General features: G+C 37.7%; 1 protein-coding gene and 2 long non-coding RNA genes across 5 annotated transcripts in view; 2 read left to right on the top strand and 1 right to left on the bottom strand.

The window, feature by feature from the left end:
• The window catches only part of LOC122236456, a 20,536-nt gene extending 8,934 nt beyond the window's left edge, over positions 1-11,602 (top strand). Inside the window, exon 4 of the long non-coding RNA XR_006214527.1 lies at positions 11,375-11,602. This is a non-coding gene — a long non-coding RNA (uncharacterized LOC122236456). The remainder of the gene's footprint in view (positions 1-11,374) is intronic.
• A 13,204-nt stretch (positions 11,603-24,806) lies between these two features.
• On the bottom strand, positions 24,807-71,079 carry TES (testin LIM domain protein). 3 transcript variants are annotated; one of them, XM_042970349.1, is made up of 8 exons: positions 70,864-71,079; positions 70,376-70,569; positions 46,234-46,319; positions 34,809-35,061; positions 33,587-33,922; positions 32,113-32,328; positions 31,537-31,695; positions 24,807-26,087 (listed from the first exon to the last, which is right to left on the bottom strand). In XM_042970349.1, exons 3-8 carry the CDS (start codon positions 46,317-46,319, stop codon positions 25,899-25,901), a joined length of 1,239 nt encoding a protein of 412 aa, XP_042826283.1. In that variant the 5' UTR covers positions 70,376-70,569; positions 70,864-71,079; the 3' UTR covers positions 24,807-25,898. The 3 variants fall into 3 exon arrangements, with proteins under 3 accessions (XP_042826283.1, XP_042826276.1, XP_042826289.1); XM_042970342.1 differs by lacking the exon at positions 70,376-70,569; XM_042970355.1 differs by lacking the exon at positions 70,864-71,079 and having other exon boundaries at positions 70,376-70,708.
• LOC122234350 lies at positions 65,094-70,481 on the top strand. Its single transcript, XR_006212121.1, has 2 exons — positions 65,094-65,382; positions 69,911-70,481. It is a non-coding gene; the product is annotated as an uncharacterized LOC122234350 (long non-coding RNA).
• Positions 71,080-72,089: the final 1,010 nt, after the last annotated feature.

Here is a 72,089-nt window from a genome sequence, read left to right as displayed (position 1 = left end):
AATGGTCTGACAGGGCATTCTTGGAAGATCAATGAAAAATATAGGAAATATTTTGAATACATAAGATTTCATTATATGATCTCAGCAAAGGCAAGAAAGGCCCTAAGAACGTGATTGTTTCTAAGGATCCATGCTAGGGTGGATAGAGCGGGAGAAATTTGCTTATGCAGCCCTGGCTGGATACAGTGGGCCTTTCTATAGTTCTTTTAAAAGTATTTCAGGAGGATGGGGTGCTTGGGTGGCTCAGTTGGTTAAGTGTCCACCTCTTAATTTTGGCTCTGGTCATGATCTTATGGTCATTAGATCGAGCCCCACATTGGGCTCCATTCTAAGCTCCATGCTGAGTGTGGAGCCTGGTTAAGATTCAGTCTCTCTCTCTCTCTCTCTCTCTCTCTCTCTCTCTCTCTCCCTTTTCCCTTCCCCAACTTGTGTGCATGCTGTCTGTCTCTCAAAAATAAAAATGAAAAATAAAAGTACCTGAAAAAGTATTTCAGAAGGAAATAAAATGTGTCTGAGCACTGTCTTTTCCCCCTCTATAGTCTCAGTATACAGAATATAGAGAATTTCAGATCTCAAAATTAGACTTAAAGTATCATACCAAGATGTGGGGAGGGTGGCTATCAAATAGATTTTACCATACAATATCTATTGTCATGTTAAGAGGGAACAAGATCTAGAAATGTGATCCATCAATCAATAGCTACATAGAGCTATGTATAAATATGGAACATGTCATACAAAAGACAAAATGATGAATTCAGTCTGGAAGAAAATGCCATAGAAGAAAACCTAATGTGAGTGTTTTGAGTTTATTAAAACACACAAACAAACAAAAACCTTGTAAAATCATGAATTCAAAAATGAATATGAAATATAACAACAGGATGACATTAAGAGGGAGATTACTAAGTATGCAAATTGTTAATCAGAACTCTACTGTATAATAAAATGTAAAGAACAAAATACAAAATATATATGGCTGGAAATATAAATTCTTATACATGGGAAAAACCTTAGATAACCACAATGTGCACAGGGATTAAAAAACATTATAAAAATGATAATAGAATGAGCAAATAAAATTCAATATTAGGAGTCTAGATGCCCCTAAAGTAGAAATTCCAACAAAAGGAATAGAATTTTATTCAAAAATGTGGAGGAAATTTCCTCTGAAAGGAAGGAAGAATAAAGTATGCAGATCATAATAAGTTATAAAGAACAATCAATACATACCGATGTAGACATACATTATTGAAATAATTAAACTTTTATAAAGAAGAAAATAATTCTTCAAACATCTAGAAAACAAAGGAAGACACTGACAAGAGCAGAGATGAAGACAGCTTCTGTCTTCTATAGTAACATCCAATGCCAGGAAACAGAGAAATAATGACTAGAGAGTTCTGAGGTCAGAGATTTTAACCAGAAATATTATACATTGCCAAAAATTTTATTATTTTATAAAAGTCACAAGTAAAATTTCAAACATGGGGGAATGCAGGAAATATAGTCTCCATGAGTTTTCTGGAGAAGCTATTTGATCTCAACTTTTTTTTTTTTCAGCTTTACTGAGGTATAATTGATAAAATCATAAGATATTTAATTTTTTAAATGTTTATTTATTTTTGAAGAAGAGAGACGTGAGTGGGGAGGGGCAGAGAGGGAGACACAGAATCTGAAGCAGACCCCAGGCTCTGGGCTCTAACCCACGAACTGCAAGATCATGACCTGAGCTGAAGTCGGATGCTTAACCTACTGAGCCACCCCGGCACCCCAAAAATCATAACATATTTAAAGTGTACATCGTGGTGATTTGATATATGTGTACATTGTGAAAGGATTCCTTCCATATAGTTAATTAATGTATCTATCGCCTCACATATCTATTTTTTTTAATGCTGAGACCATTTAAGTTCTCTTTTAGCAGATTGCAATTATATAATATATTTTTATCAACTATAGTAATTATGTTACACATTAGATCATCAGACCTTATTTATTGATAAGCAGCTTTTAATGAAGTTGAAAGTTATTTCTTTGAAGCAATATAATTTGTTTCTCAAAAAGAAAGCCCACATAGTAACCTGCTTCAAAACTAGACAGCAGGCAGCTGTAATTATAGCATGAATGAAATTAGTATACTTGGTTTCTGTCCTAGCACAGCTATTGATGAGCTCTGTTATCTTGGAAGATCAGTCAGCTTGTATGTGATTCAAGGAGATTATGGGCTAGTTGGTTCCTACAGATATCTTTAAGGTCTAAATTTCTATAAAGTAACTAGAAAGTTTGTTGTTTTGTATTGTAGTAATGTATTTGCCAATGTAGTGGACTAAAAACTGATTGTACTAATATTGAGTACATTTCAACATTATTTGTGAAACAGTTTTTTTCCCCAAATCTATCCAGATTCAAAGGAGGGGATGGAGATTCACTACTATAAGAGAGGAGGTGCTATATCTTGATTTTCATTTGGATGACTCTTAGCTCCTAAATTTCTAAAACACACAGATTATAAGTAAACTAAAAATGAAAACAAGCTAAAATAACAACAATCTGGAAAATACAACATGGTCATTTGGAACAATGGTTCTCAGATAATTTTATCTGCAATTTTTCTTAAGTATGTTATTTGTGCTATTATTCCTCTTTTCTCTACATTTTTGTTTTCCTTTTTTATTCACCTCCCTCAAACAGCACAACCTGGAATACTCTTATAAAGAAATAAAAGTCACAGTTCATGCTTCCATTACTACAGATTCTTGACTTTATAGATCTCAACAGAGATTGATGTATGAGGCCAAGGAGGCCAAGGAGGCCACTCTGCTCCTCTGCTTGACTTCAAGGCTGTCACCACCAGCCATACCTCGGAGCACAGCTCTGTGGGTGTCCTAATAGAGTCCTAGGCAAGAGAAAGTCTCCTAAGTCATCTCATAAAAATCTGCTTATTTTAAAGATAAGGAAAGTGAGGATCAGACTTCACAAAAAGTGACTTGCACTGAGTGCAAACTGGATTCCAGTACTGTGATCTCTGAGTCCGGTCAACTTTACCACCATGTGCCATGCCAACCACTGGCATTCTGTTTGCACACAACCAAATCTTATATTTGCCCCTGGTATCAATTTTGTTGTTGTTGTTTTCCTTCTTAAATTGGTTTCTTCATATGTTGATTCCTCGGCTGTGGAGTCCTAAGTCTCTCACCCGCTGAGGAGCCAACTACATTGAATAAAAATATGGCCATGAACTGATTGGCTTAACCTACTCTTACCCAAGTTCCCAAGGTCAATGATCTTATGGGGGTTTTACCCTCACTCTTTTCCAGGAAGATCAGTATCATCTCAGCTATTTCAAAGCATACCTAATGTTCCAGAATACAGGGAATATCGAATCTCAGGGAAAGACTGATTCTCTGGGGGCATATTTCTATGTTCACACCTTGTTCTTTTCAATGACCTCCCCAAGAGTTTCTGGAATGTGAAAGCTGCTTTCTTCTGAAGAAAAAACCACTGGCCTACATACTTTTTTTTTTTTTTTTTTATTGTTACAAGGGGCACTGCTATAACCAGCAATATGAAATCTTGGACTGTTTCCTAGTTATCTTTCTGCTTGCTCTTTATCCACCAGCCTAAAAAGAGAGGTGCAATTTTGTGAGCTAGCTAAATAAGTTGAATAAATGAACAAATAAGTATACTGAAGAATAGGCACTAAGCTGTGAAGCCAGTGCTTCCAGAATAGACTCCTTTCTGTCACATGACTTTCTTAAAAAATATCCTTTTTCTCCTAACCATTCTGCATTTCTAACACACTAGCCTTCCCTTAAACCTTCCTTTACTTTATTTCCTCTACTTTCTCCCCTTTCCTTCTTCCTTCTCCCCACTGCCACATTTTCTTCTTTAACCATTCAGACAAAAGGGAAATTTTAATTGTTGAATTGTACTGATGCTGTGTTGCAATCACTTATAATCCATAAATAATATTTAGATGTAAATTTTATTTTGATATTTGCTCAAATTTCCTCATGGTGACATAAGACTTTTTGTGGTATTAACAATGAATGTAGAAAAACAATGAATATGTTGGTATGTGTGTTTGTGTATGTGTGAGAGTGACAGATACAGAAACAGAGACAGAAAAAGACATAGATTTCAGATGAATATTATTTTATATTATTTAGCATCATTAAAAAAAAACCTAAAGGACATTAGTAAAATCAAAACTGTGTACTACTGGGGTGCCTGGGTGGCTCAATTGGTTGAGCATCCGACTTCAGCTCTGGTCATGATCTCTCGGCATGAGTTTGAGCTCCACATTGAGTTTGGTGCTCTCAACACAGAGCCTGCTTCAGATCTTCTGTCCCCCTCCTTCTCTGTCTCTTCCCTACTTGCGCTCTCTCTCAAAAACAAATAAAACATTAATTTTTTTTTAAAAAAAGCTGTGTGCTACTTAAGTGGAGTTAAAAAAAAAGTAGCAAAATATACTGGAAAGCAATTTTTTCAAATCATATAATTATGTAACAATGATTCTTTTGTTTATACCAAGCTTTCTAGTTATGTTTTTATGTGAATGACATACAATGATTTCCTTAAATTTACTCCCGCCCTGTTCTCAGGGTGAAATCTTGTTTCCTAACATGTTTAGGAAGAGAGGTAGAAGTCAGGTTGGCCTCAGAGTGACATGTGCCATTTCCCACTCCGGATCTATCAATTATAACTGGTCATGTGGCCTCACCTGATCTCTAAGTGGGACTGGGGATAGAAGGGATAGCCATAACCCCTGCCACCCTTGGGGGAGTTGAAAATTCAATAGTTTTGGAGTCCAGAAAAACTATGTTCCCATCTACCTCAAACTCAGTGCAGGAGACAACACTTCATTTTCCATCAAAAAGCATGCTATACTTCCCTGTATTTCCAATCACATTTACAATTCTGCAATAACACCTAACTTTTAAATGTACATTGTTTGCTGAAGAACATATAAACCCTAACATACAAGGTTTATTGTTTTTATTTTAGTTAAGAACAGTGGTGTCCTATCCAATGATTAACATTTCCAACAAAATTAGAAGGGAGCATTAGAAATAAAAAAAGCAGAGAGGCATTTACTCTACTCTGTTTAAATGTGATTGAAGAAAATATGCATGTAGAAAAGTGTACATACTGTTAGTGTACAGTTCAGTGAATTTTCACAAACTGACCATACCGGGGTAATCACCCTCAGATCAAGAAATAAAACATTTCTGCCAACTCAGAACCCCCTTCTAGTCTAGAGCCTCCTAAGAGTCACCACTATCCTGCCTTCCAACACCACAAGTGAATCTGTACTTTATATAAATGCAGTTGCACAGTATGTATTCCTCTGTGCCATGCTTTTTTCATTCAGCATTATATTAAATTTATGTTATTACGTTATGCTATTAGGTTGTTCCCTCATAATGTATTCCACTGTGTGAATATAGCACACTATTAGCTTTGGGTTTATTTTTGACCATTAATCCCTATTGGATAGAGAGTTGGAAAGTATTTTCATAGGTAATTGATGTCCTGCTTCTCTTGATCAGTTTCCTGACTTCTTCTGATCACTTCTGACTGCTTCCTTTTGAGGCTTATAGTCATTAAATTTCCATGAGGGCTTTGCTGGCTCTGAGGCAAATCCAGTTCTCTTCTTGTTTTCTTCATTCTTTCCTGAATTTCTCTGCTACTGTTCATATGTGTATATATTATATATATGATCTATCTATCTAATATTTTATATAACACACACCTTTTTCATGATTATCTCATATATGAGTTATTCCCAACTTTTTCACACTGGGCTAAACTGAAGGTGATTTAGAGACATTTATATGACATGTGTTGAAAAAATTTATTATATAATTTTTATTTATATAATTATGGTAAAAAATATAGCATGTTAATGAAGAAATTGAGTATTGTTTTTACATATAGATGACAAATAATTGCAGTTTAAAATGAGAAACTTAAGTTTGCTTTGGTGATGAATCTAATTGTTTTGTGTCACATTTTTATACCTGAAGTGGCTATAGATTTCCTGTTCAAGCCTTATTAATGATACAGACTCTTGATAATTACTATTGATGAGACACTTTTTTTGTGCAAGTGTTAAAAGTATTAAATGCATTAAAATGTTGGGGTGCCTGGGTGGCTCAGTCGGTTAAATGTCCAACTCTTTGTCTCAGCTCAGGTCTTGATCTCAAGGTCGTGAGTTCAAACCCCAAGTTGGGCTCCACGCTGGGCATGGAGTCTACTTAAAAAAAAAAAAAGAAAGAAAGAAAGACAACCATTAAAATTTACAATGTTAAAATTGTATTTGAAAAATTTAACAATCTCTTCCTTTATTTCTCACTGATAATTAAGGATAGATTTTTAACCCAACAGAGTTTTTTTCATATTAAGCATTTTGAGATAACAGCAAAGCTCTATTTGGGGATAGATCTACCTACACATCAGAGAAGCTACCATGTAGCCAGCACATTAACTGAAAACAGAAAGAAACATTCAATATATGGGAAGCTAGAAATGTGGGCTCACTGCCCTGAGCTATTCCCTTCCCAACATCCCATCTGCCTCCCCTCCTCTTCCTCCTCTCTACCAGGTTTACCTTAAGCTATTTGGCACCTCCAACCCCAACTACTTCAGCAGCCTCACAGGCTGTGTAGTAAGATGAGTGGTGGTTCCCCAAAAGATATGCGCATCCCTTAATTCCTAGAAGCTGTCAATGTTACCTTATTTGGAGAAGAGTCTTTGCAGATGTAATTAAGTTAAGGATCTTGAGATGAAGGTATCATCCTGGATTATTTGGATGGTCACTAAACCCAATGACAAATGCCTTTAGAAGAAACACACAGGAGAAACTTGACGGATGGAAGATGAAGAAGTGGTGTGACCACAGAGGCAGAAATTGGAGTAATGCTCCACAAGGCCACAAGTCAAGGAATACCACCCCTGGCCTTGCTAGCTTCCCCGGGGCTGAGGCTGACAGGATAGTGTAGCACAGCCAGTGAGCCCCCGTGATGCACTGTCCTGGGGGTGGTCACATAGGTTGTTAGCATTCAACTCACCCTCTGCTAGTTATGCAGTTACCTCTCACTAAGATTACCGATAATCTGTGTTGGAAAGAAAACTACTTTCTTTAAAAAATATCCATAGTTTCGGTAGGAAAAATATAAGCTTAGGATGGGTCAGTACCAGGAAAATCACCCCTCAGAAAATATTCCCAATTTTTATTTTTATTAAAGCATTCCTTGAGCATAATACAAAAGAGCCTGAAGAGGTGGTAGATGGTGGTGGAAGCCCTTCTATACTGGGATTAGAAGTATCTAGAATTCATGTGTTTGTCTATTTGAACTTCATTTTTACTAACTCTCTGACACATTACTTTTTGAGGGGTAACAAAAGTTTTGAGAAATTTTCTTCAGCCCTCTTCACATCACAATCTGCTCCTTGCAGTTCCTTTACCAGTCCTCTGTCCCTGCAACCCCCTCCCCCAACCCACCATGTGCAGCTCCTCAGGTAATAGTCCTCCTGCCTCTCCTAATAGCCTTGTGCCCACTTGTTTGAACTTTGCACTGGGATAAAGATGTTTTCCCAAGGTGGCCTATCCTCCCAATTTATTGAAGAATTTTGTAAAGAAAATACAAAAGTAGGGGTTCCTGGATGGCTCAGTCAGTTAAGCGTCCGACTTCGGCTCAGGTCATGATCTCGCGGTTTGGGAGTTCGAGCCTTGCGTTCGGCTCTGTGCTGACAGCCCAGAGCCTGGAGCCTGCTTCACATTCTGTATCTCCCTCTCTCTCTGCCCCTCCCCTGCTCGCACTATGTCTCTCTCTCTCTCTCTCAAAAATAAACGTTTCAAAAAAAAAAAAACACCAAAGTAGACTGCTTGACAATTTAAAATTAGTGATTGATTAGCTTTTGGGCTTCCAGAGCTACAATGATAGGCTTATAGATTTCACAGTTGTTGGGGAAGAGTGATAAAAAAGGAAAACAGGTTCCCTTCTTCTTCTTCTTCTTCTTCTTCTTCTTCTTCTTTTTGAGAGAGAGAGAGCATGTGTGTGAGCAGGGGAGGGACATAGAGAGAGGGAGAGAAAGGATCTTACGCATGCTCCATGCTCAGGGCAGAGCCTGATGTAGGGCTCGATATGGGGCTTGATCCTACAACCCTGGGATCATGACCTGAGCCGAAATCAAGAATCTAACACTCGACCAACTGAGCCACCCAGCCATTCCAACAGGTTCCTTTCTTCTAGGCCAGAGCATGGGAATATTAAACAAACACAAGCAGAGTATGAATAATGCCTTCCTGGGGTGATAGAAATGATGGTGGTCACAACAGCACACAGGGCATTCATTTCTAAAATTGTCATTGTATGAACAATCCTGGTGGAGTCCTCTTGTCTCATGGAATACTGTCTGAATTTCAGTTGAAAAGTACTAGGACTGACCCTTTGGATATAAGTAAACCCCCTTGTAGCTTCTTAGTAATACTAAGGATGGGGCCCTGGATGAAGCTGGAATCTCCATTCATCTAAGCAAGTGGGATTCATTTTACTCTGACAAACTGATATAGCACATACTGTGACCACTGCTCTAAGTACTGTCACTGTTCCATTTTAGAGATAGAAAAACAAGGTACAAAGAGATTTAACACCTTGTCCAAGGTCAGAGTTGATAAAGGACAGTGAGAGTCAAACCCAGGCACTCTGGTTAGACAGTCTGTTTGATATGATTTGATTAGCTTTTAAATCCAGTAAAGAGAATGGAAGGGTTCCTCTGCTGTTATTCAAATAACTGTTCCAAGAAATAAAAAGACATTGTGCATAAGGTAGTTACATATTAGTGTGAGTTGGTGTCACAGCATGATGGGAGAGTATCTCTGGCATTTTACAAGAGGCAAAAGTCATACAAGAATATCTTGCATTTAGTATTGGAAAAGTTGAAACTGCCTTATGTACACAAGATTGAAATAATATTTATTTCAGCAAAATATTTTGAGCCTGTTCATACCCTGAGATTTGGAAAACCTGACATTTTCTTACCCTAGCTAGTGTAATCTATTTTAGCATTGGTGTTCTCCATTTTCTAATAAAATTAGAGTTTTAGGTTAAAGGGAAGTCTTTACTAAAGCAAATGTTGTTTTCAATGTGATGTTGTTTAATTTAACCAAACTGGTATACAGGATGCCCCTGGGACATAAGCTCTGTAGACTGTGAGTTTTAGGAAGATTAAAACATATGTCTGCTGGGTATTCTTGAGGGATCTTAAAATCTCAGGTAATATGTTACAATTTTCAATCAATTTTTGAGAATACATACAAAAAACTCTTAATTGCTATTAATGTCTAGGAAACCAGGTTGTGACTATTAATCCTTAACATAAAATTGAGAATCAATTACTTAATATACCTGAAGTTTTCTTCTAAACTTAATAGTTTTTAAAAAAAATTTTTTTTAATGTTTTTATTTATTTTTGAGACAGAACATGAGCAGGGGAGGGGCAGAGAGAGAGGGAGACACAGAATCTGAAGCAGGCTCCAGGCTCTGAGTGGTCAGCACAGAGCCCGACACAGGGCTCGAACTCACAGAGTGTGAGATCATGACCTGAGCTGAAGTTGGACGCTTAACCAACTGAGCCACCCAGGCGCCCCAAACTTAATTGTTAAGTAAGTGGTTTATGTCAGTATCTTTTTGTGGAGAGTCTAGCTCATCAAAAAGATGATAAAATTTCATATGTTATATTTAGAGATTAAAGATTGAGTCCAAGCTAAAATTGAGTTTGCTCTGGGTCAAGCAAAGTTGTTTGAAGAGAGAAGCTACCATTTAATTAAAAACACCAGCAGGTGGAGACAATCTTATGAAAAGGTTTTTTCAAAATTTCAGACTTTAATGTCCTTTGTTTTCAGAACTTCAGGCACATCTTACCAGGCATATCCCCCTGGATCTGATATTGGCATTTTAAAGAAACATATCCCAACAAAACTCACCATCTTTATCAACACAGAAACTCCCCAAAGCCCATCCTTTTTGGGTTTTTTTATGGAGGCCTCACTACCTAGGTGTGATTGACTAAATCAATGGCCATTCATGACTGATCTCAAATTCTAGCTCCTCTCCCCTCCCAGAGGGCTGAAAGTTCCAACCTTCCAATCACATGGTTGGTTCCTCTGGAAAACTCAGGTGTGATTGAAAAGGGTTTCTTATGAATAACTGAGGACATATTTATCTCTCTCATAGCTTAGGAAATCCCAAGGGTTTTAGGAGTTCTATGCCATGTACTGGATGAATACCAAATATGTATTTCTTGTTATAAATCACAATATGACAGACTTCCTCCCCTTTGCCTCCTGGGTCACTTACACTCCTATTAATGGCCCAGTTCCAGTGTTGCCTTCCTCCCTGAAATCTGCTTTGCTCTCACCTCTATTCCCTTCACACACCCCTCTACTGAGGGCTTAACACATTACATAATCATTGCTTGTTTGCACGTCCACCTCTCTACCCATCTGGTGAGCTTCTTGAGCTCATTGGCTCCTTGTATACCTTGTAAACATCACAGTCTTTTGTCAACTCTGAGCGACTGTTGAATAAATGAATGAACACGAGCTTGATGTTTTCTACATATTCATGAGACGATTATCTGGAGAATTTTCTGACATCAGCTCTACTCGGTGACCATATAAGATTATTGATAGTGAGAGAACTTTTGTATCAAGCCACAATTATATGTATCTAAAATAGTTCATTTACTATTGATTTTCTTTTTCTCATATCACTCACCTACATTTGGAAATATATGTTACAAGGTATGTGAGCAAAATAGCTGTGTTGTTTCTTTTAATATTAACCAAAATTACCAGGTATCAGACTTATTTCCATTTATAAGATTCATGAAGTAAGAAGATATGATCGTTTTATTACCATGTAACCAGAGAAAACTTTGTGGCATAGATGTATTCTACATTTCTGAAACATGATTTGGGAGAATATGTGAGTTTGATACACTTAACTTTTAGGGAAAATACTAAGCTTATAGCCACAAATATTCTAGTTTTTCTAAACATTCAGAATACCTTCACAAGCCTTTTTTCTTTTTTTTTCATTTGAAATATGTGGTATTTTATGGGATTAAGAAGAAAAAGGATTTGGCTAGCATATCTAGTTTCTTTGAAGTGAAGTGAAATTTAGAATTTGATAGCTGGTCTAAATTTTCCAGATAGTACATGTTGCTGATACATAAACCTATTTTCCTCAACCTAGTGTAAACAAATAAAGACACATGGTGGGATACAGTGTTCTCATGTCTATTCTGACTTTTAAAACACACCTATCTTGTAATATTCTTTAGCCTTCTTCTTGTCTTAAAGGATATGACACGTCAGAATGTATATTTGCTCAACAGAGTTGATGGAAGTCTTTGTCCATGGCAACTGTGAATCTCAACCACACTTCACTTCAGCTCACCAAAAGATGGACTACTTTTATTACCTGAACAGGAAAACCGAGTCATTTAAAAGGGTCAAAAACCAGACTCTTTCCTAATCAGAGACCTTGGACCTTGGAACCCAAACACGTGCAACTTGGGTCCTGTCCTTTTGGAGACTAACTAATGGGAATAAATTTTTCCATAGCAGAAGAGACATTGTGATTTTTCCGTATTGCACTCCAATTTTTTGAGAATGTGCTTGAGAAGGATGCTGAACTAAACTCTAGATTTCTGTCTTCTATTTCAAATACATTCCATGCAGATTATGGCACAAGTGTAGGGTGCACTACTCAGCCTCCCCACACACTATGATTCATACGGAAACCCCTTTTACTGGCTGCCAACAAACCAAGAGCTTGGGATAGCAGGATTTGAGAAGGCACGAATTCAGAGTGAGCTCGGGCTGGGCAGGAACACAGTGTGCATTCCAGGCTGGCAAAAGTGCCCAGTTTACAATTGCAAGGGAAGGCAGACCTGTTGATGCTGAAAAACAGTCAAGGAGGCTAATAAATACTTGGTAAATGAAGCCAAAAAGTGCACAATTTCTCTCTCTCTCTGTCTCTCCACTTTTCTTTTCTTTTCTTTTCTTTTCTTTTCTTTTCTTTTCTCTTCTTTTCTTTTCCCTCTCTCATTTCTCTAATGTGTTCTCAGAGCTGAGACGTTAACTGTAAATTTTCCAAAGTCCCTATTCCCTGTGTAACGGCAAGCCACTGTGTTATACTTAGCTATCTCTGCAGCTACATACTGATCCATCCTTAAACTTGTAATGCTAAAGTATGTGCTGGTTTGAATCGGCATTACCATACAAGGCAGCTTTGAATTCCTCATGGTAACCTTTTTATTACTCCTTTTGAATTTCCCAAGCACTGCCAAAACGTCTTGAACTTTGGGAATGATTATAAACTTTATAAACATAAACCTTTGATTCCACTTTGAAATCTGTTAAAGAATGCCAAAATTATATTAGCAATGCACATTTCAAAACCAAAGACTTGGAATACTATTTTGATTACTCTAACCCTAGAAAACATTTGTTGGTATCATTGGACAATTGATAAATGGGCCTTGCAACAGCTGTGCCGGTTTTCAGGAAGATTCTACAACCCAGAAACAAAGACTGGGCTGCAAAGCTAGCCTGTGTGTCTGTGTTTGTACATGCCTCAGATATTTAGAAAGCTGCCCCTTTAAAATCTCCAAAACATTTGTTAGAAACACTTCATAATATAAGTATGTTTCCCTTGGCACCTCAGCAGGGCAATTCTTGTTTTCAGCTCAAAATATGGGGGATTTGGTTCAGAAACAGAAAGTGTTTTGTCTTGAACATGGTTCTGCTGCTGGTTGTATGACCCAGAATCAATGCAATGTGGAGCAACTCTATAAGAAGGAGCTTTCTCCAGAAACTGGGCGAAAGCTTCTGAAGGATGCAAATGTGCATGGAATAAACCCATATGGAAGTGCAAACAAGCAAAAGAAAACTATTTTTATGTGGTCTTGGTATAGTTTATATGAAAGGGAAGAGACATGTACTCAGTATGACAATATGGCAAGTTGAGTAAGAATTCAGACTTTGAGACTGGATTAACAAAGCTCGAATTCCAGTTCTTCTGCTTCCGAGCTTTGTGGCCTTGGTCAAATCACACAATCTCATTGTGTGAGATTATGTTTCCTTATCTGTATAATGAGATAATAAAACCTACCTCCAAGGGAGTGAGTGTATATGTATGAAGCATTTAGAACAGCGACTAGGTCTGCCATTCAGAAGAGTGATAAGGCAATTTTGATTTTTTTTAGTTTATTTATTTTATTTTCAGAGAGAGAGCAGGGGAGGGGCAGAGAGAAAGGGAGAGAGAGAATCCCAAGCAAGGATTCCCACCATCAACATGGAGACCATTCTGGGGCTCGAAACCATGAACCGTGAGATCATGACCTGAGGTAAAATCAAGAGTCGGACACTTAACCGGGTCCCCAGGTGCCCCTGATAATGGCAGTTTAAAAAAAGAGAGTGACTAAGAATGAACTTTGCTTAAAACAATGTAATAGCAAGCTCTCATGTAATAATGCTTGCCCCATCACTCATACCTAGAAAAGATCATTCTAAAGCTATTAAATTTTCCTTTGGTAAAATGCAGATTAAGTACTCTGAAAAAGGCCAAGATAGATCTTTTGGCTAGACATTAGTAATAGAAATCCTATGCTCCTTTTACAAGTAGAGAAGCATGAATTATCCTCAGCCTTTAATGAGGAGACTGACCCCTCCCTCTGGGATGCAACCCCTTACAGCCGGGCTTAGCCTATGTTCCTACTCTGTCTTATGTCACCATAGGGCAGAGGGGAGTCCTTAATAAATATTAAATGGTGATGATGATTTCACAATAGTGCCTTACAGTTACCTCCTAGATTTTGCAAAACTGTATAGGGTATTTCCTGATACTGTAAAATACGAGTGTAGTGCCATTTAGTAGAAAATAATGGAAAATCAATTCAGAATGAAAGTACTTTCAGTTGCTGTGGTCCTTTATGGTCTTCCAGCTTTTCTTCCCAGGCCCCATTTTAAGTCCATTAGCAGAACTTCTTTTTCAACAAAGAAAGAAAGAGAAAATGTGTGTGTGTTGGGGTGTGGGGGGGGGGGGGAAGTACTATATGCCTTTGTTAAGCAGGACTGCCAAAACTCTCATCTCTCACATAATCCCTTATAATTCACTCTTATATATGCTTAATTACATTGAAGGTAACTGTATAAATTATATAAATTGCATAAATTGTATAAATTGCAATTCAAGAGGTACCTGGGTAGCTCAGTAGGTTAATTGTCCAGTCAGCTCAGGCCATGATATGGTTTGTGGGTTCAAGCCCCATGTCAGGCTCTGTGCTGACAGCTCAGAGCCTGAAGCCTGCTTCAGATTCTGTGTCTCCTTCTCTCTGTGTCTTTCCCCGACTTGCACTCTGCCTCATTCTGTCTCTCAAAAATAAATAAATGTTAAAACACTTTTAAAAATTGCAATTCAAAAGAATCAACTCATTTTTAAATGCAAGAAAAAATGGTAAGAAATTGGATAAATCACTGATTATGAATAGTATTACGTACTCTTTGATAAACTGTAAGTATTGACAAACTTCCAGGCTAATCTCCAGATTTTGTCTCTACTATTCTACTTATCACAATGGATTAAACACCTATCTCCCTTTTAATATATAAGATGTCAACTTCTTGAAGGCAAGGCCTATATTGTACACAGTTTCACACCCATAGTACTTGGGAGCTTGTGGGTGACTAATCAGTCCCCCCTCAATCTTCCTTAAATAAATGACTTTTATTTCATAGAACTTGGAGAATAAACAAGGACCTGTGTTCTAAATTCTTTCCCACTGAATCTTTAATAGCACTAAAGGTGTTTCTCATCTTGGCAACTGGAGTGCTGAGGATTCCATTTGTTCAGCATAGGAATTCAAGAACTGAAGATTCCCACTAGGAATATAGGCCTTCCATTTGTTCCAGGACAGTGATCCTAACCTCCAGAATGTACTGTCCTGAAAACAGTACTCACCAGGTTTTCTGAATCTGGATTATTATGAATGTCCTTATGTTTATAAACTCTACAGATACAGTTTATGGACTTACGTTTATCAAGACTGCACATTTGTATAAATCTTTAAGCAAAGGGAGAGGAAAGGCAGACAAAAGGATGAGTTAATACCTTAAGTAGTATATTTGTATAAATAACATTTTGTAGTATATGGAGTAAATTTACGTATTTTACAAGAATTCTTCTTTATGTATCAACTGAATCTGTTACATAAGTCTTGCAGATACTATGGCTGTATAACAAATTACCCCCAAATTTGTTGAAACACCCATTCATTATGTTCATGGAATCTATGGTTGGGAATATGGACAGGCCACAGTGGGTTCAGCTTGTCTGCTGACATCAGGGCTTTAGCTAGAAGACTTGAGGCTGGGAATGGAATAGTTTGAAGAATCATTCACTCATGTGTCTGGAAGTTGATGCTGGCATTGAGCTGGGCCTCAGTTCCTTTCCATATGGACCTTCCCACATGGAATCTCCATATGGGCTACTTTGGGACTCCTCACACTCTGATGACTGGGCCCCGTCCCTTGAAATAGCCTAGAGAGGTCATACTTGTTGTGATCTAGCATATGAAGCCATGCCTGCCACATTCTGTTCATTTTGATAGTCACAAAGTTCCCCTCAGGCTCAAGGGGAGGGAAGATAAATTTCAGGTGGTAAGTGGCAAGGTTCTGGAAGAGCATGTGAAACCATAAGTATTACTATGGCTATTTTTGAAAATGCAGTCTGCCACATAGGGAATGATATTCCCATTTTATGGAGGAGAAATTGAGACACAAAAAGGTTACGTGGTTGCTCAGAACTTTCAATGTCTATTGTAGAAGTTCCCAAACTGCTGATTTTTAATTCACCAGTAAAGAGAACATAGTGCCTTAATTTTACCCTGGAAAAATAGAGAGTAACATGAAAATAATTTCAAAAATATCATTAACATACAGTCACATTTCATAAGGACACTAGTATCCTTTTTTGTAAGTTAATCTGAGATGCCCACATAACTTTTATTCACTGACTTCTTTATCTACATCTCTAGCTAGGTTTTCTTCAGATTCAGATTTCAGGTTCCAAAGTATACTCCTACACCTGCCTCAAGTTCAACGTTTTCCAAAGCAAACTCATTTTTCTCTCAACTTCCATAAGTTTAAGGAAGCTCCTCCATAAGGAGATTTTCCATTTCTGTTGATGTCACTGCCGTTCTTCTTATTGGCAGGAATAGGGTTTTGGGGTTGTCCTTGACTCCTCCCTGTCCTTCAATCCCACTGTGACTAGGTATTTTAGACTCTGGTTTTGTAATGCTTTTATTTATCTATCCACTAATCTAGGAAAATGGGAAAATAACCTGTTATTGGAGAAGATATTTCAATATCTCAGTCACTTTAAGATCATTTCTGTTGTCTCCTTTCAGGAACAGGATATCATTACTTTAATGTTCTGTTTACTTGTTTGTCTCCTCCAGGAGGCTATGAAGAACTGAGAGCAGGAGTCTTACCTTATTCACCTCCAGTTTCCTAGTATCCCAGTGTAATACATGATGTAGTCAAGGTATGTTTGTAGAATTAGTAAGTGATCTACTTTATCTGTACTAGTTAGGAAAGACTATTAACTCCCATGACAAAAACCCTAAATTCAGTGGCTTAAAACAATAAATGCTTACTTCTTGCTCACATAATGTTCCAGTGGGCAACAGTGTGATAAAGGGCTCCTTTATCTCTTGGCTCCACTATCTTCTAGGGAATCTTAAATTTTAACAGCCAAACCTAGAGTGCTCTTGCAGTAAATTCTGGGAAATAGAGTCCCACTGGAGATAAGTTTGGTTATCATCTAGCCAATATCACACAATCCTTTCAATGATATACTTACCTTTATAATAGTCATCTTGTAGATCTGCTGGCCCTCCCCCTCCCCCTTTATTTCCATTCTATCTCCCCGCCCTCCCCCAACCTCATTTGGGGAGAGTTTACCTGTTTTTGGCATAAACTTATTTGCCAAGTGTGACACAATTGGGGTTAGATCATCTTTTGGGGGGGATTTGGACTCAGAACCTAGAGGTGGCCCACCAGTTTCTCAGTGTGATGAGATTTGTAACCTGTGAACCCAGGAATGTCAGGATATCCATCATTCACTAATCATGTGAACTGAGGACCTGAGCATGTCCACAGAAAAAGAAAAATGGAACAGATATGCATGGAAGAACTTGGATGAAAGCAAGATGGGGGAAGAGAACTGGTGGTTGCCCATCCCTGTTTCTATTCTTTCCTTAGGCTGACAACTTCCTGCCTGTACCCTTATAATGAATAATCCTTTGGAAAAATTTGGAAAAGCCAAAAAAAAATATGCTAATCAGAAAGACACTTTCTGCAAAGAATTTGAAGCAGGTCAAAAGGAGAACTCATATAATTAAGTTCTCTGGAAAAATCACAGAGGTATTTAAGTCTCTGTGTAGGGTCATATTTTGCTCAAAATCTCCTGGAAGTCAAAATAAATAAAAGAGATAGTTATTTATGTCACCCTCAATTTCAGAAATGAGGAAACGCATACCTGTCTTTGGATAGTAACGCTCTGGTAGCACTGTTAGGGAGGAAAAAAATTTCCTCTACTTTACTGTGTTCTTTGGCTGATAAATTGAATTAAGACAGATTAACAGAAGAAAAACATATTTAATTACAAATGTGTGGGAGCCCCATAAGAATATGAGACCCCACAGGCAGCCAGGCAATTGAGGCTCATATACCATCCAGAGCTAAGGAGAAGGGGGTAGGGAGTCTGAGACTTCCAAGAGGAGGAAGACAATTTACAGGAAGATGGGAAAAACAAGTATTTGGTAAACAAATGTTTGCCATACCATACAAAGACAATGGGACACAGAGAGGAATTTGATCTCCAGACCAGGCTGAGCTTCCCCCAGCTTAACCACACCTAGCCCATATTCTTTGTAGTTATCTCTGGTGATAGGTCTTTCCCTGGACCAGGCACTCTGTCTAAATTCTTTTAGGCAGATAAGGGAAAGGGAAAGCTTTTCCCAAGTCTTTGGACCTTGATTAACTTCAGCTCAAAATAATCCACATGCCAAATTGGCAAACTCATTCTGAAGCCCTTCAGCACTAAGCTCTAATAGTAATTTCTTAGGCAGTGGGGTATAAATGATTCATGTGGGAGAGTCCACAGCCTTCTCTCAATCCACTGAGACTATCAAAGAGGATCCCCGTTCTCAGATGTTAAGATAAAGGCCAATACTTGGAATCTTAGAACAATTGTAACTTCATTATAGCTACTATGCATGCCCTTATTGTCTAATATTTTTAATGGCTTTGACCTATTTGTATATTCTCTGATCTTGAATCTATTTTCCCCCATTTGGCCACATTTAATTTTATGTATTAGAATTCTTTACTTCTATTCTCTCTAGAACATAAAGCACCATGAGAACAGGGACCTTGTCTTGTTCACTACTTTATTCCCAGTGCCTGCAGGCATTCCAGGCCTATAACAGATGTTCAATAAATATTTATTGACTGTGTGAGTAGTGAGTGAATGAATGAATGATTCAATGGAGACAAGTGGAGATGGAAGAGTGCAAGAGAAGAGAAGTTGGGTAAGACTGAAGTTTGGGGGCCTTATGAAGAGAACAGCTAGAGGTGTGATGAAAACAGTTTGGAGAGAAGAGGGAATTTTAATAAGTATTGCTGAAGGTAATGTGTTTTGATCCTTGTATCATTATTTTTTAAAAGCTAAAGTAACTATTTTTTCCACTTCCCTTCCCCCATGGTCTTCTCAAGTTCTACATATGAAACCATATGATATCTGTCTTTCTCTGACTATCTTATTTCACTTAGCATAATAGACTCCAATTCCATCCATGTTGCTGCAAAAGAGTTGGGGGGGGGGGTGAAGGGGGAAGAGAAAAAGGGTGATGGGCATTGACGAGGGCACTTGTTGGGATGAGCCCTGAGTGTTGTATGTAAGCAATGAATCATGGGAATTGACTCCCAAAACCAAGAGCACACTGTGTACATGTATACATTGTTTTTTATCCAACTTGACAATAAATTATATTTAAAAAATAAATAAATAAAGTTGAGCTCATATGAGCATGCATATACATAAAAAATAAATGAAAACTAAAGTAAAAAATTTTTTTAACTTACTGAGATATACTTCTTCTACTGATCTATTTAAAAACAAAAATTTGACTGGAGCACCTGGGTAGCGCAGTCAGTTAAGTGTCTGACTCTTGGTTTCAGCTCAGATCATGATCTTGCATTTTGTCAATTCAAACTGTGCATTGAGCTCTGGACTGACAGTGCAGAACCTCCTTGGGACTGTTCTCTCTCTCCCCCTCTCTCTGCCCCTTCCCCACTCACTCTCTCAGTCTCTCTCGAAATGAATAAGCTTAAAAAAATTTTTTTTAAATAAAAAAATTGATCAGATGAATTCCATCTCAACTAGTAAAACTCTTACCTGGTTTTCCTGGCTTATTCAGATGTCACTTAATTCATTTTGTTATTCACCATTTTGGAGGCATATATCATGTGTTGAGTGTTCTATTGGATTCCAGGGAAACAACATAAATAATATATTCCTACACTCAATTAGGGCAATGATATAAGTAATCTAGTAGTATAGATCAAAACCTTTGTGGCAGCAGGGGATGGGTCTCAAACTTAGTAGGATGTGAAAGTGTCATGGGTCAGCTTCTTAGAGGTAGCTGCCTTTGCAGTCTTGGATGTATGAAAGAAGTTGCTAACTTCAAAAAGCTGTAAGCATCTGGGTATGACTAGATAACAATGAATATGTATGAACAGTTGGAAAAAGAGGCTGGATCACTGTTAGATTTTTAAGTAGGAGAATAGAAATTCCATCTTTGTATTGCACTGGGGCAGAGTAATAGAGAACAGATCAGGACAGTGTTTCTCAAATTGTGGACCCAGATATCAGCATCAGCATCACTTGGGAATTTTTTAGGAATGCAGAAATCAGACCCCACTCAAGACCTACTGAATCAGAAACTCTGGGGAGTGGTGTCTGGTAGTCTGTATTGAACAAGTCCTTCAGGTTATTTTGCTGCATACTAAAGTTTGAGAATCACTCAGTGAGCATGAGGTTGAGAGGGTGAGAGACTATAGGCAGAAAGCCCTAATAGGAACTTAGAATATCCCTGGTGAGGAACAGTGAGGTCATCAACTATAGTGTTGGGTATGGTATTGGAGAGGCAGGCGTAGACAGATTCAAACACATGTTTCAGATGGTCAGATAAGTCAGCATTGTAGGGAGACCAAGGAATAAGATATAGGTTGAGAGACAGACTTTAATGGAGGAAGTAACAATGACCTGTGACTTGAAATGGATCAGAAAGATAGAATGAGATGGAGAGGGGAACAAGTCAAGCAAGATCTAGTAACCAGTAACCGCAATGACTGCACAGTGTCTCTTGTTGTGACTCCACATCACCTCTGTCCATCTAAGTGGCATCCTGCCTAAGAAAGATATCCCCAAATGATGCCCTTGTCTCATCTCACAAGCCAACAGAAACTCCAAGCCTCAGAACTAAACAGCTTCCCAGCAACCCCATACCCTACAGCTAAAGAATCTGAACTCTAAATAATAATTTGCCACAATGTTGAGTTGCTTGCCAACACAATAGCCATCACCCTTCTTCCTATATCAGCAAATTAATATTGTTCTGGGTGGTCATATGCCCAGCCCTTAGGGTATGAATTATAATTGACAAATCAACCATAACGATGGCTTTCCTTTTTCTCTGAGGTGACCTTGTTCTAGCCAATGAAATGGGAGGGTAGCTAAGTCTGCTGGGGGCTCCTGGGAAAGACTTTACTCCCTGTTAAGACAGTAAAATACCCTTTGCCCCTCCCCTGCTTTGTACTTTGGGTACTGTTGTGTGAGGGAGAGGTGCTTGAATGAAAGGACAAATGAGAGTGGAAGGCAACACATACAGGATGGCAGAGCAGAGAGATTAGAGAGAGCTTGTTCTGAGCCAAATTTGGACTAGCCTATGTTTTGTCTTTAAGCCACTCTTAGCTGTGTTTTTAGCTACTTACAGCCAAATGCATTCCTAATTGATGACTCATTCTTCACTAGCAAACTACCGGAACTAACCTCGGTATGCCTCTCAGCTCTGTTTACCCCAGACATCTAGATTTTTTGGCCTCATTTGGAAATCTGATATCCATTCTGCCTTTTAAATTTTAATCTGGCCCTATCCCTTCCCACACTCTCTAACTTTACCTCTGTTTCCTCCGCATGCAGCTTCTGTGAACTGCAGACTCTCTGCACCCTCAACTGCTTCATCTCCTTATTCCAATAGATAGCCAATTATCCCTAAGGTCTCTGTTTCTTCCGTAGTATTCTCTAGTAGAGGCCAATTATTTTTGCTCTCATATGGGCATTCCACAGTGCTTCCAGTGTCCATGTCTTCCTCATTCTCCATTGGCATTGCCACTAATTCCTTTTTTTTCCCTAAAAAAATCACAGCTCTTTAAAGTATATGTAGTAGATGGCTTTGGACTTTACCACCTATTTCTACCCTCAGTTGTCATCTTCTATCAAATTCCAGGATACCTCTAATATTTTTTGATAACTGTGGCCTCTGGCTCATTCTTCTCTCAACCATTTTCCCTATTGTTATTTTTGGTAACCTCAGCATATTGATATATGTGGGCCTATTATTTCCTAGACTCCTCGAATTCAATGATTTGTCCTCTATCCTACTCAGCTATAACTATGAGGAGGAGAAGGACAATCAATGGGACTTGGCCAGAAGTTCTCTAGACTCCTAAACCCAGCCCTCCTTTGAACTATATCATGATGCCTTCACAGTCAGTCAGTATTTATGGGGGCATAAACTCTGACATCTCTGCATTCAGTAATGGCTAACTCCAAGAAAGATAACTGGGTGCAAGTTGTTTTGTTATTGTCTGAAGGTCAAGATATTCTGGGGGGAAGTATCATTGAAGAAAAATCAATAGCAGCCTTCATAAATGTCAGAATAAAATGCCATTCAAAACTTGTATAAAAGGTTAATGATATCTTATTTTGAGTGTTTCAAAATACATGATCAGATTAAATAGAAGCTACAATGTCATGTTTTTCCCCATGAAAAGACAAAGTAATTAGCTAAAGCTATTTAAATATCCTGATAAATATATGAAAAAGTTGTCATTGAACATTTAAATCAGGAGAGGTCAGGAAAGGGCAGAGTAAGAATCTGTGGTAAAATGCTATTTTATGGAGACATTGAGGGAGTCGTAAGTTTTCAGAGGAATTAAGCGAATACCCAGGAGACAAGTTCAGATATGCCAGGGCATCTTGAGACAAAGGCTTAATACCGATCTTGGGTTATGGTGTCTCTTTGGTAACCATGGTGAAGCTGGATGAGCTTAAATACTGTGTGTTGGAAATTCCTTGAGAATGAGTCAATAGTGAATCTCTTGCGGGTAAAATTGGGCTGAAATATTTCAAAGTCAGATTTGGAAATCTATGCTCGAAGACTTCAGAAATATCAGCTAGAGTTGGTTAAAGGACAAACCTCACAGGCCCTTATTAAAAAAAAAAAAGATATTCTACAACAGGCTAGTGTGTCTCTTGAGCAACTTGTATTTCTTAATGGGATCAAATAACTGAAATCCACTGATTTCTCAAAATTATCACTGAATCCATGTGTTATAAGCAAATTTCTGCTTAGAGATGAACAGGATATGCGCAGATTCTGTGAATGAGTTCATGATTAATCATTCTAAAGAGTCATATTCTTCCAATAAGGATGATAAATGTATTGTCTCAGTTTTCTTCAGCAACTGATGTATCGTAATCTTCTTCTGAACTTTCTGGGTCAGGAAAGAAACTCTTCTGTTCTCAAGTACTCACTGCTGAGTAGGGAATAAGAGAATCAGAAGTCACCATTTTACCTTTTAATATCTAAGATGGTGGCTTCAGCAGATGGGAAAAAAACATTTCTCTTACTCTCTGTGGTGCCTTCATCATGGTTCATATTCTGGTACCTTCTCTTTCCCAGTCTAGTCCTTCCAGGGTGAGTGTCTGTCTGCTGCTAACTGTGTAGACATAGTTGTTAAATGCCTGCTATACTGAGTACAAAATGATAAGATAGATCTCTATTAGAACATAAATGGAATTTGGACAATAAAGATTTCCATTTATTGACCCATGAGAAATTAGTAGATCCAAAGCTTATTCTTCAATGTCTACTTTTTAAGAAAAACAATGCAGGGATCCAGATAAAAACATTTATTACTTCCCTATCTTTTTTCTATTGCAAGGGGAGGATTTAACTTTGGTCCCTATACCAAGTAAACCATTGTTTAGAATTGAAGAAAATGCAAAATATAAAATGATGGTGGTGAGGGAGGGATCTCACTTTAAATGCTAAAGGAAATACTAGAAGAAAAATAAATCTTAGAAAATCTAGTAACAATCTTAGTCTTTTGTTAAGTGTTTATACCACAAGGTATTGAAGAGACTTTGTTTTTCCAAAAAAAAAAGCAAAACCAAAACTGATTAACAATTAAAAATGGCACTCATTCTCTTGTATTACATTTCATTATAGTTCATTCTCTTGTATTACAAGACCAAACTAAAAATTAAGTCAGGGTAAAGAGTAAAAACCAGTGGCTCTGTATTTCTCAGGTAAAGTAGTTTATTCTTTTAGGTAATGCCTAATATACATGCACTAACCATACATGATTAGTGAATGATGGATTTGGTCAAATTTCTTGTATGGAAATTTCTTTTAGGCTATGGGCAGACATGTAAAGTGTAGCCATGTTAATATGCAGGGGAGTTGCTTCAATTTATTCCCATATAGCCATGCCTGGGAAAGTTAACTTATTCAACTTTGCGACAAAAAAAAATGGTATGGAAAATGTATTTTTTTCATTTGAGATAAAGGTAAAAAGAGCAAGCATAAAGTGATATTTATAGACAATGATGGACATTTGTGATACAAGCATTTAAAATTGTATGTAGGATTAGATTACTCCTTTAGATAAGGTGAAATGTGTTCAAGCCCCAAAAGATACTTTTTCATGACTGGGGAAGGCATAGTGCAGAATAATGTATAAATGTATATATCTGTTAGTGATAGTGTGTGAGCGGTGGGACGGGGTATGGAATTTAAGAAAAGCGCCATCAGCCAGACAATCATGAGATGGGAAAAAAAAAAAATCCAAAGCGAACTATTTTGAGTATGTGCCAGAGAAAACCACTACTCCCACTATGATAGAAATACTTTAGACTGGAAAAAAAAAATCTCATGATCCACTAATACCAGAAAGAATTAATCTCCCACTATTCCACACTTGCTTCCTTTTTCACATTAGGTTGCCATAAAGAATTGTTAGAAAACCAAAAAACAATTCAAGTATAAGACTAATATTTATGGGATTCATCTTCAAAGAAGATAGCTTAACTTCAGTGAAACTTCAGTGAAAATGACTTTCCTTTTCTGAAACAGAAAACTCTTGCATGAATTGAAAACCAACTTAAATGCCTTGATTTATTTAAAACTTTCCCTTCTCCATCATGAAAAGCCTAGTTTCTGTCTTGTCAGAAACAGCCTTTATTTTTGTATGAGGTTTTATCCATGGAGACAACGCCCCCTGCTGTGACAAGTGCTTAATTGCAAAAGTATTTTCCTTTTTTTTTTTTTTTTTTTTTTTTTTGCTCTTAGAAAGGCTATTAAGACTAAAGGTACAATTGTTGAAGTGAAAATGACTTTATTTTGAATATACATATCATTCATTCAGTTTCATTTTTATATTGCATAGCCTTGTATGGAAGTATATAGGGAAAAATAAACAAATATCTAGGCATGGAAGTATACAAAGAAGACATTCAATACATATCCTTGAACAGGCTTAGTAGCGTTGTAGGACAGCATCCATTAGAAAAGAATGGGTTCATGCAACATATCTATCCAAACAATGGTAGGCAAGTGCAATCAGTACAAGTTACAGTTTTTTGGGTACAAAAAGTATACATGTTCTTTGGATTGAAAACATAATATAAATGAATGGCTTGGCTTTTATGTCTAAGCCAAAAATCATCTATAGAAGTAAGATGTGTGGATGTCACATGTGACAATAATGTGCTTAAGGCCACAGACAGAGGTCACCAGCTGACAAAGAGAATGCTGAGAGGTAGGGCAAGTAAAAAAAGAAGAAAAAAAAAAGAAAGAAAGAAAAAGAAAAAGAAATGCAATAATACCACCTCTGCCTATTTTAGAAAATAGCAAAGGCATTAAAATGATAACAGCTCTCCATACTATGCTGCATTTCTATTTTCTGTCAAAACAATTCACTGTGAATCACTACAAAGTTCAGTGAATAAGATAAGGCAACAAATGTAAAGCCTTGGCATTAGGGCAAGTTTAATTTCCTTTCATTTTACACAGGAGGGGGGAAAAGAATACAGAACTAGAAAATGCGCATCTTTCCATTCAACAACACTAATTTTTAAATGTTCATATATACTGTGTTTGGCACAAGAGGGATAGGCACATGAAGATTAATTAAACCTCAAGCTTCCACCTCCAAGATTTTACATATGGAAAGCTAAGCAAAGATAACAGTTCTTTACTGTTTTAAAAATCAAATGCTTAAGCAGGTTTTAAAAATTGAGATGAAAAATATTGATAAGGAAAAACAGCAAAGAAAGATACTGAACAAAATCTCCTGGTTTCCTTTACAGTTTCTTTTTTTCCCGTTTATTTTTTCCAAATTGCATTTTACAGCAGAAATGCAGACCACTTAGGATAGCTATGGCTCAATATTGCTTGGTGTTTTCCTCTTAAGACATCATCTTCTTACACTCCACTGAACAGAAAACCATCCCTTCTACTGGCATGAACTTCTGCCCAATGAGACACTTGCTGCAGCAGGAACACAAAAAGCACTCTGTGGACGCATGCCAGCTGAAGTTGTTATAGGTCACCCGCTGCACTTCAGGATCAATGGCATTGTGGCATCCTTGACAAACCTGTTAAGTCAATTACACAAATAAGAGAAGAGGATGAGAGATAAAACTGTGATGGTAACACTGTCATGTAGGAACAAACAACACATTTCTTTCAGATGGTAAATTTAACTGAGAATGGCCACCTCAAGAATATACAGCTGAGAGTGACCTTCTGGTTAACCTTTTTAGCCAACTTAATTGGGGTCTAAATGTAGAGCACTGTGAGGAATAACAGGTGAAGGCCAAAAGGTGATTTGATGCTTGTAAGATATCCCATGATGTTTGAAGCAGAAAGTCTTGATGGCAAGTTTCAAAGCAGTTTCCTTTCAGCGTATTCTACTAGACTGCATCTTAGTAATTATAAAAAGAAGTCTTACGATTTTTCTTATAATACCAAATGCTGGTGAAGATGTGGAACAACAGGAACTCTCATTCATTACTGGTGGGAATGCGAAATGTATAGCTACTCTGGGAGATATTTAACAGTTTCTTAGAAAACTAAACCTACTTTTATCATAAAATCTAAAATTGTGCTCCTTGGTATTTACCTAAAGGAGTTGAAAACTTAGACCCACAAAAACCTGCACATGGATGTTTATAGGGTCTTTGTTCATAATTGCCAAAATTTGAAGCAACCAAGATTTCCTTTGGTAGGGGAAGGGATAAATACACTGTGGTACATCCAGACAATGGACTATTAACCAGTGCTAAAAAGATATGAGGTATCAAACCATGAAAAAAAACCATGGAGGAATAAACGCATATTGCTGAGTGAAAGAAGCCAATCTAAAAAAGCAACATACTGTATGATTCCACCTGTATGACATTTGGCAAAGGCAAAACTATGGAGAAAATAAGAAGATTGTGGTTGCCAGGGGTGGGATAGGGAGGTGGGAGACAGGAACAGGTAGAGCACAGAGGACTTTTAGGTCAGTGAAAACATTCTCGATGATATTATAATGATGGATGTGTGTCATTCGCCTGTTCTACACATTTGTCCAAACCCACAGAATATACAACACCAGGAATGAACCCTGAGGTAAACTACGGACTTTGGGTGATTATGATATGTCAATGTAGATTCATCCTTGGTAAAAAATGTAGCATTCAGGTGAGTGATGTTGATAATGACTGATGTTATATATGTTTGAGCACAGGGATTACACAGGAAGTTGCTGGGTCTTTCTCTCACTTATGTTTTAAAACTAAAACTGCTCTTAAAAAATAGTCTTAAAAAAAGATTTTTCCTCACTCTTTAAAGCTTTGAAGTAGTAATTTTACTAGCTTTACCTCTGACACATGAGATTATTAACACCACTAATTTCTAGACAGTATGAAATGAAAATCATGTTCAAGGTAATTAAGGACTCAATTAAAAATACTGACAGTGTTTGAGAATAATTAGTTTGCACTAAAAATATAACTTGTAGTTAACTGGTTTCTGTTCTAAGTCATAATTTATGTATAATCTAATATTGTAAAACATTAATACTTACATTCTTTGTACCATTCAGTGTATGTTATGTACAAATAAATATATGGCATACATACACATTCACACCCAGACACATACATAATTTTCTCCTTTAGCTGAGCATGTATATGAAGAAAATACATGAACAACCCTCAGTATTATAGGAGAAACCAAAACTACCCTATTAAGACCTCCAAAACACTAGACAGACCATAGGCCTTCTTGTTTATGCATGTTCTGAATGAATGTGACCATCTAAAGGTTTTGTTTTAAGTATTTTTATAACAAGTGAAGAAAGGAACGAATTGTCCTGCATTACATAAAAATGTCTAATCTTCCGCACCTTTGGTTTCTTAATGTCTATCAGGAATCACTGAGAGCTGACGGTAGGTCATTTAACCTGACCCTCCTTACTTAGGAAGACCTTAAAATGTGGCTACTGTTCAGTAGGGAAACTGGTTTAGGGTATGATGTGAGGCCTTGTTACAAATATCCACTTCAAACATGCAATATACTTTCCATACTTTATAGAGCTACATGGCTTCTAATTACAGAGACTATAGCTGCTTAATTCACAGGTTATGTCAACCTAGTGTTTCCTGAGAAGCAAGGGAGAGATTCTCTTTCCATGGTCAATACACTCTTCCTGAATACAACAAAAATGAGTGTTTTAATTACAAATACACTCTTAATTTGTAGCTATACCAGGCAAGCAGTTGCTTTTGCAAATATTCCTATCTTGTAGCTTTCTATTTAGAATGTAGTTCTATGTAGTTTTTATGTTTCATATTAATTTTTCAATATTTTAAACACGCTTGTATAAAACAGAAGCATGTCACACTCAATTTTTTTTAATCCCTTGCTTTTAGACCAAGACATACCTTTATTTCATTCCTCTAATAATATTTGTGGATCTTTTTATAATCTTTTAAAACTCATGTTGATTTTAGAATTTTTTTATATTTATTTATTTTGAAAGAGAGAGAGAGCGTGAGTCGGGAAGGGACAGAGAGAGAGGGAGAGAGAGAATCCCAAGAAGGCTTAGCATCATCAGAGCAGAACTTGATGCAGGGCTCGATCCCATGAACTGTGAGATCATGACCTGAGCTGAAACCAAGAGTTGGATGCTGAACCCAACTGAGCCACCCAGATGCCCCTTTCATTTGTGATTTTCAAAAAGAGATAACTACTATTCAATTATATATAAAATTGACGGAATTGTTTAGATTAAAAAAAATGAACTAATGAACACACTGAATGGTATAGGAATGTAGGGTTAGTGGTTTCGTATAATTTAGTTTTGCTAATAATTTGTCATTCATCCCAAAGTCTGACATTTAGTCCCAGCTAAGGTCTACTGCTCCTAATTTTTCATAAATCTGAAAGTTGCCTAGGCCTCATTGAGGGTCTGGGGATTATGGAAACAATCAGGGGATAATGTGTTTTTCACTTTCTGCTTGGCATTTGATTTTTCTGGGTTCTTAAACCTCTGATATTTCAATTAGTTCTTATATCCTTAAATTTCTCCTACTTCTTTTAGTTTATTTATACACAATGTGAAAAAGCTAAGGACACTGGTTGTAATGAGCTCTCTGGTGGGAGGTTCCTGTGAGATCTCAGAGATGTGAATTCGGGGGGGGGCCATTTGAGACCAGAATTCCAGAGACCATGCAGTGACAAACTAGGTGTATTTCCCATTACCCTCTTTCCAAGTTAATTTTTATCTCAGAAATGCCCTGTTTTGAGTTCAGTTCTTGCCTTCAGGTCTATACATAATTTGTTTGTTTGTTTGAAGATTAAAAGATCTTAGCAGACTGATGCTCTGGACTAGATAATCTTCAAAATTGTACACCATTTAGTGTGTGGCATGGGTAGCTCTTTTTGCCATGTGCTGGCTTGTTCAGGCAATGGAGAGAAATGTTCATTTTACTTTTAGACAAACGGCACCAGTGCATCTTACTGAGAAAGTAAACTTTCTAAAAGAAATCACACAATATTGTAAAGCTAAATAATTTAGACTCTCTCTCTTTTAATAATATCTGTGGTTATTCCTCTCTATTGGTTAGTTACAATATAATGAAGAGAAACTTCTAACAGTTAAATAAAGCAGCTTCATCTATTTAAAGGTTTATTCAGTAAATATTTATTGAGTATCTACTATGCTGTTTTGGAAGTACAAAACAAAGCAAACAAAATTTCTGCCCCCATGGGGTCTGCATCCTAGTTCTTGAGACCAAGGTCACACACCCCTACAATAAAATACATATTATGGTAACCCTTTCTTTTCCTTTAGAGAAACTGTAGGAACAAAATTCAGAGAAGCAGCTTTTAGCTAAATTATGTACCAGGCCACATGGTGATTCATTATCTTTTCCCCAAGTACAATGAGGGTCCCTGTTGATCCCAAAGATAATGAGAAATATTAGAACACAAATCAGTCACTCAAACATTTCCTAAGGGCAGACATTAAGGACATGGAAATAAAAAGGCAAGCTCTATCCACCAGCTACTTATAGTCTAGGGGAGGAGACAGATGGGTGGCATTAATTACATACAGATGTGACTCATGGGAACACAAGAGAGGCATTGTGGCCAGAGAAAAGGGGTGGAGCTTGGGGCAAAAAATCAAGAAAGGTGTTCTAAAAAAAGTTAAGCCTACATCAATTCTGGGGGAATATACAAGCATGTCAGGTAAAATAGGGAATAGGAAGGAGGGCGGATCAGACAAAGGAATTAGTGTGAATAGAAGACCAAGAACAGTGTATAAACTAGAAAAGGAGTAACTTTGAGTTAGATAACTAGTAGAAGAGGCTGGGCAGGCAAGAAAGGGCTAGATCGGTTAAGAAAAGGCTTGATGATTACGTTTGCATTTCAGAAAGATTATCTTCCATCATAACAGAAGGTGGCTTTGCACAAGGTGAAGAATCGAAGTGGGGAGACCAAATTTGAGGTCACTACAATAATCCGAATGACAAAAAATAAAGGTCTGATGTTGAGTAGTTGTAACTGTGAGGATCTGAGATTTACTGATAAGGCAGAATTGACAGAAAATGATGGACTATACTCGGGAATGTATAAAGGTTGAAAATTTTGGCACTGGCATCAAAACTAGTTGCTTTATTTTCCGTAGTATCACACTCCTGGAATGATATAAATATTTCATTTTATTCTTTTATGCTTTACTTGATAGCTCATGGGAGTATTTAGCTAGTGCATATTTTCCTGCTTATAAAGAAGTAAATGCCTATCATTTTAATACTGCTGGATTAAAGGGTTTACCATATATGGTCAATTTTCTTTATATACTCTTTATCTAAATTACTTATCTCTTGGCCATCATGCAATAGCAGCTCTGTGTAAGCAGGGTAGAGCTAAGAAAAAATATGTATTTATTTTTTATGTATTTTTATATTATATTTTATAAATATATTTATATTTTAAGTGTATTTATCATTAAATATTTGAATGTTTGGCTGATGCAAATAAATCTAAACACACAGGTCAAATTTTGTTATACTAAATCAATTCGCAATGAGGGTTTAAGAACTAGGCATTGTACAATCTCTAGGTTAAAAATAAAAAAATGAAGCCTTAGTGGGGGGCTTTAGGAACATGAACAGAAATCATAAACACTCAAATACAGCTAAGGAATATGAACAGCCCCTAAAAATATTAATGTAAATGACTCTGATCTATATGATGAGAATCAATCAATCTCATTCCCATTAAAGAACTATTTTTTAGTGGGGATTTGATTACTAAGTAGTGCTTATAACCTACAGAATATACTGTACAGATAGAAATCTTGAGGTAGCTCACAGTGAATGTATGTATTGTTTTTGAATTACCTGAAATTTAACACCCTGTGGTAGGGATTACATGTCTCCTACTTAAGGGTATTACCATCTGTTTCTCATTTGTGAGAGGGTCAAATAAAGGCATAATGTAAAGTCCTAAAGCAGGTCAAGGTGACCATATGCCTAGAATGCTCCTTACCACAGCATGATTCTTCACATAGCAGGGCTTACACACGGGCTTGTCATTGACCATCACGTATATTTCCCCAGCTAGGATGTTGTCACAGTCAAAGCAGCAGAAGTGTTTCAAATGCCAATTTTGGTTTTCTGCCTGGGTGTACTCATTGCTGAATATTAACTGAAAAGAGGGCAAAAATAAGATGAATCATATATTTTCCTTTTTGGTACAAACGACAAAGCCAGGTTCTTTAGATCAATAAAGGTTTTAGATCCACAGATAATATCAACCTACTTTCCTGGGCTCAAAGTCTAAAAATAACCTAAAGCTTACACTCGGCTTATTATTTAGTTTGCACAAATCAATCTTTTATGTTTCTAGACGGTCTTTCATTAGTCAACACAATTAACACGGTCACTCAGAATGACTGAAGTTAAAAGATTTTCTTTTCCACTCATCTCCTCTGCATGTAAATAAAGCAACTGATGCTTGGTTAATTCATGTTACCTTTCTGCTAAGGATGGCCTTGTTAGATGGTAAGGGGACTCTATGGAGGTACAAGAAGTAGCCTGCCTGCGGTGGCCGCAGAGAACATACCTCATCACAGCCAGCACATCGTGGTTTCTCACTGTCACAGTAATGTCTGCCACAGTATAGCTTCCCATTCTTCCAGAAATAAATCATGTCGACCAGGAGTTCCTGGCAGGCACTGCAGACGAAACAAGCCGGGTGCCACAGTTTATCGTAGCCGGCTCTTTCAGCGTAGATGGCTGGGTCACCCTCCTTCATACTCAGTTTGCAGCAGTAGCAGGACTGAAAGGGAAGCCATCCAAAACAATCTGGTCATCGTAACCTGGGCATTTCTCATCATCAGTTTACCAGGAATTCGGAGAAAAAATTTACAAGAGAGATGATTTCTACTAACATTAGTAATTTGTCCATGGAGACAACCAGGTGTTCTTACTTCCAGGAAGTGGGCTCCCTTGGCTTCCTCCAGTCTCTTCAAACCTAATTTTTGTGCCCTGCTGGTAACAGAGCACTGTTTCCTGAATTAAAGTCACTTACAGAAAAGGGCTAACAGTAATTTTCACCACAATTTTTAAGGGGTTCTCTCAAAATGATTACCTTAGAGCTTATTATTACCTTTTCTTGCTAAGCCTTATTGGTTGGATCTATGGGAAATATATTACAGTAAGTTTGGCTCTTACTTTTTGTTCATCTGTATCATAATTCTCTTCTACTTTCAAGGCATAAAAAAAGACTTCAATTTCTCTAAGAGATTTTTTAAAAATATGATTGACTATATAGTTGACCCTTGGACAACACAGGGGTTAGGGGTGCTGACTCCCCAATGCAGTAAAAAAATCCATGAATAACTTTCTTTTCCACATATAAATTTTGACTTCCTCAAAACTTAACTACTAATAGTCTACTGTTGACTGGAAGCCTTACCAATAACATAAATGGCCCATTAACACATATTTTGTATGTTATATGTATTATATAATGTATTCTTACAATAAACTAAACTAGAAAAAAGAAATTATTAAGAAAATCCTATGGAAGAGAAAACACATTTATAGTACTATATTGTATTAATTAAAAAAATCTGTGATAAGTGGGCATGCACAGTTCAGACCCGTTTTTCAGGGTCAACTGTATACTCACATAAATTTAAATTTGAATTTTAGGCATGTTCTCACAAGCAAAACTGAGTTAACCAAAGCATGTATTATTCTTGTTTGTGGGAAGAGATAAACAATTAACACCAAAATTATGTTTAGAAATAGATTCTATATTAGTATGTCATATTCCAGCATGACACCAATGCTAACTACCATGTACACATACAACTCCCAATTATCCTTGGCAACAGATAATCAGAAAACCTCGCTTTAGACAGAGGTTTCCAACATGATGATTTGCTAAAATAAACCTAAACTGAATTTTAATTTATTTCCTTCACCTACCCTTTTGGAAAACAGGAATGGCTCCTCAAAAAAATGTTCAAAGAAAGGGAAATAACCAGTAAATACACCAATTGAGCCAATGGTGTGACCTCTCTACTTACATACTGAGTTCTTTTGTGTTCGGCCGATTTGTCCTCCATGGCCCCCACTGCTGCCGTGGTGCTTCTGTCCCCTCCAGGGAGGAGCATTCTGTTGGGGCCTTGCGTGTCCATCTCACGGGGAAGTTTGACATCTCCTACTCCCAGAGCCTCACTCTTATATTTCTTCACAAACTGTTCCATCTCCTTCACCTCTTTGGGAGACAACTCATGGCACTTTGAAGGGTCTTGATCGTGTGCAGGGAGCTGCTTTGCCAGCTGCTTCTTTCGGTACTGTGCCCCCTCTGAGCCTGCCACGGGCTGCTTCTCCTTCGGCAGCATCTGCATGTATTGCCTGGCCTGGGCCACAAGGAGACCAGTGTTAACGGGGAGATGGTCTGGCCATTAGACAAGCAATATTTTATAATACACATCAGAAGCGAGTTATTTAAGAAAGAAAAGTGTTTTATCCATTTCTAACAGTCTTCGTAGTATAAATATGTTGAGATGAAAACACATTCAAAAAAGGTACAGCAAATAGATTTAGTTCAGTAAAAATAAACACATTTTTTCTCCATGATATGAAAGCTTTTTTTCAGCTTATAAAAGATTTTGCTTACTAATGTCTACTTGAGCTAAATATACAAATGTATATTTGCAAGAGAACATCAAATTTTAGAAGGCACGTTTAGATGTTTAGAATGGCCTGTATAGATCAACAGTGTTTTCACCATTATAAAAAATATTATCACAAGGTTCACTTGAATGATTTTAACTAATCTTCTTAAAAGACTTCCAAATGTCATATTTAGTTGTTATTAACAGTAAAGGGAGTTTGACACAAAATTGCCCTTTTTTGGCCTTACATAGTAAAATATACTGCTTAACATTGTTTCATTCTAAAAAAAATGACAGAAAATTCTATTCTTTACATATTCTTCGCTATCTTAAGAGAAATCTTCTCAAGAGTAAGCTAGAAGTTACTAGATTTATACAAAACATCTGTTTTCATCTAATTATTAAGAATGTCAGACCATTCTCTCAAAAAGATTAACATATCTAAGTAGTCAAGAAATTCTATGAAATATCTAATCTTAGTTTTAAAAAACCAATAGCAGCTGGAAGTTAAAGTAATGAGAACCCCAGAAAAATAATGGACTTGGGGTTGATTAGCTCACTAAAGGATTGCCCTAAATAAGTAGCCTCAGAATTTAACAAAGAGATGGCCCTTCCCCTTATTATTTACCAATGCCTGATTCTGGACAGGAGGAGCCCACTCATAGGTAACTGTATTGATGGAGACGTTCTTCTTGGCAGCAACTGGATTGGTCAGTATCATAACATTGCGTTTATACATGGGAATTCCATCTGTTTTTAGCTTGGCAATCAGGGTGGTATATTTGGTGTCTTCAAAAAGTTTTCCCACTTTTCGATCCTCTTCATTGCTCAAGAGGACGTCATGCTCTTCTTGGCCACACTTGCAGTTACGACATATTTTTCTATAAGTTTGGAGATAAGTAAGCAATAACTAATTATACCTAATCAATAAGTAAATATACTCAAATATTTATAGTTTATAAAATACTTTTACATGCATTCCATATAATGGTACAGAAAGGCAAGCCACTGGATGGGGATTCTAAGTACCTATCCATAAATTTAAGCAAGGAAACATAAAAATGTACCTTCACTTTATAAAACCTTAAAAAGTTAGGTTTTGATTAAGTGTATGCTCAAGGGGGCATGTCTGAACATTCCTCATTTTCTTAAATAGATAAGTAAATAAAATCACCAAAACACTATCATAGAAAGAGGTTTCATATTTTATTGCATGGTAACATTTATTTCATAGTCATTACCCAAGTTTTTTGTTTTTTTGTTTTTTTTTTTAAGTGAGAGGGAGGCTGATATAACTTTTCTGATTAAGGACTATTATCCTAGATTTAGCTTTAGCTTTCCTCATTTCCTTTCCTGTCCCCTTTCTATTTCCTTTCCTCTCCTTTTTCATTTCCTGTTTCCTTTTTCCTTTCTCTTTCTTTCCTTTCCTTTCTTTTACTTCTTCAAACACTCAGTGACCACTTACTATGTGCTTTCTTATGTATAAAAAAAAAGATAAATGAAAGTCTCTGGACTTTTCAAGAAATGAAATGAAAGATACCACTAAATGAAAGACACCGCTCCCCCTCCCCAATCTGGTCTAGCAGGTAATCATTCTTTAATGCAACATATATGAGTGTCCATGTGCTAAACAATGTACTTTATTGATATGCCCTATTACTGCATTTGTGATAGGAAAGAAAAGTACAAGGCACTTTGATAGGGTATAATTTTGACTTGGAACTGGTGAGAAAAGGGCTCCATAAAAACAATATTCCATAAGAAAGTAATATATTTAGGTTGAGGTCTGAAGGATGTATAAAACAAGCATGAAATATGTGTGTGTGTGTGTGTGTGTGTGTGTGTTTGAGATGGGGTAAAGAAAGAAGAAGAAAAGCCTCCAAATATTGAGTAGAAAGAGTATTTGTGGTGGTCCTGAATTAGGAAAGAGCTTGTGCCCTTAGGTCCCATGGTCTGAGAGGGCTGGTATGATTGCAGTGAGGTAAATAAATGGGGAGTGACAAGGTTGGAGAGGTAGGCAGGCATGAGATCATGCAGGGACTTGTAGGATACATTAAAGATTTTGGCTTTCACTATAAGAATAAGCAGGAGGCACTGAAGGCTTTTAGGTAATGGATAACACAATTAGATCTATCATTTTCAAAAACTGTAATACTTATAATATGGAGAATGGATTAGGTGTAGACATAATTGGAAGTAGGGAGACCAATTAACATGTCAGTGGTGCATCCGGTTTGCAATGGCATGGTTCTAAGTAACAGGGACTACTTCACAAGTGGAATTTATATCTTGGATGGTTATTGTTGTAGTCTACATAAGATGTGTTATAGCTTGGACTAGAGTATTTAACAGTGCAGATTAAAAAAAAAAGTAACAGATTTAAGATCTCCTTGAATGTAAAACTGACTAAACTTTGTGGTTCATTTGGATGTAGTGATGGTAAAGGGAAGGCCCAGTCTGTCAAAAAACGAACCCAGGTTTCCAAGATGAGTAAGCTGGTAGAAGAAATGTAACTTATTAAGACAATAAATGTAAAAGAAGAATAGATCTTAGGTATTAGGGGAAGGTTGATGAAAGTCCTCCAAAATTCAACTACTGAAAAGTTTGAAATGCCTATGAAACAGTATAAAGGTATCAAGTAGATTGTAGGATATAGAGATCTAGTGTTAAAAACTGTAGCCTGGTAGAAAATATAAATTTGGGAGTCAGGGTATGACACATTTGCATATAAGTTGAATAGATCACTTTCATCTCCTGGGCAAGAATAGAGGGAAAAGGTAGAGGACTGGAGGAAGGAAGGAGTCTGGCAAAGAAGCAGAAGCTGGAGAAGGTGACAGAGGAAAACAGTGAAGTAGAGAGACTTTGTGGTGTTAAAAACCTAAGCTGGAAGTAAATATAGGGCAAAAAGAATATATAAATCAGAGGGAGGAGGTGAGAGTTTTAAAAGCCATTCGAATATTCTTACATTGTTCAGGAAGATATTGAAGATGTAGATTAACATTAGATGTTGTTAAAGCATGTGTTTTAAACTATCTAGAAAACTAAAGAAGGAAATACTACATATAATTTCAAACATATAGAGAAAATGGAATGACAATATAAAACTCAATTAATTAAACAGAAGGCAGTAAGAGAGGAGGAAAAAAGAAACTTAGGACATTAGGACATTTAGAAAGCACAAATTAAGATGGTTGATATAATCCAAATATACCAAAAGTCACAATAAACAGACTCAATTCTCCAGTTAAAAGACAAAGGATTTCAGGCTGGATAATACAACAAAATCAAACTATACACAACTCGGAAGAAACAATTAAAATTTAAGGACACAGAAAGGATGAAAGTGTAAAGATGTAAAAAGATACATCAGGCAAATACCAACAAAAAGTAAGTTAGGCACCTATATTAAAATCATGCACTTTGGACTTTAATGCTTTCATTTAATCTGTAGTAAAGAGTGTGCCTACATAGTGACAGAAGTTTAAAACCACCTCTATGATGTAACGATTCTAAAATTAATATAGTCTAATAACCTAAATTCAAATTATATAAGCAAGACACCAAAACTTTAAGAAATAGACAAACTTATTATAGTAATGCTAAAAAATTAGAAATAAAGATTTGAGTAACACAATAAGCCTGATCAAGCAGACACATAAAAAATATCTTATCCAGTGACTGGGGAACACACTCTTTTGGGGAACATTTGAAACACTTCAGAAAACTGAACACATACTGTACCATAGACAAAGTCTCAAATGCCCAGGAGGGGGCGCCTGCATGGCTCAGTCAGTTGAGTTTCTGACGTCAGCTCAGGTCATGATGTCATGGTTCATGAGTTCAAGCCCCATATCAGACTCTGTGCTGACAGCTCAGAGCCTGAAGCCTGCTTCGGATTATGCGTCTCCCTCTCTCTCTGCCCCTCCCCCACTCACGCTCTGTTTCTCTCTCAAAAATAAATAAACATTTAAAAAATAAATAAAAAAATAAATGCCCAAGGAATCACCATCAACCATATTATCTGAACAGAATATAATTATGCTAGACATCAACAGCAAAAAAGTAACTAGAAAGTAATTTTGGGGTGCCTGGGTGGCTCAGTTAAGCATCTGACTTCAGCTCAGGACACGATCTTACGGTTCGTGGGTTTGACCCCCACATTAGGCTCTGTGCTGACAGCATGGGGCCTGCTTGGGATTCTCTGTCTCCCTCCCTCTCTGCCCCTCCCCTGATCTCTCTCTCTTTCTCTTTTTGTCTCTCTCTCAAAATAAATAAACTTAAAAAAAAGAAAATACTTTTAAAAGACTCCTAAAAAATTTAATATTGAAACAATCACAATAGAAATGAAAAGAAATAGCATTTTTGGGAAAAAAGAAAACAAAACTATTACTTCTTGAAATGCAGAACACAACTAAAGGGGTGCTTAGGAGAAAAGGGACAGCTAACATGCTCAAGTTAGAAAGAAGAGAGAATAAAATTAATTAACTCAGGAAGTTAAAAAAAAATTAGAAAAAATAAGCCTGAAGTACATGGAAGGAAAATAAAGATAATAGCAGAAACTAATAAAGCAAATGTTTGCTTCTTGTAAGATGCAGGAAAAAAAACATTCAGTACATTTCAACATCCCTTCTGATTATATTTTGTTTATTCATTTTAGCTATAGAAGGAAACTAGACAGGATTTTAGAAAGGGTTTCTGGAAAAAAGCTCAAACTCAGCACACATCATGAGTGCATTCATTTTAGGATGTGAAGCAAGGAAGCAACCTTGCCATCATTTCATTCACAGTCCTGTGGGTACTAATCAGAGAAGTAAGAAAAATCAAATAGAAGTTATAAGGATTCATCAGAAAGGAAAAGTTAAACCGTTGTTAATCACAGATGCAACGATTGATCAAACAAATGTATTAACATCAGTAAGAGTTTAAGAAGCATTCTGGATTTAAAATGAATAAAATTGGATTTCTCTACACCAAAAAAACTAGGAAAAACAACTAATATTTACTAGATTGATCTCTTTACTAGATAACAAATTATTAAATAATTACAGATTTTTGTGTCCTGTTTTCTTAAGGTGAGGTGTCCAAACCAAAAATATCAGATCTGACATGTGCAGTCCCAGAAAGAGAGTGAGACAGAGAGGGACAGAGTCAGAGATATGAAAGCTAGGGGGGCAAACTAATTTCCTTGTGCACAAATTGGTCAGAAATCTTTATTTGGTAAGCATCTGAAGAGTCTGCAGATTCTAGTTCAGCTATAAAAGACTCTTATATCTGGTTATCTCATACTCCCACCCAGTGGAAAGGAGTATATTGTTCTATTACAGTATGTTCTTCATTCTTGTTCATCAGTTAACAAAAATGATATAATTATTTATAAAACCATCACATTACTTTTGGATCAAGTTTAAAATCATACTTTACTGAGGGGAAAATGGCAGGGTGGGAATTTAGTTCCTAATATAGATAAATAGATCCTTATATGGCTGTGAACTATAGCATGCATCCTAATAATTAGTAAAGTGACTGACTATCGGAGGAAGTAATAATGTTACAAGGATATGTGATGAAAGGTATGGATTTCCTCTGGAAATGTTTATTATCCAGTTCTACTCCAGAACAACATGTACACCAGAAAATAAGGGGAACTAGATTTTAGAATTTGAAAGACAAAAAAGCACCTGAAAAAAAAAGCCTTCTGGTTTTTAATTCACAAGCTATGACAAACTGTAACATGAGTAAATAAATTATATTTACTACGAAAATGTTATACATAAAAAGGTATATTAACCAATGATATAAGAGCCATCTCTATACTTTTTCTTATTACTTATATCAGCTATTTTTGGGAGATTTACATTCTGAGACTATATTTATTTTCCCCATCCACCCCTCACCAACCCAACATACCTTATTAAGCAAGTAAAATCGGTTAAAGCAATATACCAATAGCAGCAGGAAAAAGAAGTTTTCAGCTTTCAAAGTGGGGAAAACCTGATTGATTCATGATAGCTTTTAAAATCACAAGTACATTATAAACCCCATCTGCATCCTTGCCGCAACATGGTGGTCTGTGGTAAAGAGCACTTGGCAGGAATGTGACTCAGCAGGGGTGGGATGGTTTTTCAGTTAGAGTTGTCATCATGACAACAGCTGGAGTGACCACAACTCTTCCAGACCCCTTACCCTGGAGCTCCATTTTTACAACAAAAAGGGATAGCCACAAACCACAATTCAAGAAAGAAACCTATCAAATCTGGGCCAGGTGCCAGGAACTATCCATTACAGAAACGTATGCTATTTAATACTTAAATCTATGCTATTTACTAGTTTAAATTTTTTTTTAATAATTAATTTTGGGGGTTTTTAGTCTACAGTGTTTTACATTTGAATCACCCATATTTAAATTGGAAAACTTTATTTTTACAAATATCTTTTAGGAACTTTTAAACTCATTAGGAAGACATCCTGTAAGTTAATTGAGAGGAAAATTCTGTTGAGGAATTGGGGGATTTTCTTGGTATCCAAGAAAAAGCATAAGAATGAGTAGGATATTTATCACATAATTAATTTCAACCTGAAATAACACAGATTCCATCCTTAAGAAAATGAAGAACTTTAAAAAACTGGTTTTATGCCAACTTATAACAAGACAACAATGGCATGGGTGAGCACAGTACTCACGTTGCTGGGGTATGTACAAACATGTATGGTTTGTTTAGTACCTTTCCTCAGATGCTCCACCAGTAATTTTTGATGATATATGCAGACAGATAGTCTGTTTACTACATTTATTTGATAGCAGTTTTGGGGGGAGTTGTAAGTCAGTTACCATACTTAGCACAGTCGCCAAATCTCTAAATCTTCTAAACTGTCCTAGAGCACTTGTCCCCAAATTCTCCATAGGATGTTAATAAAAGTTATGTGGGGGAAGAAAGAAGGGAGGTGAATTCAGAATCAAGATTATTTAAAATGATATTTTTTATGACTTTTTAAAAAGATGCAAATGTAGTCTGAGAGAGTGAGAAGGGGAGGAGGATTATTTGTATGAAAAAGTTCTTTGTAAAAAAAAGTTGAGCGTGTTAAGACATACACACGCAAAGGTTAATATGAATGACAAATCAGGACTGTAAACTCAGATTTTTACATTACAACTTCAGATTTCTTGAGCTAAATCCAGGAGAGGGAATGCCAAACTGTACCAAAGGTACTGCCTCAGAAAAATACATGGATTTACAGTTTCACGCTGAAAGCAGGCAAGAAACTATCCTCCATCCCCAACCCCAAAGAGAAATTATTTTTGTATCACTATTTGTAAAATATATATATATTTTTTTGTTTTTACAAGGCAAGTAGTAGCAACTGGAGTGCTCTGACATGCTGCCAGCACTCACAATGATTTAAAGGTATGGTCATGGCACTACTACAAACCATATTTTAAAAGGGCTGGAAGCTGCCCGTTTATAAGAGGGATATACTTATATGGACTTAAGCATGGGCCTCTTGTTACAGAATTCAACACAAGGATTAATCCATTTATGGTGTGGAATTTTTAGTTTTCAGCCAGCCCTAAGCCAATCGGAAATTCTCTGAACAGATGTATGCTATATTCAAGTAACATTTTTCTTTTAAGATGCTACTGTTTTATTAGATGGATTTATGGAAGATAAGACAAAAGAATAATTTTATTGCTTATGTAATAAATGATCTATTATTCCAAATAATATTACTATACTTTCATATGAAATAATTGATTATAAACTTGAAATCTTGGGTTTGCATCTTAACATTTCATAAATATTTGTTAGCTCTAAATATTACTTTTACTTGACAGTGTGTCCAGAAGATAGTATAGCTCTTATTTGGTAAGTATCAGGCATCCTCAACCTTTTATTTTCCCCTAGTTTTGTAATTATTGATGGAGTGAAGAAAGAGAGTGCTCACAGATAAAGCATCATTGTCCAAAAAAGACATATATGTCACAAAAGCACCACACTGTAGAGAAGAGAGCCTGGTGCAGTCCAAAGTTCACTGGTCATGAGCGTGTAAACATGGGTTCTAGTTTCTGTTCTGCTGTCTAGAGAGATGGTGAGGAGGAAGGTTTTGGCAAGCTTTGAGTCCAAATTCTAGCTCTGCCACCTATAAGCCTTGCCTTTGGTAAGTCATTTAACTTCCCTAAGTGTTTGATTTCTCATATATAAAATGGGAATACTATCACTTATCCCAAAGGATAGTATGAAGATTAGTAACAACCAAGTACGTAAAGTGCTATGATAAGCAGAAGTTTAAGACAGCCCCTATGACCTGCATTCTCTGGTGTTAATCTCATGATTATGTTACTATGGTATGGCAAAGAGAAATTATCTAGGTGTGCCAAATCTCATCACATGAGCCCTTAAAAAACGTAAGTTTTCTCTGGCTGGGAGGAGAAGAGGAAGTCGGAGAGATTTAAGGCACAGAAAGGATTCCAAGGACGTTATTGACTTTGAAGACAGAGATGGCCATGTGCCAAGGAATGTGAGTGGCTTCTAGAAGCTGGGAACAGCCCCTGACTGACAGCCAGCAAATAAACAGGGACCTCATGCCTACAACCACAGGAAATGAAGGAAATGAATTCTACCAACATTACAAATGAGTCTGGAAGCAGATTCTTCTCCCAATTTCCAGATTAGACCTCAATCTGGCCAAAACCTTGATTTCACCCTTTTGAAATCCTAAGCAGAGCATCCAGTTAAGCCTGCCTTGACTTCTGACCTAACGCATAAATGGATGTTTAGTCAATTAACAGGTGTTGTTTTAACCTGCTAATTTGGAGTAATTTGTTGTGCAGCATAGAAAATCATTACAAGTGCTTATTAGCATGTGACACATAGGAAATTTTTATAAATTATATTTCTTATTAATAATTAATAGGCTCAAATAAGTCATTTTAACTTCCTTGGGTTTTAGGTCATTGATCTATAAAATGAGGTTTGGCTAACTGAGTTCCAAGTTTTACTCTAAACTTCCATAAGTTTAAAAATTTATTTTTAGTTTTTTATAACTGTTGTGACACACCTTGACAGGCAGCCATGCCTACTGAATCTCTTCCATTCACTCTCTACATTCATTCCGCACCCTTCTGCATGGTACCCTGGGCCATGCTATAGGAGGCTGACCCCTAAGGACTGCAGCAGTGGGCTACCTTGTCCCCAGCAATGGAAGATGCCAACAGGAAATCTGAATGATGAAGACAGTAAGGTCTTGTTTACTTGCTGGCTCCTACAAATATATAAGGTGCCAAGGCCAAAAATGACCCTTTACTTGGGGGTATGCAGAAGTAGGAAGAGGGTGGTAAGGACTGAATTGTGTCCCCCCAAATTCATATGTTGTAGCTCTAACCCTCCATGTGACTGTATTTGTAGATAGAGCTTTTAGAAGATAAAGTTAAATGAGGTCATAAGAGTCGGGTCCTAATCTGATAGGACTGGCGGCCTTCAAGAAGAAGAGAGAAGATATCTTTCTCTCTCCATATGCATGCACAGAGAAAAGGACATGTGAGGACACAGAGAGAAGCTGGCCATCTGCAAACCAGGAAGAGGTTTCTTACCAGAACCCAACCATGCCGATACTGAACTTCTTGAACTTCTGGTCTCCAGAACTAGAAGACAATAAATATCTGTTGTTTAAGCCACCCAGTCTATGGTATTTTGCTATGGAAACCTGAGCTAATACAGGGATCAAGGAAGAGTTCTCAGAGGTAATGCTTGACAGAGACTTGAAGAATAGGAAGGACTTTTGTTTCATCATAGTGAAATGTAGGGTTTTTCTAGCTGACGGAAACATACCAAAAAACACACAAATTCCAGGGAGCAGCATATATCTCAGCAGTTAAAACAGAGGCTACTTGGAAGAGAAGTGGGAGAGGAGACTGGACAAGCAAGCAGGAGTAGAAAGCAGTGAGGGTTCTTAAGCTATTGGGAAGTACACAACAGTATCCATTTTCAAGACCATTCTTGTGGCTGAATAGAAGTCAGGCTGGTAAAATGTGGAGAATAATTTAGCTCTGATTTTCACAATGTGCCCCATGAAGCCCTTAGAGTCCTAGAAGTCAAGGGTTACCATGAAGATAGAGGAGGAAGCTAAGTGGACAGGATCCTGGGACTCCATGTCCACTGCAGTCACAGCAGTCTGTGGCCTTGGACCAGACCTGGGATCTTCATTACACTCAAGACAACCAGACTTTTACTTCAAAGACTATACTGAAAATGGCTATCTGGAGGTCAAAAGCACCTGCCCTCCAGCCTTCCAGCTGTGGTGAAAAATTCAGAGAATTACCAAGAATTCTGAGGGAGAGATGTGTCCAGATTCATGCCAGGAAGAAGACGGATTTACTAAGTAATATCACCTGGATGAAGCATATAAACTCAAGCTAGGTTGGAGGCTGTGGCAAAACCATAGTCTTTTATGGCTCTTAACAGATTCTCAGAGTCTATCAAGGTAAGTAAATGAAAAAAATTAAAATTAAAAAGTGATTTTCATGCCACAGAAATCTGCTCTTCTCTGACATTTTTTTAAATCTGAAAATCTCAGATTATAGTGATCTGTAATAAAAAAATAATATAGCGCAAACAATAATTACTCTAAACCAACCTTCTGCTTTAGAGAAAAGATGCTATCACTTAGGAATGAGCTTTAAAAATCTCATTAGCAGTTTTGGGCAACTGTATGGTCAAACTAAAAAGGTTTTTAAAGATTTTTTAAGATTTTTAAAGATTGTACAGTTAGAACCATGCCCAGCAGAGGGCACTGCAACTCTCTCCACAGCCCACTGTGAGCACCACTGAATGGTGTGCACATCAGGAACTGAAATATTCTAGTCCATGAAAACTATTTTGTGTCTAGTGACTTAACGTTTCAAAACCACAACAGACATGTTGCCTAACTTCTATGTCCCTTAAAAAGGTGGCACAGGGAAGAGCCATGAAAGTCTTGTAATTAAAAAACTCCCTGAAAAATTTGAGCTCCCTACAAATAAAGAACTGTACCATCATTTCTGCACGGGCTGAGGTTTCCACTACCGTCATTATTTGAAACAACTGCCGTTGTTTCCTAAAACTTGCTAAATAAAGTAGCTTTTAAAAGAACCTAATATCTCAAATTTTAATTGTTTATATTCTCCTATAACTTACATTGTACACAATCCCAATAGCTGATGAAATTTTTTATTCTAGGGAGTTTTCCATGGAAATATGCAGCACAGAAATTGTTCTCGAGTAAGATTTATTCTAACCAGGCATCTGACATCCTAATAATGTATAGTTGATCACTTTAACGTTTTTCTTCTAACAATGATGTGCTGATTCTCATTTGAACAGACTTAGATCAACTACCATTATAGTCTTGACAGCCATTGATGAACAAAATTTACATTCTTCATAAGAACAGGTTTAAAATACCAATTTTTAGGTTTATATAACATACACTATTACTTTAAAATATGTAAATAAGATCTACACAAAATTCACATTTTGATCCACCAACATTTGTCCTCCATATATTTGAACTTGATACAAACCAATGATGGCAATGAATTATTTTTTTAATTCAAGTGTTAAAGCTAAAAATTTCAAAGAGTCCTTAGATACCAGTCTATGTCCTGACAACCAGCACATGAGTGCTTAATCATATTTATTGTTTATTGCAAATATATAGGTAAAATGTGCAAAGTTATCAATTTTTAAGAAAAGAATTATAATTAATAAACAGTCCTAGAAGATTACCATAAACTTATCTGCCACTCAGGAAAGAGACATAAATTCAGTATTCTAGACTCATAGGAAATCTGAAGGACAGCAAATAAACAATTTCAAATATAGTTACAATGGTCCAATTAGCTCAGTCACACTTAATGGTAGGAAAACAGAATAGCTTTAGCCTTTATTTTTTAGAAAAGAATATGACAGATCTACAACTTAACAACCATGCTAGAGAATTTATAAGAGATCTCCACTGTCTGAGGAAGCAGTGCCAAAGAGCAGAAATTACTAATGTGGCTGTCATTTTCAAAACATTACCTCCAGAAGTGTAGTTCGAATCCTTCACATTTTTCTTTGCATTTTAAACAGGGAGCTCCAAATCCTTGCTCATGACCTAAGCCCATCTGTTAAGTAGAAAACAATGTGTGTTATAACATTTTTTAAAAATCTGAAAAATTCAATAAACTGTCCTTCTAATTCTACTAACCACTCCTGTTTTTTTTTTAATTAAAAATTTTTAAGATTTCTTAAAATTTAAATCCAAGTTAGCTAACACATAGCGTAATAATGACTTCAGGAATAGAATTTACTGATTCATCACTTACATATAACACCCGGTGCTCACCCCAACAAGTGTCCTCCTTAATGCCCATTACCCATTTAGCCCATTTCCCCCACCCAATACTGCTCCAGCAACCCTCAGTTTGTTCTCTGCATTTAAGAGTCTCTTATGGTTTGTCTCCCTCTCTGTATTTATCTTAATTTTGCTTCTCTTCCCCTACGTTTATCTGTTTTGATTCTTAAATTCCACATATGACCAGTCCTGTTGATAGAAGTTTCAAACAAATCTTTTATGAGTATCACATTGTTTGGTCAATGAGGACACTTAGGTATGGATATGGGGACTCCAAATACCTACCCAACATACCTTGTATTCTTACTGATTTTTTCATGAAAGGAAAAGCATCAGAATACAACTGTTTAGAGGACTACAAATACTGCAAGTTGCAAAAAGTCATGAATTTATTTCTTTGGTCACTAAATGCCCTGTATGCAATAGGAACAGGGAGTTGAAGAGCCAGAGCTTGGGAAGCAAGCCTGTCCCCAAATGACATATTTTTTTTTAGCAAACAAGGAATATAAAAAAGACTTTAGGAATTATGATTCAAATAATTTTATTTCATTTATTATTTATTATTCATTTATTTTGTTAACATATGGTCTATTTTGTTCATTATTTCTATATTTAGTATATTCAAAATGTTATTATTTATAAGTATAATAGCAATAACATATGTTGAATGCAAGGAATAGAGGTAAGCACTTATCAAAACCTTATAAAATCTCATAAGCAATATTATTCTCTATTTTAGAGATGACAACTGAAATTCAGGAAGGTTACAGAACTTGCTTAAGACCAACATGTAAATAAATGGTAGAGAAGTGATCTGAGTCCAGGTCTTTCTGACACCAAAGCCTGTGCTTTTATGCCTGGGGTGGGAATAGAGGGGGTGTACTACTGCCCTAATTATAACAATCTATTTTTTAATCACAATAAACAACAATCCTTGGGAACTTACTGAGACATGACTTAATAAACAAAAGAGGAAAGGGTGCAGATGAGGGAAGGACCCAAGAAGGCAATGTAAGCTCTTTTACCCAACTATTGATATTAAAGATCAGCCCACTTTATATCATCCCATCGGCAAATCACCAGCGACCAGGCTACTCTGTTTTAAATATCACATCAGTGACTCCCGACAAATTCCTTAGCAGCTAGTGCCTGGGGTAAGAGTTCAAGCTGGACAAACAATAGATTTTCTACCATGGCACCCTTTTGTAACTTTGCCAAGTTGTGTTTTTGCTACGTAATCTAAACCACACTGTAATTTGTTCCTTGAAAGCTCAGTCTGACCATGCCCTGAAGTTTAGATGAAGCCCTTCCTTTTTTTCTCTGAAGAAAATGACCACATCCTCTTACTGTAACGAAGATCCACCCAGCTGCTCAGGGGAACCCACATTACTTTTAAGTCAGACCATCTCAAACTGTCCAGTATTAACTAAATTTCATCACCTTTGCCATGCCCCCATTACCAATTTTCAAAAGATGTTGAAATTATATACTTTAATACTAGATGGCACTTTATTATTATTATTATTTTAAGGAATTAAATTGTTTCCTTGTCGCTAGTGATCACAGCTCATACTATGGAAGTAAAATGGGTTAAGCAAAAGAGAGAGAGGAACGGATTATTTGAATTTTCTGGTCTTTTGTAAGGAATGTAATTAAAGAATTTTCTCCATTACGATATCCAGACTAAAATGAACAGCAAATCTAAAAAAGTGTATTCTTTTTCAAGCTCTTTCAAGTTTTCCATTACAGGAGAGTTAAGAATCCTGAATCCACCTGGTGTATGGATTTCCTTCATACGGTGTTCCATTCATCTCCTGCCAAACTCTGCTCCCACATGAAAATTAAGATGACGTTATTAAGACTTAATCACATAGCTTAGCTCAAATCAGCTGCTTCTAAACTCTCCTGTGCATCATTCACAGTAAGAAATACATTTATCTCATGACAGATATATGCACACACATATGGAATTAAATTAATAATGAACAAATTCTTACCTGCCTTCAAATCTGAATCACCTGGTCTGAGCAACACTGGCCTTAATAAAATACAGCAAGCACAGTGGAAAAATACCATCTCGTTCTCGAATTCTGAATGAATTTTGGAAGCTTAGCTAATATAACCAGAACCCTACTTGGTCAGCAGAGATATGACAGTAAGGCCCAGCGTAGTTCATTGCCAACATAAAGTCAGCATTGGAAAGGGCCAAATTGTTTCCTTCCTACCTGCTTTTTATTCCTCTTAAAATAGCTATCAGTTTATCTATTAGGATTATTAGAACTGGTGATGTTTCATGAACATGTCTTTTAAAGTGGCCCACATGCTCTTACTGCTGGACAGGCCTGGGCATCCCCCCTGGTGTAAGAGGCCGGGAAAGGAAAATCAAGAGAGCAGTTCTGCCCTGGCTGTGCAGCTAGTCAACAGCACGCTGATCTCACACCCCATGTGTGGCAGGCCCTCCACTCAGTGCCTTGGTGGAACTTCCCTGCGGCTTCCAAAGATTTCCTGGCCCATCTCTGTTTAAAGGGAAAGGGCTACAAATGCAGGTGCCTGAGCACTCTAGATCGGGAAGATATGAATCTGTCAGGAAGGTTAGGAAGGCTGTTTTGAACAAATATTGCTTGAACTGCGCTGAAAGGATGAGCGGCTCCTAACTCAGTGGGGAGGGGGAGGGGGAGGGGGAGGAAGCACATTCAAGGTGAGGGGACAGTTATGCGAAGGTCTGTGGCAGAAGCGGGAATTGTTAGAGCAGGGACACCTCAGAGCACTCAAAAGGTGATAGGACCAGACTTGCCACAGGCAGAGTGGGGTTTTGTTTTCACCTCATCTTTTCCTTTTCCCAAGGAAAAAATAATCTTCCAAGGATGAGACTGGTAAGGAAGAAGCACTAGAGAAAGGCACTGGGTGGGGAGTTGGGGAGCAAGAGCACCCACCCCTCAAGCTCTGCTGGCCAAGCCACAGAGGGGACCCCTCAGGGAGATTAGAACACCTGACTCTGAAAGAAGAAGTAATCTGAGAAAATGGCTCTGCAGCCTGCCGGGAGAACTCAGAAAGCACTGCTCCCGTGTTCTTCCACCCACTCTGGCTTGCCTGGAAGGCCAGCTAAGTCTCCATACAGGTTCCTCCTACCACGGTGTATGACCACCTGAAGAAAGTTTCCCTCCCACCTCTCCACACACACACACACACACTTTCATCTTCCCCAAACACTCAGACGCAAGTTGTGAGGGGACTCTGAAAGTATCATAGAGAGGGAACAGGAGCATGAAGGAGAGTGGAATGAGATCATGGCAGTATGATACACTCTCCTGCCACAATTCAATGAAAGCAGTTCTACTTAAAAATAAACCCACAATAAAAAAGACACCTAGTTTTTAAAACCATTGTCCGCAGCTATCATGATTAGTAAGTTTCACACTGGGAATGAACTTGTTTTCCTAGAGGAATTTCATTAAAAGAAATTATTTTTATAGCTATAAATATATAGGTATAAAAAAACCTGCTTGATTCCCAGCAATGAAGATCTCTAACCCATGCCACTTACTGGGTGAGAACTTCTTCCACATTCTTACCCTCTTTATAAACCTCTGTTAGGAGAAAAAAGCATAGTGCCACTAATAACAAAGAAATGTGGTTCACACTCTAGTGTGTGCCTAGTTCCACATCTAGAATGCAATGTGTTCTCTAATCCTGTTAAATCCAATTTATATGATAAAATTGTACAAGAGCAGACATAGTTCTACTGGTATGAGGCAAATTTCTTCCGTTTCTGTTTCTGCCACAACTTAGGCATCTAGGCATCTGTTATCCTTCCCTTCCCAAGTCAAACATATCACGTGAAGGCAAGTGTACAAATTCCACTCTATTGTAAAATGAGTTTCAGAGCCAGAGCTGCCTCGAGCAGTTTCTCTCCTATTCCAGACCTTTTTGATCAGAGGTCACAGAAGCTGAGATTCCCTGGCTCTTCCAGTGCAAGAGTATGGAACTCTATTTACCCTAAGGGCTCAGCCAATTTCTCTCCCTCCTTCACTTCTGTATGGAGGATTCCCTGAAGTGCAGGACCCAGGACTCTTCTGCCTAGACTTCTTCCCTCCCCTTTATTCTTAGCACAGGCTGAACCCTCTGGTTAGCATCCTTCTTTCCTCAAGAGCCTTGGTGGTTACTCTCAGGCATCCAGATCTTATAGGTTGTTCTCTGCCCAGGTGTCCGCGCTTGAGAATTCTTGGTGAGGGGTAAGAACAGACAAGGTGTTACTTGATGACACCCAGAGTGTGTGCAGGGGAGTGAGGGCCCAGAAAGTGCTGGCAACCTGGCTGTTGAGAAAGTGAAGTCCAGATCCCTGGACTAATATAAACACCAAGATATGTGTGCTCATAGGTAGTATGTTGTGAGAATTAGTCATCCCAGGTATTAAGGAAATGATCAAGAACGACTTGGCTAAACAGAGAACTGTGAAAATGTAGAAAGAGCACTCAAGGGAGTTGGAAAACTGTGGTCTGGTCCCCAGGTGTTACTACTAGGCCTAGGGATTTCAGAAGTCATTTTCTTCTCTGGATTTCCTCATGTGGATAATGAAATGAAGGGATTGAGTTAGATTAACTCTAACAAACTTTTTAATTCTAAAATTATGACTGTAAATCATGTTTCAGATTAACTTTACCTGAGTTGGTTATTCGGCATAGTCATCTGCTCAACATCTAAACACTAAATAGACAGTAGTCATTTGAGAAAGCTAATAGATCATTGCCTCTTATTGGTCAGAATCCTTTGGAATTCAGTGTGGAGGAGTTGTTTATATAGGAAACAAAAAAATTAAGTTCTGAGAGCTGAGATACAGTTCTGTTACATGTAATCATTTTAGTAGCAAATGTGATATGGTATTCCCTGCAGAATCAACACTTGGTGCCTAAAAACACATGTTTTTCATAAGCACACAGGTCCCAGAGCTCTCTACTTACTTCATATAATTTTAGTAACACATTCTGGCCAGCGTCAATACAAGGATATGACAGATTAATTTTTCTTCTTCAGTGTCCAAAAAAACAGATCCTTTGGATTGACTATATTTGGAAAAGCTATGGTCAGGCTTTAGGAATACCTACCAAAGTCAACTGAAAAAATAAAAATGACTATAGTATTTATCCTGAAATGCTAGTCCTAGACAAGTAAGATTTTTAAAATATCCTTAACTATAGGCTCCAGAACTTACATTACCATGATCTGTGCCTCCAAACACCCCTTGTCCCCTGCTTAGTATTCTAGGATAAGAAATGAGATCAATTTCTCTGTATTCATAATTTCAGGTAACCAGATAGGTTGGCAACATTTCAAGTGACCCTTCTGACCCAGGAAAGGCTATTGCATGTCAGATACTTTAAAGAAAAAGGAAAGAAGGTTACGGAACATCTGGTATTTCAAACATGGTCTGAGTTGATTTGGAGATAATTTGAATCTGGAAGATATTATGCAGCATTCAGGGTGAGATCATCTGATTCATGCTGTTTTCATAACCAAATTTCCCTCCGGAGCAAAGAATCATATGTGGTTACTAAACAAGCAAGTGTTACTAAGACTTCTTTAATCATTTTGGAATGAAGCAGACCAAGGTAGATTATATGAAATATACATAAATTCTCTCTCTCTGTACATGTACATGCCTATTTACCTACTTATCACATATGATATATATACATATATTCATATTATATTCTTAAAGAGCATTTTAGATCTTGTTTATATAAATGAATATTCTGAACAAAGGAACTACATTTCCAAAAAATGATCTCTCTCAGCACATAGCTCTTTTAGAAAACTGATCTGTGATCTGTGAAGTTCTCCCCACCTGAATCAATTCATTTTGATTAATTTGTGACACAAAAACTTAAAATGTTTTCCATTTTTTGTTCTTTGGCTGCTTTCCAAGCTCTGTCAACAATGGCAATACCCACCTCCACCCCCAGAAAAAGGCTAGGTTACACAGAAACCCAGACTTAAATATAAAAATAGAGGTATCCTTCAGCTTTTATAGTTTGGCAAATTTCTTAGATGAGAATACAAAGAGATAATTTATTATGATTAAGAGCTACTATTAACCATTTCTAATAAAATTGCTCTATCTTTTTCTTTGCTTATAAGAACAAAAACTGTGCATCTCTCACTAAAGTTTGAAATACATAAGAGGAAGAATGAAGAAAGAGACATCACCACTCACCTAGTCACACAAACTGGGGCCCAGAGTCCTCCTTATCTCTGTCTAGCCATGTTTACTATGCTCCAAGTCTCGCTGGTCTGTCCTCTAAGAACTACATGCTTTGTTTCCTCACCTCCACTCCACTGCTCAATGTTCAAACTTCTATCAGGTCAGCCTGGGACCACACTTTCCTAGCTGACCACTCCATTTGAAAGCATCCTATTGCCACTCTCAAAATTATTTTAATAAAACCTAAAGATGATCACCACATTCCACTTGTTAGATGAGTTCAATGAATTCAATGAGTTCAATGAATTCGACATGCCTTAGCATTGCAGAGAAGTTGGTTTTCAACCCACACCTCCCTTGCAAACCTCTGCTTCCAGAAAAGCTTTTCCCTTTGCTGGATCTCATTCCCTTTCCCCTCCATCTGGCAAAATCCTACTTTCTATAGACCTAATCCAAACATCAGTTACTGCGTGATCCCCTTGTTGGACTATTCTCAGCCAAGTTCTAAATTCCTATCAGTCTATTATTTAGTCCCTTTCCACTATGCTATGACTATTTACACATCAGTTTACCCCATTAGACTACAAGTTTCTTGCTCATATTTGAACTCCTGATGCTTGTCATAGAGGCTGAGCTTGACAGAAATGCCAGAAAGTTTTATTTATTTATTTATCTATTTATTTATTTAATACTGGTCTTAATTATCTAATGACCTTTTAACATGATACTTTTACTCCAGGAACTCCCATTGCTTTTCAAAAAAATAAAAATTAAAATAATAAAATTTTTTTAAAAAAGAAGAAGAAGAAGAAAGCTGTGGTAGGGGTGGTTTTTGCCAGGCATGGTTCTAAGATTTTTACACGGATCATCTCATTTTATCCTCACAGCAAACCTATGAAAGTCTGAAGTACTATTAATTATTATGTGCGTTTTCATACAGATGAAAAGCTGGAGCAGAGAATTGTTAACTGCCTCAGGTCAGCTGTATTGCAGAAGGCCCATTCTTAACCACTAATGCCTAAATGTAGGTCATGAACATGGAAAGATCTTGGATTAGATAAAGAGTAAATTAGTTTTTTGAAAATAGAAATCAATATAATTTTTAACTTGACACCAAGGATTATAGCTCAAGAATAGAATAATCAATTAACAGTCTTCAGCTGTCAATAGCACTTACAAATGGGAATAAAACTCTTCACTGTAGATTCCACAATTCATTTCCACATTCCTTCAGTTTTTCAGTGCCATAACTTTCAAAGCCAGAGCCCTACATGAATCTATATCATAAAATCCACTGTGAGCCAAATGGAGTGACATCTTTTTGTTCGCACACAGTAGTAAACCATCACACAGATTATTGCATTAGGAGAAAAGGAAACAAGTGATCTTTCAGCCTAAATAGTTTATAATAAATTCTATTCTGGAGGTACTGTGTCAGTCTTCCTGGAACTTTAATAAATTAAATAGATAACTCCCACTCAATCTGTCCCTACATTTCTTAAGGCAGTACCAGTATCAAGTAAGTGACACAGGGACTGTCACCAAAGCAATTTGTCTATTTTCAGTCTGAGATGCAGCAGATTGCCTAAGACATCTGTACAACTTCAGTAATTATGGTAAATTTTTGACAAGATCAGAAGTAGATCCTGCTGCTTTCTTCTACAAATCAATAATGAATTTTAGTTCTGGTATGATATCTTGAAACATTTCTAATTATATATTTTTTTATACTTAATGACAGTGGTATTTATACCTCCACCACCACCAATTAAGATGTTAACTACTGCCAGGCACAATACAGACACCATTTCATTTAATTCACAAGACAACCTATGGGAAAGGTTAATCTTCCCAATTTCACACACGAGGAAACTGGGACTTGGACAGATTGAGTAATTTGTCTAAGACTGCCCCGCTAGCAAGTGGCAGAAGTGAGATTTGAATCTTAGCAATTATAACTCCAAATCCTGAGCTCTTAACTACAAAGTCATCATTTTTTCTTCTCCAAAATGAGAGTTTGAAGACAAATAATAATTTAAATGAGTAATATTCCTCATCTGTAACTCCTCTGGAACAATAGGTTTTGATCTCAAAGACTGCCTATTCGTCACTAGCCGGAGCTCCTCCTTCTTAGACAAATGTGAGACTGATGACAAGGAACCTGAATGTCTGGACACCAGCTGCACTAACGCTAAAGGCCCTGAGGTGATTATTCACACATGCAAGAGGACCCTCAAAAGAATAGGGTGTGGGTCAAGGAAAATCTCCAGGATCCTGATGCAAAATAGGATTCTTCCAATGGTATAACAAGAGAGAAAATGTTTTAAAAGAAACAATGAATCCAAAGTATTTTTATATCACCCCCTGGAAAAAATAAAAGTGAAAAATAAAAACAAAAAGAAACAGTGAAATACAAATGAAAAAGTTAAATCTCAAACTTGAAAGATCTTTATTCAAAATATGTAGACTTATCATCAATACTAAAAATTATTTGCTATGTTATGTATTTATACATCATATAAAAGATTCCATATAATGCCCAGGGGTGATATAATGAGGCAAAAACTGAAGTAATACTTGTCATGTTTTTCAAATCACGAAATTTCTACATTTCTAATGGAAAATCTCTGTATTGGTTACAAATTACCCCCAAAAGTTAGGGGCTGAAAATAAACATTTATGATCTCACAGTCAGCCAGCTGGGAGTGGCTTAATGAGGTGGACTGGCTCAGGGCCTCTTCCTACATTGCAATCAAGGGTCAGCCAGGGATGCAGGCATCGCAAAGCTTGACTGGGGCCAAGACACACTTTTAAGCTGTCTCACAGGGGTGCCTCATGACATGGCAGCTGGTTTTTCCCAGCGCAAATGATCCCAGAGAGAGTGAGAGCACCCAAGATGGAAGCTGTGGCCTTTAATCTCGGAAGGGACATATCATCACTTCTGCCATGTCACACTCTTTGGCAGCAACTGACCAGGTCCGGCCCACTCAAGGGGAGGGGAAAAGACAAAAGTATGAATTCTAGGAGTTGGGAATCAATGGTGGCCATCTTAGAAGCTTCCTTCCACAACCTCTTTTCTGTTTTGATTTTAAATCCAAAGACTAAGTGATCTGTGATGAGACAGACATATTACAAAGTGAAGGGGTATAGGGTGTGCTTATCTACCGCTCTTGTCTTTATTTTTTTCCATTTCAAATATTTAAATGTCTCTTCAATCAAATGGGCATAGTAACACAGAGCTTTGCTCCTTACATATAAATATTCTTATTCCTCTCAGTCTGTTAGCTATTTACTCAGTCAGGCCCAGGGAACAGTCTTCCGGAAGACAGGGTAGAATATGATTTTTAGTCTCTCAGTCTTATTTTCCATCAATCTCAGCACATGTACACACTTGCGTAGTACATATATACACACATATTTCTTGTGTTTTAGAACACAATCATAAAATAGAATACAGAATATCAGGTTTGATTAGCAAGAAATTTTCAAAAATATGTTTAAGACAAAAAATTCACTGTTTTTATAATATGCCATAGTCCTCCTCCACATTAAAAATGGAAAAAGATTTATATAAACTTTGTTCTATTACATAAATCTATCTGGTGATGGAATTAAGTAAAAGAAAAAAATATATAGCCCTTCTTTGTGATGTCAGGATGCAAATTACTTAATTCCAATTAGGTAATATTTATAGTCAGCAATTCCTAACTATTTTTCTAGTACTGCTTACCTATTGAAACCCAATGTATCCTCACAGTTTTACTATGGAAAAAATAATTTAGGTTTTTAAAAAAATCTACACTCATTTTAGGTAAGCAAATGATTTAAAAATGTATTGTCTGTTCAGTTTATGCTGGTTCCTTATAAACATGTTTCGAGCTGACTACTATCAAATTATTTCTATTCTATTGCTTAAAGGAAGTTGCTTGAGATATTCACCAGTAGAATACCTCCTTTGTAGACTCTACTCAAAAAAGGCCTTCTCTCAATCCGTTACTTTGAGAAAGACAATGCAGGCTATAAAAATGTCACAATTAATAGGTTATGATTGCAGCTGAAATAGTTTTTTAACAGGATTGGCTGAGCTCCGGCTCCCTGGAAGGACTCTGCAATGGCATGTGCTTTTATACACAGCCCTCAAAGCTTCCCAATTATTAGCTATAAAAGGCATTTTAAAAATCTGAGTCCAAAAGGCGTCTGTAGTAGTCCCTTGAAAGAATTTAGATCAAACAAACAATCCTAATTTGGTCTTGTGTCACTACCTCAACAGCTGACTGTAAAGAGTGTATCCCACACATAGCTGTATATTGAGAGGCCTTTATTAAGACTCTGTATATCCTAAAACTTGAATATTGGCATCATTTTTGCCAGGCCTAAAGGCTAGAGTATCATTTCTTTAGGAGTCACCTGTTATAACAGATGAGTGAGGGCGTGGGGAAGATGACTATGCACTTGTGTTATTTATTGCCACTAGCTGCTTATCTAATCAGAGCACAGGCAGGGAGAGAGCAGTGCAGGTGTGTCCTCACAGAGCAGAGAAGGGGAGGCTTGTGGCACTGGCTGAGAGCGCCATTCCAGGAGGCTACCCAGGAAAGCCAGAGGATCCAAGGGAACACAGAAAGTAAAGGCCAATGGAGAGAAGGCATAGGAATGGCAACGAGGAGTGGGGGAGGATAAAAAGTACAAAATGACAGGATTCGCATTTTCTACTTTTGCCCAGGATTGGCGTCAGGGGCCTTTAGAACAAAAACAAAGTCTAACAGCACAGATTGGGGGCCTCGGAACCTGGGAAAGGCAGGGAGAGATGTAGGAAACCCTAATTCCAGATGCTGCATGCATATTTACTTATTGTCTATAGTCTTTTCACACCATCCCTTACTCTGGAAAAACAAGAGAATTATGTTCATGTGGTGTTCTGTGTAAACCTAAGAGCCTTAACTAATTTTTGACCCATTTTTTTCTTTTCTTTTTTAAAAATGTTTATGTATTTTGAAAGAGAGAGTGAGAGTGAGCGAGCCTGTGCAGGGGAGGGGTAGAGACAGGGGGAGAGAGAATCCCAAGCAGGCTCCTCACTGTCAGCACAGAGGGGCTCGATCCCACAAACCATGAGATTATGACCTGAGCAGAAATTAAGAATCAGTTGCTTAACTGACTGACCCACCCAGGCGCCCCTGACTGGTTTTTGATGTTTGATCCATTAGAGAAATGGTATGGATTCACATGCTTTTTATTTTATAGTTAGACCACAGTCCAAAGATTTCTGCACTACAAAAGGTACACAGACATCATTTTAAATTTGTCTAGGGTTCAGGGGAAAAAGACCACTTTCAAAACATGCATATACCACCTTTTTACAATTAGGATCAAATGTCAGTTGCAGATGAATTTAAGTTTCCTTTATCTTGATAAACAGAACAATTAGTAAAGAAATAAAATGTAGATCTGACTATATTAGAAACAGCCTATTCTGAAGTGACCAGTGATGTCAGGGAAGCTACAGTGTCCTGATTCTTTTTTTTTTTTTTTTTTTCCACACATACAGAGGGCTATGAAGGTAACTCAGAGTGAGAAAGCCTTTTCTAAGACCCTTCCTGTAGCTTTCAGTGTGGGAGGCTGAGAAGACTTACATTCTAACAATAGAGGGTGTGTAAATTATGATTGACTGCCTAGCAATACTTAAATATACTGGCTTAAAATAACCATTCGTTCTGAAGTTTATGATCATAATATTCTGCTCATGGCTTTTCCAGTTTGGCACTTTGGACTGGGTTTAGCTGGATGGTTTTTCTAGTCTCAGCTAGGTTCACCGCATCTGCCGTTACTTTTCAGGTCAACTAGGAACAGCTGGCCTAGAGGAGCCTCAGCTGAGGTATTTCATCTGTTACATGTGGTCTTTGATCCCCCAGCAGGCTGGGGTAGGCTAGCTCCATAGTAGCAGCAAGGTTCCATGAAAGTAGAAGGAGACAAGGCCTGTTGACGTCCAAGCTTGGAGCACACACAACATCACTGCTACCATACTTTTTTGGCGGCCCAGAGTCAAAGGTAGGAAAATAGATTCCACTTTTTAATGGGAAGTGTTGCAAAGTATTGTGGCTGTTTTTGCAATTTATCACAAAATCTCTGAGGAAGATTCTGTTTAGGAAAACATAATACCTAGTCATGTTAAATCAAATGCCCCCTCCTGAGAGCCTCATTGATATAGCTTTGAATCTTTCCTATAGTGACTAGCACATGGTGCCTGCTCAAACAAGTACTAGGAACGATTACTTAAAAAATCTTTACTTTTGGGGTGCCTAGGTGGCTCAGCCAGTTAAGTGCCCAACTTCAGCTCAGGTCATGATCTCACCATTTGTGGGTTCGAGCTGTATCAGGCTCTATGCTGACAGCTCTGAGCCTGGAGCCTGCTTCAGATTCTGTATCTCCCTCTCTGCCCCTCCCCCACTCGTATTCTGTCATTCTCTCTCTCAAAAATAAATAAACATGAATAAATTTTTTAAAAAATTTTACTTTTAGGGGCGCCTGGGTGGCTCAGTTGGTTAGGCGTCCGACTTCGGCTCAGGTCATGATCTCACGGTCCATGAGTTCGAGCCCCGCGTCAGGCTCTGTGCTGACAGCTCAGAGCCTGGAGCCTGTTTCGGATTCTGTGTCTCCCTCTCTCTCTGACCCTCCCCCATTCATGCTGTCTCTCTCTGTGTCAAAAAAAAAAAAAAAAAAAAAAAAAAGTTAAAAAAATTTACTTTTATTATAAAAATTAAAATCAAAATTTAAAAATTACAAAAAGGAAACAAACTAAATGCAATAATATAATACATCCCAATTATTGAACTTTAGATATTTTTTGTGTCCAACAAAGCACCAAGTATCAATTTTATCCTGAGAGCGTGCTGTCATAAAATTCTTGATGATATATTCAGGTGCTTATTAAATGGTTTGAAGATCTATGCAGGATTTTCTTCCTTCTAGATTGTATTTATTGATAATGATCACGATACATCTATTTATTGTTCAGGCACCATACTTTGTGCTTTAAAATGTTCATTTCAATCATCCTTACACCCCTGTGAGACAGATAGTTGTAACCCATTTTCTGATCAAGATCCCGAGGTTTAGAATGTTAAGTAACTTTGCCAAATGCACACAGCTTGTAAGTGCCAGGGCAAAGAACTGAATCCAGGATTGTAAAGCTGATAACCACTGCAATTCGGTTCTCCCAACATTTACTCATTGATGCCAAAGTCTACTTAACTAAAACAAACAAACAAACAAAAAACTGATCAGGGAACATTAACAACATTAATAATTAACACTGATTGGGGCACTGGGTGGCTCAGTTGGTTAAGCATCCAACTTCGGCTCAGGTCATGATTTAACATTTTGAGCCCCACATGCAGGTCTGTGCTAACAGCTCAGAGCTTGGAGTCTGCTTTGGTTTCTGTGTCTCCCTCTCTCTCTGCCCCTCTCTCGCTCACCCTCTCTCAAGAACAAATAAACACTAAAAAAAAAAAATTTTTTTTTTAATTAACACTGATAAAGCAATTGCTAACACCATTCTAAGTATTTACAAGATATGCTTTATTTAGTTATACAATAACCCAAAAAGGAAGTAATATCCATGTTTTATAGATAAGCTCTCCTGAAGCCAAGAAAACTAAGAAACTTGTCCAAATTTCTAGGGATTCAAACTTATGTCTGGAGACATCAAAGTCTCTTCTGCTCCCTCTAAAGTCCCTGTGTTCAGTGCAGTGAGCAACAGTGGCCCACAGGATGATCCCATCCTCTGCCTTGACTTCATCTTGATCCAGGAGAAAAGTACTAACAAACAACATCTCTATTGTTTTTCCCTGGGACATCTTAAAAGCAATATGGATATTAAGCCATCAAAATCTGTCTTACCTCCCTCACCTTTCTTTAATTTCTGCCAATTTCTCTTCAGTTACTTTTCTATTCTGCCACCCCTGGCACAGTCTAACACATAGCAACATTTGAACATTTGTGAAATCTATTTTCAATTTGTCACAGTATTTAAAAGGTCAGGATTTGTAGCCCCCCCCCCCTTAAAAACCGTTGGCAACTTGCCATTTTCTAGAAAAAATTAGTTCTATATTTCTTCACATGGAGACCGTATAACTTAGCTGGAGTGAATTTGGAGAGCTCTGAGTCTAAAAGCTAACAGAAGAATGACAAGGATAAAAACAAGGATGCTCAGGGTGCCTGGGTAACTCAGTAGGTTAAGTGTTTGACTTCAGCTCAGGTCATGATCTCACAGTTTGTGAGTTTGTGCCCCACATTGGATTCTGTGGTTACAGCTCAGAGCCTGGAGCCTGCTTCAGGTTCTGTGTCTCCCTCTCACTCTGCCCCTCCTCTGCTCACTCTCTGTCTCTCTCTCTCAAAAATAAATGAACGTTAAAAAAAATGCTCTAAAAATAAAATAAGGGATACTTCAAGGTTAATTTTCCTTTATAATTTTTCAGAAGAGCCTCTGAAAAATCAGTAGACTGTGATACTGTGTAGACTGCTGATACCTGAGGTATCTTCAGAAAAGTATACTTCAGCCTGCAATATTCAACAATCCCACTGTGGTATGTGTGGCGGACTGAAGTAATAATCCCAATTCTTCATTTCCAGGTATTAAACATTCACACCCCTGCCACAGCCTCATAGTCACTAGACTGGACTTCTCTTCTTGATGTCAGATATGACTGCTGTGGCACAAGCAGATGCTTAAAATGGGTTCCTACAGTTGGCCATGCCCGCTACTGTTCCAGCCTTTTGCTTAAGATATTCAGTGATCTAAGGAGGATGAAAGGTCTGTGGAGTCAATGTAGTCCCAACCCACAACTTGGAGCCAAATCCAGACTACACAAAATAGACTCCGGTGTGAAATTTCCTCCTGGACTTCAAGAGATGACATAGTGTAATAAATAAGAATCAGGGTTAGGATAGAGAAATAGATCCTTAGCAGTAGGCGTCTGTACTAGCTCAGTGACACAATTCCCCGATTCAAACCTGTAACCTAGTAGAATTAGAAACCACTGTAGATCATGTACCTTGGCTTTATTTTAGAAGAGTCAAACTGAAAATGTTAATGGTATGACTATCAAAGGCTTACTGACTTTTCACAGCTGTGTTCCTTTGGTTCATGCTATTTATTCTTCCTGCAGGGCCTTCTTTGCCTAATGGAACCTTATTTATCCTATAGGAGTTAGTTTGGATGTTGTTTCCTCCATAAAATGCTCCCAAATCCACCCAATTCAAGTTAATTACTTCTGCTTCTGAGACTTCTTACTAGTCGTCTGTATTCCTATTATTGCAGTGCTACTCAAAAATGTGGCAATCTGCAAAGTCTTGGATATCAGTCTGTAAAGAGACATATAAAGAAACTGAAAGTAAGCTATGAGGAATTATTAGCAATTTGACAGAAATTTTAGGTCAGATGCCCCTAATAATGTAAAAAAAAATTTTTAAATGCTTATTTATTTTTGAGAGAGAAAGAGTGCAAGCAGGGGAGGGGCGGAAAGAGAGGGAGACACAGAATCCAAAGTAGGCTCCAGGCTAGGAGCTTTCAGCAGAGAGCCCGACATGAGGCTCGAACCCACAAACCATGAGATCATGACCTGAGCCAAAGTCAGATGCTTAACCAACTGAGCCACCCAGGTGCCCCTCCCCTTAATAATTTCTTAATTGGCCTTGTATTTGCCTTTTTTTTTTTCTTTTAGTAATTCATTTTTATGGTGTTTTCTTAAAAGTATTGGTCCATGGGGCGCATAGGTGGCTCAGCTGGTTAAGCGTTCGACTCTTGATTTCATGGGTTTGTGAGATGGATCCCTGTGTCGGGCTCAGCACTGACAGCAGAGCCTACTTGGGATTCTCTCCCTCTCTCTCTCTGCCCCTCTCTAGCTCATACTTGCATTCTCTCTCTCTCTCTCTCTCTCTCAAAATAAATAAACATTTAAATAATATTGGCCCATGACAGATTCTGCAGTGACAGCTATTTTGAGCAATACTGTGTTATAGCACTTCTTTGCTTCTATCCAGTGTTGTAGTTAACTTACATATCTGTCTTACAGATCAGTTTAGTTTGCCTGTCTGCCTTGTTTTATCTACCAAAGCTGCTATCACAGTGTTTTGTGGAATATAAAACTCAACAGGTGATATTGATAGAAATGGAATTTACTTTTTGTAATCTTACATTTAAATTGTCCTTTTAATATTCTCTATGAAAAACAAAGGGTAACTTTGTTTTGTTTAACTCCCAATTATTTTTATTGTAGGCCACTACCCCATGAAGGAAGAAATATTCTTTACCTTTACTTTGTGACTCATTCTATCAACACTTTGAGATATTACACTCAGAGAAACAAAAATCCACCTAACATATGCATGATCATTTTGCAATGAAACATGATATCACTTTATCTTCAATCAAGGGAAGGGCAAATTCACTGTAGCTACACACTTACTAATGGAGTCAGCGCCAAGGCATGTGTGCTGAGCTTTCAGCCTCTTTTTTTGCAAGGCTCACTGTTTAGATAAGAAACTATGCAAACGACAACCTGAAACCTCTTTTACAGTTTTGCATGGTGGTCAGAATGTCACAATAATAAGCACAGCTGAATCACTTGTAATCTGAGGACGATCCAGCATTTCAGAGATTTAACATATTCGTATAGCAGTAGTCTTGCTGTCATTTGGCAGATGAGATCTCAGCGGTCCTCGCTGCCTGGCTTTTCATACAGCTCCCCCTTCAAGCCTGGCCCAAACCCAAGCAGTCCTGCATTCTTGCAGAATACCTAAGGACCAGACAAATTGGAAATCTTAAACTATGCTCTTCTCCTTTTTAAAATATGACCAGAATGAAAGTCACAATACCTGGAACCAACCAATTTTTATACCTATGTACTCAGTGTGATAGGAACAAAGAACCTTCCATAGCATGTTCCCCAAATATCCTGCATGGGTTTCTTGTGGTTCTTTTTTCAATCACCTTCTGTTCTTTCCTAATATTTTTGTCAGAGGCAATGAGTAGTGATTATAGTGGTTGATGAGAAGGAAGAAAGAGAAAAGCAATTAAGTCATTTTTGGGTCACAGCATGAACTTGCATTAGAAAATTATAATCATGCATACTCTTATCTCCCCAATTCCCTATTATTTAAGTAGGAAGTTGAGTAGATTGGGCACTTAAGAAAAAACAGGTGAAATAACTCTAAATATGACTACAGCTCTTTTACAGGAAAGTCAAAGACTAGAGCTGGATAACTGAAAAGCATAACCTTTACATTTAATCCCCTAATAACAATGCTCAAGGACAATTTTAATACAAAGAGCAGAGGTGAACTTATCAGGTCACCTTAAATCTTGAAAATGTATGAGGTTTTGAAACCTGTTTTCAATTGGTTAGTTTTTTCTGTTTTCGTCTCCTTGAAAAAGTTGATTTCATAATTCACGATTTATATAATGTTCTCTGAATGTCACCACCCTGTAAAGAGCAAAATAATTTCCTACCATATATTAATGATCTAACGAGAGAGTTTTAAAAAAATCATAGTTTCATGGCAGTAGTTACCAAACAAAGGCACAACCAGAAAACAGAACCCAGGAATGACTCTTGTAGGGCATTTGTAACCAGGAAGAACTTAGTTTGTGTAACTTCATAGGCATAAAATTGTAACTAATTATAGCATTGTCCATTCATGAGCTTTTTCACATTCTAACACATAAGAGCTGCTTTCTCATTTATTTTCCATTTGCCAATAAGATAAATAAAGAAGAATTCCTAATTACAAAGTTTACAAGACCAGGAACCGATACTAAGAATTACCACTAAAACTGCACATTCTCTATGTCAGAAATCTAGTGTACTGCTGACCTGTAAGGAGTTCACTAAGGGGTATAATCCCAGTTGTGCTTTTTATCGTTTATTTTGTCATTTACTTTGCTCTCTAATTCCTTTTAGCAGTGTAAATTCTGTGATACAAGATACCATATCTTTTCTGTTCATGCTACACTCACAGAGTCTAGAGCAGTGCTTGACACATAAAATACTAATAATTTTGGAATAAATCATCTTATTTTAGGAGAGAGAACTTTTAAAGACAATAAAAAATCCATTATTTTTCACTTACCTGTAATTAAATACCAAGGAAAGTGATATATCACATCTAGAATTATTTGATCTATGGTAAAGGAGCAGTTTATTATGCATTTGAAGCTTCCTATTACACATTTAAATTAATCAAACTTAATGTATTCAAATATCTCACAAATATTAAAAAGGCAACTTAAGTAAAAACAAGTTGAAAAATAGCTAAGATTTAAAAAAAAAATGTTTAATGTATAGGTTTCCTCATGGAATTCACAGAACTACCTAAACATTATACACTGTACTATTTTATTAAAATCACACATATTTATATATTCTTGGCTTGTGTGATTTTTAGGCACCATGGAACTTTGTCTACTTGGTAGGCTACTGCTAATATTTATCACAGTTAAAAAGAATCACAGTTCCCCTATTAATTTTTATAGATATGGAAACTGAGATCCAAAGTGGCCAACATCACAAAACCTAGAGTGGACCAAGATCTACTAACTCAGCTCAGAGTGATTTTATCAACATCACACTGATAAGCAGAAGTGAGAAAGCTGATATACTATATTTCTTTCTATACCCTATAGGCCTTTACATTTACTGGGACTTATTGACCTTTTCTATTTTCTGAATACACTGTGGTAATATGGTTTGAAAAAAATTTATATTCAAATTAGCATGGGGCCAAACTGTATTCCTACTTATAATTCTCAGAAAAAAAGAACATAGGAAGGAGTCCTCTTTTGCCAATTTATCATTCTCTTTCTACTAAGTAGGGCCCTCACAGTAACCCTTGTTGTTCTCTGATGGTCCATGAAGTCAATGCCATGCTCACAATGCTGGTATAATCAATCCTATAGCTCAGGGAGAGCCTCATGAAATCACTGATCATTTTGGTGTTTCCCATTGCTTCTTAAAAGATCTTCTTGAATCAAGAATGGGAAATTTAAAACAATGACAACAACAACAACAACATTCTTAGCTCTCTGGTCTGCTGTGCCAGTGGCCCTCTGAGCACTTTGCTACTGGGGGATAGAAAGGCTTAGCCTACCATACTATAAGTAAGGCTTTCTATCACCTCAGATATTCAGCAGGGAGAACGGACTCTTCTACAGCCCATCCCATGAGTGCTTCTATACAGTTCCAGATGTCACTGAAATCCCAAAGCAGAGAGCCAAACGCAGGGTTACTGTTGTTCAAGGACCATATTAAGCTACTAGGAGAAGTTGGAAGAATCCTAGAGGATACAGTCCAGAATATGATTGGCACTTGTAAAATTTCTTTGTAAAAGTCTCCAAGAAGTCCCTTTTTACAATACTTTTACTTTATTTGGGCTTTGTCTTTGTCCAAAGAAGGTCTATGACAAATTACACGAAAGGGCAAACATATAACACAGATAAAGTATAAATAAAATATAGAAAACCAGTAGGGTGGTAATTTTATTGGAATAGAAACCACTTCTTCCAAATAATTCCTTTAAACAAAAATGTTGAAATGTGTTTTAGGTTATTCCTCGTTTTATATAAGGGTAATTCATTCAGCATATATTTAGCAAACAAGGCAAGTATATAAGAGGACTCAAGGGCTAGAGGGCATGATGCAGGAGCATGGGTTCTGAAGACTATAGTTCAAGATTATACTTAGGTTCATCTGAAACTGCCAGAACCTATCTACACCTGTTTCTTTATCCTTAAAATGAGGCTAAGGTCTACTTCACAAGATTGCTTTCAACAACAAGCAAAACTATACAAGTGTAAATAGAATAAGAATTCATTGCCCAAGCTTGAAATTTAGGAAAGAAGAAAATCATAATCTGGGAGAAGAAACGAATGAGGGTACTAAGAGTTACAGAGAACAAGCTTTGGGAATTCAGAAGAAAGATTTTGCATCTAGCTAGAACAAGAAGAAAGATTTTCTGGAGGACAGCATGTGGGGTGGGGGGAGAAGGGGAGTGTCTTGAAGGATGAGTAATATTTAGTATTGTAGATGAGAAAGCGAAGTCAAGGAGTAAGGTGATGGGACATGGTAACAGCCAGCAGAGATATAAATCCCCAGTTCTACTTCATAGGATAGCACAAAGGAACAAAATCAATAGAAAGCCTACTACAGTTCTATTCAAACCAATATTCAGGGCAAGTTAGAGAAAGTGACTTTTCATATCCAATTAATGTAATGAATCACACCATGGGTTAGAAGAGATAAAAGCCCAGCTGAGGACCACTTCACTTTCTTCTATACTCGTTCTGAGGGACAGAGTAACTGCCTCTAAGGCAAAGCCCTGGCAGTACCTTGCCCTCCCATTACCCCCAGCTTTGCCAATGATTCTCACAGCAAGGATGGCTTCAAGCCGAGAATCCAACTGTAGATTTGAACATCCAGGTCACCGTTTACTTACCTTTTCTACTTCAATCAAGGGCCACCTATGAGAAAAGTCTCATTCTAATTCCTAATGGAAATAATCTTTGTGGTTCAGTAGTCTTGCCAACTGCCATCGCGTGGTTTTACTATTTTTCTTTGGCTAATGACAGAAGCTTTTAAAACAAGTTTGGGTGCTGAGAAAGGGGATTTTTAGTGACCTGTAATTGTTAAAGTGCATCTCATCTTTTTTTTAAAATAAAATTAAAGAAACAAAGAAGAGAGTCCTAAGAAAACCAGGTGTGGTGTTAGGAAGGATCAAAAGACAAAGGTTAGAAAAGGAGGTGAAAACTAAGATGTAAAATTAAAAGCCCTGCAGCAATTCCAGGCAGCATAAGGGAAATTATTGGAGTTCTCTTTCTCTCTGGTATGTTTTTAAAGGGAAAAAAGTGATTCTCATGGGAGAGTAACATAGCAAAGAAAGAGGAAAACAGCTGGCTCTGGGCCATGATTTACCATTCACCACAAAATGAGACTCTGTTTCTGCTTCTCAAAGGCCATTGTTTTTTCCAAGCAGACACGGGCTCTACTTACACGAAGTCAATTATAATGAAGAGACATAAGACATAAGGAAGAGATCTAGCTAGACAAATAACTTAGAAGCAGGGCACAGACATAAGGAAGTCAAATTCTACTCCAAAATATTATTAAAACAAAAACTCTGTACAACCAAACTAGCTCTACATCCTAGCAACAGCTCGCCTGCTTCAAACAAAGCAAAATATAGCAAAATCTAATTATAAAAATCCTTTGTCTTTGGGATGGTGGGACTGGTAATTAATCCAAATCTGGGCAAATGATGTGGACACCAAGTTCTTCTTTTATAAACCAAGAATCCTGTAATAGTATCATCTGCCTAAGTTTTTGTGGAATCAAGACAACCCTTTTTAATTCTTTTTATACAAAATGTTAATGGGGAAAAAAAGGTAACATTTTTCATATGCCTGGGGAAAATTCCTTATGAAATCAACAGTATAAGGGTTTTAGAGAGAAAAAAATACCACATATCTTAAAACAGATGTCAAGTTTAGTTTTATTTAAGTGTTTGTGTCTTTGTTTCAACTTCCAACCTGACTTTTTTAAAAGTCTGTTCAAACTATTACTTTATTTTGTACACCCAAGCCAAAAAGAAGGGAGACTTGAAAACCAGGTGGCAAAACAGGGTGAGAAGGCTCTGCTAGTAGATCAGAGATAATCTTGTAATGTTTCCTTCCAGAATGTTAGAGAACAATTTCTAAAGGCAATGCAAGTCTCTTTTTGAGATTATGGCTACAGCTATGAATTGTATTGCTAGGATCGCCAAACTCTGTACTGGGAAACTTTTGTCGAATCCACAGGATATCAAGTCTGTCAAGGGTCCTACAAAGGCACAGAGAGGGTAGGGCTGGTGGTCAAATTGGACATTTTGGGGTCTTTTAATAGTTTCCAATTTATGGGTTGAGGACTCTTCCCTGAGAATCAGCAGTGATGACAAGGTAGTGAAACAAGGATTTGTTACCATCATGGCATTGTAAGAGCTTTAAATTTATAGAATCTTTTTTGCTTTGGGGTGGAGGAAGGAGAAGAGTAGGATTAGAGAAAAGGATAAGGTTCTTGGTTGAAAAGGTTACACCACATATCAAAGGGCATTTTTTATCATAATCCACATTTTGAAACTAAGGAAATTGTTTCTAAATAATGTCTGGATGTTTTCCTTGTAAGGACACTAATTCTTAACTTTGGACTTTCTCCCTCAGAATTACTTCCTCTTTGTCCCAATTAATTTCAAAATCACTTTTAAATGTTGACTCCTCCTCTCCGTTTTAAGTACATATCCTTTTCCAGAGCACAAGGTATGGAGTTCCCATATACCTCCCTATACCTACACCCCCAAATCCTCCTGCTGTACCAATATCCCACACCAAAGTGGTACCTTTGTTACAAACCAATGAACCTACATTGACACATCATTATCCCCCAAAGTTCAGAGTTTATATTAGGGTTCACGCTTGTTGTTGTTCATTCTATGCATTTTTACAAATATATAATGACATGTATCAACCATGGAGGTGGTGTACAGAATAGTCTCATTACCCTAAAAAGAATCCTCTGTGCTTCACCTATTCAGCCCTCCCTCCCAAAAGGATGCCAAATTTAAAAAAAAGTAGTTTTGTACCAATGTTTATAAGCACAGTCAAGACCCCACCTCAAATTTTAGACATGAGTAGTTCTTACCCACTTGAAAAAATAAGCAGTGTTCATCAACAGAACGCTAACTAAGCAGCAAACAAAATGCTTTTCTAGTGGCAAGCAAGATTAACAAAAAATATTAGTGTTATTTAAAAGTGAAGAATAAGACACCAAACAGGAAGAGAATAGAATGCAGTCACATTAATAATTTACATTATGTTTTCCTGTCCTTATATTCCTTTTTGAGGGCTGGTTCTAGTCCTAAGTGATGAACTGTTTTTCTACTGCAAGTTTTCATTTTGCAACATCTTCCTAACCTAATATTTTGCATTTGCCTACATTTTCAAAAATCCATTTCTGGGAATGAAACAGAATTAATGCTCAAGTCAGGAACTTGTTTTTAGAAGATAAAATAATGCAATATTGACAACCACAGTGGGCAAGAGAAGCAAATTCAGTTCTTTTTCCCCCCTTCCTCTCACTCTGCAGAACTTCCTTCCCTATTTGATAAAGGGCAGCTAGCTTAAATTTACCGCAAAGTAAACAGGACCAATTCTCTGGAACCAGACCTTTCACAAAGAATGTTACACTGGAATGTGACATCAGCATTCCTTCTGAGTCACAGTTTGGTGCCCACCCTTTTCTCCCAGGAGACGTGAAGCTCCCATACCAGGGAGCAGCTCAGGTAGGGCTGTGGATCATGAAGTCCCAGGGGCGGCAGAAGGGGCGCGGTGGACAGCCTTGCGGAAACGTCTCCTTATTCTAAACCAGTAGTGACAATCTCTCCTTAGGGGCTAGCTGCCAAAATGGAAGAACATTTTCTTTGAGAGATAAAGCACTAAGAGGGAGGCAGTGCTTTAGAAGTCAATAATGAACAAAAAAAGAAAAAAAAAATCACTTGTCACGTTATCACTAGCCTCGAGTAGGAAGGAAACGCATGAAATCAGCACTCACTTTTGAGAGACACGCTCCGCCAAGATGGGAGGGAAGGAGGTCTGAACTGTCAAAGTCACATCAGTGCTCCTAAACCACAAAGGCTTAATAAAGTTGAACTTCCTGAGACAGGAAGAAGTGTCATGATCTCGCCCGAACTTGCCCTGCCCTCATCCTTTTTTTTTTTAGGTAGGCACAGGCGCAGCTGAAACAGACTAAAGGAAAGTTTCAAACACCTTCAACCGTTGGACTTGGTTAGACTGGAAGAAATGTCCCGCGCCCGGTCTAGCTCTCGCGCCGGACTCTCTGTCGCTCCCGGATTTCAGGAGTTAGTGGGGCTGCCAGGCACCCCCGCTGCCTGCGGGAGAGACCGGCACCTGGGCCAGCCCACAGGGGACCCGGAGCCAGCTCGCGCCGGGCAGCCCGTGCACCCCACCCGCTGCCCGCAGCCAGGGGGCGGCACCCTGCGCAGGTGAAGCGGCTGCTGCCCGCCGTCCGCGCCCCCCTACCTTCTTCACTTTGGCCTCCAGATCCATGTTTGTGTGTCAAAGGAGGTCCTCCTCCTGTCCGCGATCTCACTCCCAGGATCGCCTGGCCTCTGGCTCCGCTGCGGGTACTGGGGGAGGATCTGCAGGGACTCCAGTTACCGGAGCCGCTCCACCGGCTCCGTCAAACTTCCGCTGCCCAGTCCTCCGCAGCCTTCCTGCTGCGGGACCCGGGAACAAAGAGGCCCAGGCAGCCAATGGCAGCCGGGCACTGCCGGGCGGCCGCCAATCACCGAGCGCCGCACGCACCTTCGCAGCCAAGCTGGTCGCAGGCAAGGTGAGGGGCGGGGCCGAGTTCGGGAAACTCAGACCTGGTCTCTGTGGGTGCACTGAGCTTCTGCAGATTCTCTCGCAAAGGAATTGGGGTCCACCCAGCCCCTAGCTGAAGATGAGGAAGACCCCTTTCCATTCTGGCAGCTTGTACCTGTGTTTGCCTGAGAGCTTAGATATGTGTCCTGGGGAGTACTTATCTCACTGTTAGCTTCTTGGTTTATTTTTGGGAGCAAAGAGAAAGACAAGAGATAGTGGAGACTTTTAGGGATTTTTGTGATGGGCGTTGCACCCTAATTTCGCTATTGAGTTGTAGAGGTGACCATGTCTCAAATGCTTTTGTCCATAACCCCAAGCACTGGCAAAGAACTTCATCTCACAGCCCTGATCTATAAACAGAATTGTATGTATGTTTTCCTAGCATTCAATTGTTCAAAAACAGGGATGATGTGAATCGCTTCAGAGACAGGTTGTGCCATTCCTTTGGAAGTAGAGGTTTGCCCTTTGTCCCTGCTACCTGAAATAGTGTGAGGCTGCTCATGTTCTCAGGCCTTGATGAAGTTTCATAGGCATAGCAAGCAGCACTAGAGCAGCAGAGCTATTTCTTGGCCTCATGCCAGAGTGATCACAATGAATACCATCGGATTGGTGGGTCTGGAAAGGAGCCTAGGGATTACTGAGTATAGCTTTCTAATTTTTCTGGGAACTGAGGACCACAGAGGCCTAAGGATCTGCCCAAGTTCTTAGTGTCTTGGAGGCAGAGCTAGTGCTCATGAGTCTAAGCAATGCCTCCAGCATGTTTGGCAGCATAAACGCAGTATGCTAAGTAAAAGACAAGAGCCCATTTCTTTTTCAGTTTGTGGTAATGACAAAAAATTATAATGTGCAGACAAAAGGCGACCTAACCGAGCATCTATTTT

Source organism: Panthera tigris, chromosome A2 (genome assembly GCF_018350195.1).
Source record: "Panthera tigris isolate Pti1 chromosome A2, P.tigris_Pti1_mat1.1, whole genome shotgun sequence".
In the NCBI taxonomy this organism is placed as follows: Eukaryota; Metazoa; Chordata; class Mammalia; order Carnivora; family Felidae; genus Panthera; species Panthera tigris.
Note: the sequence above shows the minus strand (reverse complement) of the source record. Positions and strands in the feature narration are given on the sequence as shown.

Coding starts and splice junctions, on each gene's coding strand:
- TES (XM_042970342.1), bottom strand. CDS start 70,890: ATGGATCTGGAGGCCAAAGTGAAGAAG. Junction 33,923..34,808: donor CTGTCCAGAATCAGGCATTG/GTAAATAATAAG, acceptor CTTGTGGCCCAG/GCCAGGCAATACATGCAGAT. Junction 32,329..33,586: donor AACACAAAAGAACTCAGTAT/GTAAGTAGAGAG, acceptor CTTCCCTTTCAG/TCCTGCTACTGCTGCAAACT.